The 60,948-nt window shown below is 49.3% G+C and overlaps 3 protein-coding genes across 4 annotated transcripts in view; 1 reads left to right on the forward strand and 2 right to left on the reverse strand.

Moving 5' to 3' along the window:
* Positions 1-10,463, reverse strand: part of prph2a (peripherin 2a (retinal degeneration, slow)) — a 12,568-nt gene extending 2,105 nt beyond the window's left edge. Inside the window, exons 1-2 of the mRNA XM_072456562.1 lie at positions 9,616-10,463; positions 3,524-3,770 (exon numbers count right to left, since the gene is read on the reverse strand). Coding sequence (XP_072312663.1) covers positions 3,524-3,770; positions 9,616-10,196 — 828 coding nt within the window. The 5' untranslated portion in view covers positions 10,197-10,463. The remainder of the gene's footprint in view (positions 1-3,523; positions 3,771-9,615) is intronic.
* Positions 10,464-12,429: 1,966 nt separating this feature from the next.
* On the reverse strand, positions 12,430-13,874 carry tbcc (tubulin folding cofactor C). Its single transcript, XM_072456115.1, has one exon. It carries the CDS (start codon positions 13,852-13,854, stop codon positions 12,841-12,843), a length of 1,014 nt encoding a protein of 337 aa, XP_072312216.1. The 5' UTR covers positions 13,855-13,874; the 3' UTR covers positions 12,430-12,840.
* A 19,857-nt stretch (positions 13,875-33,731) lies between these two features.
* Positions 33,732-56,489, forward strand: bicral (BICRA like chromatin remodeling complex associated protein). Of its 2 annotated transcripts, none has more exons than XM_072456607.1 (12): positions 33,732-33,858; positions 36,960-37,005; positions 39,035-39,083; positions 39,179-39,244; positions 48,970-49,995; positions 50,095-50,134; positions 50,207-50,247; positions 50,407-50,447; positions 50,544-50,689; positions 51,017-51,117; positions 51,188-51,290; positions 54,994-56,489. In XM_072456607.1, the coding sequence occupies exons 1-12, from the start codon at positions 33,816-33,818 to the stop codon at positions 55,347-55,349; spliced, it is 2,058 nt and encodes a 685-aa protein (XP_072312708.1). In that variant the 5' UTR covers positions 33,732-33,815; the 3' UTR covers positions 55,350-56,489. The 2 variants fall into 2 exon arrangements, with proteins under 2 accessions (XP_072312708.1, XP_072312709.1); XM_072456608.1 differs by having other exon boundaries at positions 33,733-33,858; positions 51,017-51,111; positions 54,994-56,484.
* Positions 56,490-60,948: the final 4,459 nt, after the last annotated feature.

Genomic DNA, 60,948 nt, shown 5'->3' on the forward strand with positions numbered 1-60,948 from the left:
AGAAGAAGAGCTGGAGGACGAGAGGAAGAGAGCGGGTAAGAAGAAGAGCTGAAGGACGAGAGGAAGAGAGCGAGTGAGAAGAAGAGCTGAAGGACGAGAGGAAGAGAGCGGGTGAGAAGAAGAGCTGAAGGACGAGAGGAAGAGAGCGAGTGAGAAGAAGAGCTGGAGGACGAGAGGAAGAGAACGGGTGAGAAGAAGAGCTGGAGGACGAGAGGAAGAGAGCGGGTGAGAAGAAGAGCTGAAGGACGAGAGGAAGAGAGCGAGTGAGAAGAAGAGCTTTGGGCCTTAGGCGGGGCACACTCTGGACAGGGGTTGGCTCGTTCCAGGGGAAACACTTTTTTTTGTTTACAATCGTTCCGTTCTAAAACTGCTTCTGTAAAAAACATTCAAATTCCAAATAAAGTCCAATATCATCAATGAACAGGAAGCTGAAGCCCACAAATAAGGTCCAGTCAAGTCCAATAAGGTTGAACTATGTCAACAGCCGCTCAGCCCAAAGCTTTCCAACATCTCGATACCAAAATGCCGTATTTTAATTAAAAAACCGTGAGGACAAATGAGGTGAAGACACACGACAGAGAATAAACATAGCTCCTGTTGCCGAGGCGAGAGGATTAACCCGAGGACGAGGTGGAACGAGGAAGAGGCCGGAGCTTAAGAGGATCGCCGTGTCGGAAAGTGTCCCGGGTCGAGCGGGACGAGGCTTTAAGAGGCAGAGACTTTACACGGAAAAGTGACGGAGCGACGACCCAAGAGCGAGGGCCCGGGAGCGAGGGTCCGGGAGCGAGGGTCCGGGAGCGAGGGTCCGGGAGCGAGGGTCCGGGAGCGAGGGTCCAGGAGCGAGGGCCCAGGAGCGAGGGTCCGGGGACGAGGGTCCAGGAGCGAGGGCCCAGGAGCGAGGGTCCGGGAGCGAGGGCCCAGGAGCGAGGGTCCGGGAGCGAGGGCCCAGGAGCGAGGGTCCAGGAGCGAGGGTCCAGGAGCGAGGGCCCGGGAGCGAGGGTCCGGGAGCGAGGGTCCAGGAGCGAGGGTCCGGGAGCGAGGGTCCGGGAGCGAGGGTCCAGGAGCGAGGGTCCAGGAGCGAGGGCCCAGGAGCGAGGGTCCGGGGACGAGGGTCCAGGAGCGAGGGCCCAGGAGCGAGGGTCCGGGGACGAGGGTCCGGGAGCGAGGGCCCGGGAGCGAGGGTCCGGGAGCGAGGGCCCAGGAGCGAGGGTCCGGGAGCGAGGGCCCAGGAGCGAGGGTCCGGGAGCGAGGGCCCAGGAGCGAGGGTCCGGGAGCGAGGGCCCGGGAGCGAGGGTCCGGGAGCGAGGGCCCAGGAGCGAGGGTCCGGGGACGAGGGTCCGGGAGCGAGGGTCCGGGAGCGAGGGTCCGGGAGCGAGGGCCCAGGAGCGAGGGTCCGGGGACGAGGGTCCGGGAGCGAGGGTCCAGGAGCGAGGGTCCAGGAGCGAGGGTCCGGGAGCGAGGGTCCGGGGACGAGGGTCCGGGAGCGAGGGTCCGGGAGCGAGGGTCCGGGAGCGAGGGTCCGGGAGCGAGGGTCCGGGGACGAGGGTCCGGGAGCGAGGGCCCGGGAGCGAGGGTCCGGGAGCGAGGGTCCGGGGACGAGGGTCCGGGAGCGAGGGTCCGGGAGCGAGGGTCCGGGAGCGAGGGTCCGGGAGCGAGGGTCCGGGGACGAGGGTCCAGGAGCGAGGGCCCAGGAGCGAGGGTCCGGGGACGAGGGTCCGGGAGCGAGGGCCCAGGAGCGAGGGTCCGGGAGCGAGGGCCCGGGAGCGAGGGTCCGGGAGCGAGGGCCCGGGAGCGAGGGTCCGGGAGCGAGGGCCCAGGAGCGAGGGTCCGGGAACGAGGGCCCGGGAGCGAGGGTCCGGGAGCGAGGGCCCGGGAGCGAGGGTCCGGGAGCGAGGGCCCAGGAGCGAGGGTCCGGGGACGAGGGTCCAGGAGCGAGGGCCCAGGAGCGAGGGTCCGGGGACGAGGGTCCGGGAGCGAGGGCCCGAGAGCGAGGGCCCAGGAGCGAGGGTCCGGGAGCGAGGGCCCGGGAGCGAGGGCCCAGGAGCGAGGGTCCGGGAGCGAGGGCCCGGGAGCGAGGGTCCGGGAGCGAGGGCCCGGGAGCGAGGGTCCGGGAGCGAGGGCCCAGGAGCGAGGGTCCGGGGACGAGGGTCCGGGAGCGAGGGTCCGGGAGCGAGGGTCCGGGAGCGAGGGTCCGGGAGCGAGGGTCCGGGAGCGAGGGCCCAGGAGCGAGGGTCCGGGGACGAGGGTCCGGGAGCGAGGGTCCAGGAGCGAGGGTCCAGGAGCGAGGGTCCGGGAGCGAGGGTCCGGGGACGAGGGTCCGGGAGCGAGGGTCCGGGAGCGAGGGTCCGGGAGCGAGGGTCCGGGAGCGAGGGTCCGGGGACGAGGGTCCGGGAGCGAGGGCCCGGGAGCGAGGGTCCGGGAGCGAGGGTCCGGGGACGAGGGTCCGGGAGCGAGGGTCCGGGAGCGAGGGTCCGGGAGCGAGGGTCCGGGAGCGAGGGTCCGGGGACGAGGGTCCAGGAGCGAGGGCCCAGGAGCGAGGGTCCGGGGACGAGGGTCCGGGAGCGAGGGCCCAGGAGCGAGGGTCCGGGAGCGAGGGCCCGGGAGCGAGGGTCCGGGAGCGAGGGCCCGGGAGCGAGGGTCCGGGAGCGAGGGCCCAGGAGCGAGGGTCCGGGAACGAGGGCCCGGGAGCGAGGGTCCGGGAGCGAGGGCCCGGGAGCGAGGGTCCGGGAGCGAGGGCCCAGGAGCGAGGGTCCGGGGACGAGGGTCCAGGAGCGAGGGCCCAGGAGCGAGGGTCCGGGGACGAGGGTCCGGGAGCGAGGGCCCGAGAGCGAGGGCCCAGGAGCGAGGGTCCGGGAGCGAGGGCCCGGGAGCGAGGGCCCAGGAGCGAGGGTCCGGGAGCGAGGGCCCGGGAGCGAGGGTCCGGGAGCGAGGGCCCGGGAGCGAGGGCCCGGGAGCGAGGGTCCGGGAGCGAGGGCCCAGGAGCGAGGGTCCGGGAACGAGGGCCCGGGAGCGAGGGCCCGGGAGCGAGGGTCCGGGAGCGAGGGCCCGGGAGCGAGGGTCCGGGAGCGAGGGCCCGGGAGAGAGGGCCCAGCCACACGTCGAGAAGCTTCGGAACAGAGGCTCAAACAAACACACAATAAGACCATAAAACACCTTTATTTAGTCCAACGATGGTTTAAACTGTCTCTGTGTCGCACACTGATGACATCACAGAGGGACTCAGCTCATTAAGACTGTAATGACTGAACTAAACAGCAGAACCTTGAGATGGACTTTAAACCCTTTGACCCTTTATGGAGCTCTTCTACCTCCAACATGGCGACGAGGATGAGGAGCCCCAAAGGTGTTCAGGAGGCCCCAGAGGAGGACCTTCAGATGAACTGTAGGGTTAGGGGGTTAGGGTTTAGGGGGTTAGGGTTTAGGGGGTTAGGGTTTAGGGGGTTAGGGTTTAGGGGGTTAGGGTTTTGGGGGGTTAGGGTTTAGGGGGTTAGGGTTTAGGGGGTTAGGGGTTGAGCTCTTCTACCTCCAACATGGCGACGAGGATGACGAGCGCCCCGATGGTGTTCATGAGGCCCCCGTAGTAGGACAGCAGGGCCTCGGAGCAGCCGCGCCTCCACACGTTCAGCTCCTCCGTGTAGTGGTCATAACTGTAGTGCGCCGTGTTGTTGGTCATCTGCAGCTGGATGCACGGGCGCGGCGAGGACGGGTTGCAGCAGCTGAACGGGACGGCGTCCATCAGGTACTGGCCGTCCACGTTACTGCCCACGCGGCTGCAAGACACAGACACGGCGCGGGTTTAGGGGCGGGTCTAGAAACGTGACGTCACTTCCTGTCACGGGATCTGTGTGTTCATGCGTCAGGTCAAAGGTCACTCGACTTGCCCTTTAAAGTGCAGCTTCATAACCGTTTAATCTGTTTGAGTGAAATAATGATCTTTTTGGCTTCGTTACGCACCTCTGTTTGATATAAGTATAAAGTACACCAAGTACACCAAGTACACCAAGTACACCAAGTACACCAAGTACACCAAGTACACATGAAATACAAAGAGAAACGGTGAAAGAAAAACACAGGAAAAATCCCCAAATTGCTGCGCACTGACAAAATACTGAGTCTAAAGCCTCGTACAGACGCCGCGGCCTCATCGCGCCCGACGCAGAATTTGAGCGCGTGTACATTTGAAAGGTTTACGCACCGGACGCGCGCTCTCGACGCCCCGGACACTGTACACAGGCGCGCGTACGCCGCGCTCCAGCTCTCTGCGCACATGCGCAGTAGAGGTGTTGTCGTGGCCTTTCATTGTGTAAAATTGCAGATATGGAGAGTGTTGTTTTGGTGTTTTTGGTTTGTTTGTGTCTCTGTTCCACCGTGAACACATGGTACAGCTCCTTTCTCCCACACGGCACAATCAGTCGTTCGTCTGCCATTGTTGACGAAGAAGGACAAAGTGGCTCTTCTTGGGGAATTCCACGGGGAATACCGGAAATACGTACGTACGTCACTGGAGCGTCAGCTCTGATTGGCTGCTGCGGCGGGTGCTACGCTTCTGCTGCAGAGACCTCAACATATCTGAACACGTCGCTTAAGCCGCTTTGGCCGCCTCAGTCGCCTCCTACGCGCTCAAAGCGTCGAGAGAGTAAGAAAACGCAGCAATCGCGCCGCAAAAACGAAGAAATCGCGCCGCGGATAACGCACTACGCGCTGGACACACGTTTACCATAGACTTTGAATGTAAACTGGAGGCTTCGGCCGACGAGGTGTGGACAGGGCTTAACACCGAGCAAACACTGAACAAACACTGAGCTAACATTGAGCTAACATTGAGCTAACACTGAGCTAACATTGAGCTAACACTGAACTAACACTGAGCTAACATTGAGCTAACATTGAGCTAACATTGAGCAAACACTGAACAAACACTGAACTAACACTGAGCTAACATTGAGCTAACATTGAGCTAACATTGAGCTAACATTGAGCAAACACTGAACAAACACTGAACTAACACTGAGCTAACATTGAGCTAACATTGAGCTAACATTGAGCAAACACTGAACTAACACTGAGCTAACATTGAGCTAACACTGAGCTAACATTGAGCTAACACTGAGCTAACATTGAGCTAACATTGAGCAAACACTGAACAAACACTGAACTAACACTGAGCTAACATTGAGCTAACATTGAGCTAACATTGAGCAAACACTGAACTAACACTGAGCTAACATTGAGCTAACACTGAGCTAACATTGAGCTAACATTGAGCTAACATTGAGCTAACACTGAGCAAACACTGAACAAACACTGAACTAACACTGAGCTAACATTGAGCTAACATTGAGCTAACATTGAGCTAACATTGAGCAAACACTGAACAAACACTGAACTAACACTGAGCTAACATTGAGCTAACATTGAGCAAACACTGAACTAACATTGAGCTAACACTGAGCTAACACTGAGCTAACACTGAGCTAACATTGAGCTAACATTGAGCTAACACTGAGCTAACATTGAGCTAACACTGAGCTAACATTGAGCTAACACTGAGCTAACACTGAGCTAACACTGAGCTAACATTGAGCTAACATTGAGCTAACATTGAGCTAACACTGAGCTAACACTGAGCTAACATTGAGCTAACACTGAGCTAACATTGAGCTAACACTGAGCTAACATTGAGCTAACATTGAGCTAACACTGAGCTAACACTGAGCTAACATTGAGCTAACACTGAGCTAACATTGAGCTAACATTGAGCTAACATTGAGCTAACACTGAGCTAACATTGAGCTAACACTGAGCTAACATTGAGCTAACATTGAGCTAACACTGAGCTAACACTGAACTAACACTGAGCTAACATTGAGCTAACATTGAGCTAACATTGAGCTAACATTGAGCAAACACTGAACAAACACTGAACAAACACTGAGCTAACATTGAGCTAACATTGAGCTAACATTGAGCTAACATTGAGCTAACATTGAGCAAACACTGAACAAACACTGAACTAACACTGAGCTAACATTGAGCTAACATTGAGCTAACATTGAGCTAACATTGAGCAAACACTGAACAAACACTGAACTAACACTGAGCTAACATTGAGCTAACATTGAGCTAACATTGAGCTAACACTGAGCTAACATTGAGCTAACACTGAGCTAACATTGAGCTAACACTGAGCTAACATTGAGCTAACACTGAGCTAACATTGAGCTAACACTGAGCTAACATTGAGCTAACATTGAGCTAACACTGAGCTAACATTGAGCTAACACTGAGCTAACATTGAGCTAACACACACTGAGCTAACATTGAGCTAACACTGAGCTAACATTGAGCTAACACTGAGCTAACATTGAGCTAACACTGAGCTAACACTGAGCTAACACTGAGCTAACATTGAGCTAACATTGAGCTAACATTGAGCAAACATTGAGCTAACACTGAGCTAACATTGAGCTAACACTGAGCTAACATTGAGCTAACACTGAGCTAACATTGAGCTAACATTGAGCTAACACGGGCCGTTCCTTGTCATTTGAATCATTATTTTTGAGGTCGATTTAGTTGAGTGCAGTTTCAGAAAGACTCTTCCTGTTTTTATCTGTGTCTGGACTTTTGCCAGTTCTTCATCGAGCTAATCCATCGAGCTAATCCACGGATAAACCTGAGTCCTGGACGCGCTCTCCGAACAGAACTACCATCGAGCTAACATCGAGCTAACATCGAGCTAACCCAGTCAGAACTACAAACATGGAGTGTACGGGACGCTCCACAGTGGCGGCTCCGCTTCAGCTTTTCCATGACCTCATGACCGGGTTTATCTGGGTCTAAAAGCGGAAGTCCCTCCCTCGGATCAGGACCCGGGATAATCCTGGGACCAGGACATTACCCAGAATCCACTCAATTTTATTTGGAATTCACAGACACCGTGACTCTTTGAATCAAAATGTGTTTAACTTTTGATGGTCCTGAAGATGAGTCTCACCAAATTTCAGGTTAATATGTCTAACGCCCTGAGGGGGAGGAGTTTGTGAAAGTCTAAAGTGTAAACATGTTCTGGCGATTTCCCCATTGGAATAACATGGGAGGTTTCGGTCATCGCTACGGCAAGAGAGTCAATGACTTTTTTGATGGGGCCAAAATTGAGTTTTGTGTCAAATTTCATATAATTTCGCAAAACTAAACATTTAACCTCCATATAAAATCTGTAGGGGGCGCTGTGGCGCCAAATTCATTTATTTCACTTCAAGTAGGTTTAGGGCAAAGAGTTTAACAACTGATTCTAATTTGACGCAATTCGGACTTTATCTGCGCAAACGGCAGAAATGTTAAATTTGGGAGATTTATGAAATTCTTGCTACAGTTTGAGGCTTCGCCCAAACCCACAGAAACTGTGACAGGGTCAAAGTCATTTGAATAACTTTTGATGTCCCACTCCTCAGCACCATTTTCACCAAGTCATGCTTAGCCATTTTTGAAGCAATATGGCCGACATTTGGTTGGGCGGACGGCGTTGCCGTAATAATATTTTTTACTTCTCTTGTCACCATCTACCTCTGCGCCAAATTTCATGATTCTACGATCAGATTTTTTTTGGGTCATTTCCCATCTCTCAATGCATTTCTGGTACATTTGGGGGCGCTGACGAGCACATTTTTTAATTATAGAAAAAGGAAATAGCCAGAATGTAGAGGCACGATTTTTAGAGGTGTGAACATTTTTGTGACTTTTCATCAATGTCACTGGGTGAAAAATAGGGGGCGTGTCCCGAGAAGAAGAAGAAGAAGAAGAAGAAGAAGAAGAAGAAGAAGAAGAAGAGTGAGCTACTGTGAGCTCACTCACACTGTGAGTGAGCTACTTAGCGCAAATGAGCGCTTTATATTGGGATGACGACCACAAAGCGGTCGTCATCCCAATTTAAAGTGCTCGTTTAGTGCGCACTTTTGCACGGGCTTCGCCCGTTTACAACGGTAAAATTCCATTTTCCTACAACTAATTAGTCTGCACGGGGCGTGCATGAGTGAAGGAGTGCGTTAGTGAGTGTTTAGAAGTGGGCGAGCGCTTCGCGCTCGATTACGTGCGCACTTTCGCAGCCGTGCTTCGCACGGCCTTACGAGATTAATAGGCCTCTCGCCAGCTTGTGGCGCTCGGGCCTAATAACATAAAAAACATAAATAACATAAATAACATGCACTTTTGGCACTTCTTGTTTATTTGAGACGCTCTGGAAAAGCCACTTAAACCGGTGTCACTCCAGTGTTGTGAGGATTAGCATTAGCATTAGCCAATCCTGCCGTGAACTAGTTTACTTATGTAACACGGCAGAAAAGTCTCGAAGTCCGTTTATAGAGCAACACCAAAGAAGGTCTAAACGAGGCCTACAGCGGTGACGGAAGAGCCTCCATGACCTTTGGACTGAACTTTGATGTACTTTCTTCTTGTCTCCAGCTCTGACGAAGCTCAAGATCATTCAAAATGTGTTCCAATCTTCCAACGTTCTCCATCGTGTTTCGAAACTAGTTTTAGTGTCGATTTGGGTTCTGCTTTTCGTCACGTTAAACTCTAAAGTTGGATTAAAACCTGAACGTAAAACACGACTCGAGACGCAGGAGAACCTCGACTCTCCAGAAGGTCTAAACCACGACTCGAGACGCAGGAGAACCTCGACTCTCCAGAAGGTCTAAACCACGACTCGAGACGCAGGAGAACCTCGACTCTCCAGAAGGTCTAAACCACGACTCGAGACGCAGGAGAACCTCGACTCTCCAGAAGGTCTAAACCACGACTCGAGACGCAGGAGAACCTCGACTCTCCAGAAGGTCTAAACCACGACTCGAGACGCAGGAGAACCTCGACTCTCCAGAAGGTCTAAACCAGGAACTGCAGGAGAAAAAGGGCAACGCTATGAATTCATCCATACAATTTAGAACCAAAACTGGTCTGAAAGCCTGAATGAACAGGAAAACCTTCGGCGCGACCGCCCACGACTTATCGTCCTCGCGGCTTCAATATCCACGTGTGAACGACGTAAACGGGGAGGAACTTTATATAAATCCTGGATGTTTTAATGCGGGAGTCACTGTGTGTTCTTAGACTTTCCAGAAGGATTATTCCTGGACGCCGCTTATGCCGATCATCAGCTTTACCCCTTAAACCTGACACACTTTAACTTATTGACACAACTTGACCCCGTTTCCAACACTTAAACAAGAATAAGTGTCGCTTTATTACAATCCATAGTTTAAGGCGCTGTTTTCGCATACGTATAACCAAACTACGCTCTGGCTTCAAGACGAGAGCTCTGCCGTCCTCACAACGTCCACAAAATGCAACTTTTTCACTTTTTGTGAGGCATTTCCGAGGTCTAAACGTACTGAGGCGTTTCCCTAACCCTAACCTTACAGCGCCTTAAACCACCAAACCAAACTCAACCATTTCCCTTGGGTCGGGTCGATACGCGACGATAACAAGTGATGAGGCAAAGAACACGATAGACACAACACCAATCGCAATTTTCACCCTTGAAACTAAAAGGGAACAACGGAGTTAGCGTCACAAAGATGGAAACCGTTTCCTCGCGGTGGCGCTCCGGTGGATACTCACTCTTTCACTTCCTTGGCGCTGAAGTCCAAGTACCGGTTGCTGACCCACTGTATCTCAAACCAGTCCCGGAAGCTCTTCCCGCCGCAGCATCTGAACTCCATCTGCATGAGGTCGAGGGTCCGCTTCATGTAGCATCGCCCGGGCGTGTCGGTGTCCTTGTAGAAGCGCATGCCGTTCCGCAGCCCCTCCGCCAGCGTGAACTGCAGCGGGATGCGCATGACGAAGCACAGCAGCGCCGTGGCGAGCAGCAGCGCGTTGAAGGCCATGCACGCCACAAGGAATGTGCTCAGCATCGGCTTCCACTTGACGAACTTGGTCGGGTCGAGCGAGTCGTAGCAGATCTTGCCGCCGAGGGCGTTGATGCTGCAGATGACCAGCCCCAAGAGGATGAGCAGGTTGGGCAGGAAGTGGCTCTCGTTGTTGTCCATGAGCTCGGAGCGCTTTCGCAGCTCGATCTTAAAGAACAGCCCCAGGCTAAAGACGAGGATTCCCGCCATCACAGCGAACCAGTACATGAACCAGACGGTCTGCGCCAGCTTCACGCGCTTCTTCAGGTCGAACTTCACCGCCATCAGCGCCATTTTTGAACGTTGTGAAGGGTCCTTTATTCTCAAGTCAAAATAAATGTGTCGCGTGAAAGAATTGGAGCTTCGTGACGACCTCGATTGTGACAAACCACGTCAAATCTCCCGCCAAAATAAGCTAACAGCGCTCGTAATCCATCGCACGCGGAACCATTATCGTAAATCGTCTTCCATTTTGTGAATAAGTCTTATTTTTTTATGGCCGTTGGAGCCGGTGTTGGTGCGTCCCGAGCGCAGGAGGATTGCACAGGATTCCAATGATTAGAGGAGAAGTCAGACTACGTCATGCTAAGCTCCGGTAAGTGGCTGTAGCCAATTACCTTCAATCCCCTTGACACAGCATGAGCGGGGCTAAGCCTCTTCGCTCGCCGCGCCATTGGTCGCTTTGGGCTCACGTGGGTCGAGGGAGAGCGGCGAAGGGCGTGAGGAGATAACGGAGGGAAAGCGAAGGGTTCTTATAAAGCGACAGCGGGTTCAGAGTTCAGGGATGTACAAGTGAGTTAGCGTCGGGTTAGCCTCTGTTAGCAGGACCTCAGCAGCACATTCAGGGAGCAATCACAGGTCGCACGCAACCTGCAACCTGCAACCCGCAACCCGCAACCCGCAACCCGTAACAAGCAACAAGCAACAAGCAACAAGCAACAAGTAACCCGCAGTTCAGGCCTGATCCTTTGTTTTTTGTACTTCTAAAGTCACTTCATTCGCCGTCTTCTCCAGGACCAGGATCTGAATCTGAACTAGAACTGAAACTAACACTTATTTTGGCTCCGACACTGTGAGCGCTGCGCCGGCTCCTCTTGTGTTAGGGACCGTCTCTAAAGTATGTTTTTTTAAAGGGAGTGTCATGAGGCTATTTGACCGCGCCGCGGCTCTGCAGCCACGGCCTTTTTTAACAGAAAAATATTCTTCAAAAATCTACAAAGGGTTAAAAAAACGTAACCCAAAAGGAAGATAGCACCTAGGATTAGCTACTAGGATTCATGCTCAATGTTGTTGTTTAGTATAAATATGTTCTATATCTTTTAAGATAACACATTTTTAAACAGACACTTGTGCAATCGTACTTTAGAGACGGTCCCTAACTTCAGCGCCCCAAACCGTGCAAGAGAACCATCGGACTCGTGGGGTGTAACCTGATTTATCAATCAATAAATCATGCGATTATTCTTCCAATTATCATGACCAGGGGTCAGAGGTCAGATCACCAGGGGTCAGAGGTCTGCTCCACTCATTCATCTAAATGAGGATCTCCTGTTGGTTAGGTTACTATGGTAACACAATAAGCTATGCAGCCAATTGCATTTAGCGCCGCCTGCTGGTGTGAGCGTGAACAGATCATAAGACCATAAAGGGGATTAACTCTATAATCTTCACATGAACCTGTTACATAACATCCTCATGAGCCTCAGAGTTTATACATGACTCTACATAAAAGATGTGTCATTACCATGACGACAGCTGCAGGAGCCGCCCCCCGTGCAGGAGCCCGCCCACCCGTGCAGGAGCCACCCCCCGTGCAGGAGCCGCCCCCCCCGTGCAGGAGCCGCCCCCCGTGCAGGAGCCGCCCCCCGTGCAGGAGCCGCCCCGCCGTGCAGGAGCCCACCCTCCCGTGCAGGAGCCGCCCCCCGTGCAGGAGCCGCCCCCCCCGTGCAGGAGCCGCCCCCCGTGCAGGAGCCGCCCCCCCCGTGCAGGAGCCGCCCCCCGTGCAGGAGCCGCCCCGCCGTGCAGGAGCCGCCCCCCGTGCAGGAGCCGCCCCCCCGTGCAGGAGCCGCACCCCGTGCAGGAGCCGCCCCCCGTGCAGGAGCCGCCCCCCGTGCAGGAGCCCGCCCACCCGTGCAGGAGCCGCCCCCCGTGCAGGAGCCGCCCCCCCGCGCAGGAGCCGCCCCCCGCGCAGGAGCCGCCCCCCCGTGCAGGAGCCCACCCTCCCGTGCAGGAGCCGCCCCCCGTGCAGGAGCCGCCCCCCGTGCAGGAGCCGCCCCCCGTGCAGGAGCCCACCCTCCCGTGCAGGAGCCGCCCCCCGTGCAGGAGCCCACCCTCCCGTGCAGGAGCCGCCCCCCGTGCAGGAGCCCGCCCCCCCCGTGCAGGTCACACCCCTCAGAGGTCACGACCCCCACGTTTCCTTCTACTTTAAAAAGGTTAAAATGTATAATTATGTCATAACACAAGAAGTGGAAGAGTTTATTTAATAATGTAATTCACCAGATGAAATATTTGTGAATTTAAGTAGAAGTATGACATCATAACATCCTAATAACTTGAAGACAAAAGAGAGAGTTACAATATGAAGTTAATATTTATTATTGACATTTACATTCTGATGACGTCACATTTGACATGACTGCAGGCCACGCCTCCTTTAAGTTATGTTAAAGTATAATCTTTGCATCATAATTAAGGCAGAGCTTTCGTTTTAGAGCTAATGATGATTTAGGACATTATTTCTGTTGGATATTGAGACTATTTAAATAAAATTTATCCAAATCGACAATAAGAAAAATGTCACATTTAAGTTTCTCTGAAATATAAACATGTTAAAGAATAAAAGAGTTTCTTTAAATATTCCAGAAGCTTCAGTCACATGATGACGTAAGTGGCTCTCGTCACGTGTCAGTGACGCTCATGTTTTTGTAATATTATTATTCTAAGTGTCCCACGTGGTCCTTCGCTCCTCCTCCGGAATCACGCTCCAGTTCGGAGAGGGCGTGTCCGCCGCCAGCCAATTAAAATCATCCACAGCGCTCCAGTTGTTCCGGGTCTGATCCAGTCCGGACGCGGCGTAGTCCCGCTCCAGGCCCGGGTACGACCAGGTGAACGGGGCGAACCCCACGCGCGCGCAGTCCTCCACGATGGCCTTGCACGTGACGTGCAGGTACACGCACGTGTCCGTGGTGTTGTGCGTGCGCAGCTGCTGACACGCGAGCGCCAGCGTGCTGTCCGTGACGCGGTCCACGAACACGGAGCTGCGCACGGGGCCGCAGCGCACGTCACAGCCGCGCAGGTCCTTCAGGTGCAGCGTGCTGGGCGCGCCGAGCAGCGTCACGCGGCAGTTCCGCAGGTGCGTCACGAGCACGTCGCGTCGCTCGATCTCCTCCGCGGTTTTCGTGATGTTTACGTCGCTCAGATGAGAAAACTCGCATTGTTCCGCCTCTGTGGTCACGTGTTGTAACCCGCCCGTCGCGTCCGCACTCGGAGGCGGCGCGGGCGTTTTCCCCGTCGCTTTCTTGCGCGCGCGGAACGCAAACTTCTTCGCGGGCAGCGCCTCTTCTCTCGCGGCGTTGAGCGCGGCGTGGAGCGTCTGCAGCGCGGCTTGGGCGCGGCTCAGCTCGTACTGCGTCAGGAACATCACGCTGTCGCTCACGAACTTCTGCAGCGCCGCGAGTTCCGCCGTGGCGCGCTCCAGCGCGTCCGCGGCCTCGGCTCTGCTCGCCCCGGGGCCCGCGCGCAGCAGCAGCGCCTCCACGGCCGCACGCTCCCGGTTGAACTCTGACTCAAAGTACTCCGCGCTCTCCTCCGCGGGTTTGAGGCTGTCGTTGGCCTCCTTCCGCCGCTCCGCGTCCTCCAGCCGCGTCTGGTGCCGCTTCTTCAGCCGCTCCAGGACGGACGAGGCGTTGTTTTCCGCGCTGGAGCCGCTTCCGAGCTTCTCCACGGCCGCCATGTTGTTTATGACCGGAAGTGACGCGAGGACCGCATATGCGTCTTCTTCTTCGGTGTTTTATCGCGGTTTGTATCCGAGTGTTACATCACTGCCCCCTACTGGTGCTGTACGTGTAACTTTAGACTTTTGAATTCTTCCTCTTCACTTTTCTTTGCTGTTTTTTACTCTTTAATTGCCTTTGGTTTGTTTAATCAGCAGCTTCAGAGACGTTTCACACTTATAACAAACACTGCCCTGAACATGTGCAGTACTGATGTAACCATGTGCAATACCTGTAAATAAGTGTTCTATTTTGTTTTTTTATAATTTAATAGTATTACCTAGTCTTGTGCTAGTTATTGCTACTTTATTTTATTTTATTTTAATTAGGCCCGAGCGCCACAAGCTGGCGAGAGGCCTATTAATCTCGTAAGGCCGTGCCCACTTCCAAACACTCATTAACGCACTCCTTCACTCATGCACGCCACGTGCAGACTAATTAGTTGTAGGAAAATGGAACATTGCCATTGTAAACGGGCGAAGCCCGTGCAAAAGTGCACTCTAAACGAGCACTTTACATTTAGAGTTCCCCATATAAAGCACTCATTTGCGCCAAGTGTCTCACCAACACGTTCCCATCTCTTGCATGTTCCGTTCATATAAACATGTGATGCAAAAATGTAACATTATTACTGTTTAGAGGGCCAAAAACACAAAGTGGGCGGAGCCCACTCAAAATTAAGGAAAGTACCCGTCAGTGACCAGGGACCCACACGTATAGTTTATGATATTTGAAAAATGGGAAACATTGTTTTCGCATCGGAATATTCTTCTTCTTCTTCTTCAAATGCACTGAGAGATAGGAAATGACCCAAAAAAAATCTGATCGTAGAATCATGAAATTTGGCGCAGAGGTAGATGGTGACAAGAGAAGTAAAAAATATTATTACGGCAACGCCGTCCGCCCAACCAAATGTCGGCCATATTGGTTCAAAAATGGCTAAGCATGACTCGGGAGTTTTTCCAAATGTCATACTTTTACTCTAAAAAGCTGAAATTGTGTGAAAATGCTACTGAGGAGTGGGACATCAAAAGTTATTCAAATGACTTTGACCCTGTCACAGTTTCTGTGGGTTTGGGCGAAGCCTCAAACTGTAGCTAGAATTTCAGAAATCTCCCAAATTTAACATTTCTGCCGTTTCAGTTGTTTCATCTGGACTCAGTTTGAAAAAGTAGACGTTTCGCCCATTGGGAGGAGCCTTCCTGAAGTAGAAAGAGTTGTTTGTTTCAACAGAAACTCCCCCTTGTATCTACCGAGCCTATTCAGAATCTTAATGGGCTATTACAGTGACCCAGATGACCTCATGGTTTCATATGATGTGGTGTCCCTGTTCACCTGCATCTGACCTCTGATGCAGTAGCAGCGGTGAGGATCAGACTGCAGGAAGACACCACCTACAGGAATGGACCAAACTGACACCTGAACACATATGTAAACTGTTGGACATCTGTCTGAACACCACTTACTTTCAATTCCGGGGACAATTTTACAGACAGATTCATGGCTGTGCCATGGGCTCGCCCGTCTCTCCCATAGTGGCCAACCTGTACATGGAGCACTTTGAGAAGAAGGCACTGGCCTCATTCTCAGGCATAGCCCCAAAACTGTGGCTCCGCTATGTCGATGATACTTTTGTAACAATCAAGAAACAAGAGCTGGAAACCTTCTCTGATCACATCAATGCTGTGGACCCACATATCAGGTTTACAAGAGAAGACGCTAAGGAGAATCGCTTGGCCTTTCTTGATTGTTCCACGATCAGAGGAGAGGACGGGAAACTCCAAATAGAAGTATATAGGAAACCTACACACACGGACCAGTATCTGCTCTTTGGTTCCAACCACCCACTACAGCACAAGCTGGGTGTGATCAGAACCTTACAACACAGAGCTCAAGGTGTGCCCACCAGCTCAGAGGGCAAGAAGAAAGAGGAAAAACATGTCCGAAATGCCCTCTCAGCCTGTGGTTACCCCGCTTGGGCTCTCAACAGAGTGAAGAGAACCAAGAAGCAGGACAAAAGGGAAACTGAACAGAGAAGGAAGGGTGTTTCTATCCCTTATGTGTCTGGCCTGTCGGAAAAACTGCAGAGAATTTTTAGACAACACGAAGTCCCTGTTTATTTTAAACCAGGAAACACTTTAAGACAAAAACTGGTTCATCCTAAGGACAAGTTGCCGACTCAAAAACAGAGCAATGTAGTTTATTCGAACCAATGCAGTGAAGAAAGCTGTAAAGAACGTTACATAGGTGAGACGAAACAGCCTCTACACAAGAGGCTTTATCAGCACAGAAGAAATACTAGTTCAGGACCTCAGAGCGCCGTGCATCTCCATCTTGAAGCCTCTAATCACTCGTTTGAAGACGGTGAGGTGAAGGTTTGAAGCAGGAGAAAAGATGGTTTGAAAGAGGAGTCAAGGAAGCTATTTTTGTTAAAAAAGAAAGACCTTTAAACAGAAATGGAGGGCTTATGTTTAATCTTCCTGTTATTTATAATGGGTTACTGAACCCCTGGAAAGGTAGAGGACCAGGGAATTCAAATGCTAATCAGGTCCTCAGGGTGGTTGAGCCAGGGTCTCACTAAGACAAAGAGGATTCTAATAGCCCATTAAGATTCTGAATAGGCTCGGTAGATACAAGGGGGAGTTTCTGTTGAAACAAACAACTCTTTCTACTTCAGGAGGCTCCTCCCAATGGGCGGGTCTTACCACAGAACAGTATTAATATCGGAGTTCTCGACCTAAATTCTGTTATTGACAATGACTCTTGGATGAGAGTCGAAACGTCTATTTTTTCAAACTGAGTCCAGATGACTACAACTGAAGCTTTTTCTACTATGGAACACGCCTGGACGAATGAGGGATTACACCGACAGATTTCTGCCGTTTGCGCAGATAAAGTCCGAATTGCGTCAAATTAGAATCAGTTGTTAAACTCTTTGCCCTAAACCTACTTGAAGTGAAATAAATTAATTTGGCGCCACAGCGCCCCCTACAGATTTTATATGGAGGTTAAATGTTTAGTTTTGCGAAATTATATGAAATTTGACACAAAACTCAATTTTGGCCCCATCAAAAAAGTCAATGAGAACCATGTCACAATTGTTACGGCGTTGCCGTAGCGATGACCAAAACCTCCCACGTTATTCCAATGGGGAAATCGCCAGAACATGTTTTCACTTTATACTTTCACAAACTCCTCCCCCTCAGGGCGTTTGTCCTATTAACCTGAAATTTGGTGAGACTCATCTTCAGGACCATCAAAAGTTAAACACATTTTTATTCAAAGAGTCACGGTGTCTGTGCGGCAGAGCCGCACATTTTGCCAAGAATTCAAAATAAAATTGCTTTTTGATGTAAAACAAAGGGGAGAAGATGTGACAGCGTCACAGATTCAGCAGTAGATGTAATAAAAGGACAATTGGGGCGCGTTAGCCACGCCCCCTCCTCTTGCGGCGTGGCGAGGGCCGATCATTGCCGCTTGCGGCTATATTTTTATTCTATTATCATTATTTTATTATTATTATCTGATTGTTATCTTTAATTTTTTATTTTATTTTATTCCCCCCCTCCATTCCCTATTAAGAGAGGAGTTTTGTTAATAAGAGTTTTTCTTCTATTAAGAGTGTTTTTGAAACTTCCTATAATCTGTCCTTTCCTCCAGTTTCTACTGCAACAACCACATTTCCCCTTGTGTGGATATTAAAGGATTAACTTATCTTATCTTATATTGAAATACTGATGTTGTGATTGTTAATCAGTTAATTAATAATAATAATAATCCAGGCTCATAAATCAAAGTTATATTATTTACAAATACAAATACATCTGTAACAGCCGTAAACAAGAATGTTATTTTCATTTTAAAAGTTTTTTTCTATTTAGGGTTTTTAAACATTTTTTATAAGTTATCTGTTATTTATTATTTACTTCTGTGCCTCCTTTGTGTTACAACACTGGAATGTCCCCATTGTGTGGACAAATAAAGGCTTCTCTTCTCTTAATGATCTTAAATAATGGGCCTGTGATGAGGTGATATTTCAGGGTGTCGGGTCAGGACAGCGATGACCTGTCGGCACGGCGACGGGTCAGGAGTGTTATTGACCCTCACGTTGGTCGTTGATGGAACGCTCAGACTTCATGCTGGTGCAGTTTTCACGCTCGAGTGTCGCGTCGTCTGAGTCTTCCATCGACACGGATCAGGCGGAAGATGTGGAGCGCCTGCCACTCACGGGTGGGCGTGGCCCTGATGGAGCGCCTGCCACTCACGGATGGGCGTGGCCCTGATGGAGCGCCTGCCACTCACGGATGGGCGTGGCCCTGATGGAGCGCCTGCCACTCACGGGTGGGCGTGGCCCTGATGGAGCGCCTGCCACTCACGGGTGGGCGTGGCCCTGATGGAGCGCCTGCCACTCACGGGTGGGCGTGGCCCTGATGGAGCGCCTGCCACTCACGGGTGGGCGTGGCCCTGATGGAGCGCCTGCCACTCACAGGTGGGCGTGGCTCTTTTCTCACCTTCTCAGAAGGTGAGATGATTCTAATAAACACATAGATGACACTTGTGATGCCTCTAGTTTCATCTTTATACGTGTCTCATGCTTCATCATCTTTGAGTTTACACTTCATCCTCTTCACTTCTGTTCGTCACGAGGCTGTGACGCTTTAGCTAATTAACTCTTATTGTGATTCAAAAATAAATCATACTAAATTAGGTTTTTGAAACAATTTTTGATTCTCTCTTTATAAATATTATCTTTTGTGGATCATAATCACACTTATGTCAGTCTATTTGACAAAGTTAATTATCAATATAGTCCAATACATTTAATCATCTATTTCATGACAAATGGGACTGTAGTTAGCCATTAGCTGTAGTTAGCCATTAGCTGTAGTTAGCCATTAGCTGTAGTTAGCCATTAGCTGTAGTTAGCCATTAGCCATTAGCTGTAGTTAGCCATTAGCTGTAGTTAGCCATTAGCCGTTAGCTGTAGTTAGCCATTAGCTGTAGTTAGCCATTAGCTGTAGTTAGCCATTAGCTGTAGTTAGCCATTAGCCATTAGCTGTAGTTAGCCATTAGCTGTAGTTAGCCATTAGCTGTAGTTAGCCATTAGCCATTAGCTGTAGTTAGCCATTAGCTGTAGTTAGCCATTAGCTTCCCCCTGCTAACAGCAATAACAACATAGCCTCTAAACCAGCTCAAGTCTGTTTCAATAAAGTTACATCATAAAACATGATTCAATAGTTTCAATCTACTTTAACCTCTTTATGAATATGAAACGTCTGTTTAACTGGAGCATTTTACTGTGATTTACAGTGAAACTGAATCAATCCAAAAACACATCATAAAAAAACATTTAAATCTGTAAAATCAATGATTTGACTGAACTCAGAACATCTTCAGTGTTTCACCAGGTCATGTGACACTTCCATCAGTCTTCTTTGTGTCATGTGAGACGTCCTCCTGCTCCTCCTTGACCTCCTGTCCTCTCCCTATGCCACGCCCTTTGTCCTCTCCCTCTGCCACGCCCTCTGCCTCTCCCTCTGCCACGCCCTCTGCCTCTCCCTATGCCACGCCCTTTGTCCTCTCCCTCTGCCACGCCCTCTGCCACGCCCTCTGCCACGCCCTCTGCCTCTCCCTCTGCCACGCCCTCTGTCTCTCCCTTGCCACGCCCTCTGCCTCTCCCTCTGCCACGCCCTCTGCCACGCCCTCTGTCTCTCCCTTGCCACGCCCTCTGCCTCTCCCTCTGCCACGCCCTCTGCCTCTCCCTCTGCCACGCCCTCTGCCTCTCCCTCTGCCACGCCCTCTGCCTCTCCCTATGCCACGCCCTTTGTCCTCTCCCTCTGCCACGCCCTCTGCCACGCCCTCTGCCACGCCCTCTGCCTCTCCCTCTGCCACGCCCTCTGCCTCTCCCTCTGCCACGCCCTCTGCCACGCCCTCTGTCTCTCCCTTGCCACGCCCTCTGCCTCTCCCTCTGCCACGCCCTCTGCCTCTCCCTCTGCCACGCCCTCTGCCTCTCCCTATGCCACGCCCTTTGTCCTCTCCCTCTGCCACGCCCTCTGCCACGCCCTCTGCCACGCCCTCTGCCTCTCCCTCTGCCACGCCCTCTGTCTCTCCCTTTCCACGCCCTCTGCCTCTCCCTCTGCCACGCCCTCTGCCACGCCCTCTGTCTCTCCCTTGCCACGCCCTCTGCCTCTCCCTCTGCCACGCCCTCTGCCTCTCCCTCTGCCACGCCCTCTGCCTCTCCCTCTGCCACGCCCTCTGCCTCTCCCTCTGCCACGCCCTGTGGTGGCAAAAATGCTGAATCACACGGTCCCTGGAAATTGGAATTGCCGGTCGAGGGATCCTGCCGACAACGCCAAATTGTGGTGGCAAAAATCTCTTGTTAAGACAAAGAAGCAAGTTGTCTGGTTTCAAAAGTAAACTGTTTAATCTTGTGGCTGAATCAGAAAGAAACTCGTGTGGACTCATTCTCATAGAAGGCCGAGTCCACGCGTCTGTCTCTTGCCTGCTCCCCAAACTGTCTGTCTCCCAAATCCCCCCGTCCAACCTCTGTCCCCTGCCTTAAATCACCGATGGTCACATGACCACACACACACAGAAGTTCCCGGTCACTGGTCTCTCAGGTACAAAGGAACCGAGGAGCAAATGGGACATCAAAGACACAGTGGTTTCAGGAAGGAGACAGTACAGAACATTTGCATTAATTCAATTCACATGTCTTGCCTCGTGTGAAACAGAACGTGGGACGTCCTAGTCACTCCAGGAGGTCCAGACATGGACATGTCCAGACCAAAAGGGGTTGTCAGGCTGTTAGAACTAAATCTGATTTAGAAATAGGATTGAAAGTTAAAAAGTAAAGGGCCAGATTATATTTTTTCCACAACAGACCTCTGTCCACGCCCTCTGCCACGCCCTCTGTCCACGCCCTCTGCCACGCCCTCTCTGACCATGATGGCTCGTCAGCTTCTCTCTAGAAACAGCTCAGACGAAAAAAACACAAAAATCACCCTCATGTCATTAACCACAAGCTTTAGGACAAATACAACTTTTGTAGATTTAGACTTTCTAATTTATTATTTCAAAATTATGACGTATTTGTTATTTATTAGAATTTAGTTTATTTTTTTTGTTTAATGCAAAGCAATAACATGACTAATGGTTTCAAAATATATTCAATACTTCCCGTTGTGGCTGTTCCCAGGGTCAGAGCCAGGAGCCTGTAGAGGTCAAGGGTCAGAGCCAGGAGCCTGTAGAGGTCAAGGGTCAGAGCCAGGAGCCTGTAGAGGTCAAAGGTCAGAGCCAGGAGCCTGTAGAGGTCAAAGGTCGGAGCCAGGAGCCTGTAGAGGTCAAAGGTCAGAGCCAGGAGCCTGTAGAGGTCAAAGGTCAGAGCCAGGAGCCTGTAGAGGTCAAATGTCAGAGCCAGGAGCCTGTAGAGGTCAAGGGTCAGAGCCAGGAGCCTGTAGAGGTCAAAGGTCAGAGCCAGGAGCCTGTAGAGGTCAAAGGTCGGAGCCAGGAGCCTGTAGAGGTCAAGGGTCAGAGCCAGGAGCCTGTAGAGGTCAAAGGTCAGAGCCAGGAGCCTGTAGAGGTCAAAGGTCAGAGCCAGGAGCCTGTAGAGGTCAAAGGTCAGAGCCAGGAGCCTGTAGAGGTCAAGGGTCAGAGCCAGGAGCCTGTAGAGGTCAAAGGTCAGAGCCAGGAGCCTGTAGAGGTCAAAGGTCAGAGCCAGGAGCCTGTAGAGGTCAAGGGTCAGAGCCAGGAGCCTGTAGAGGTCAAAGGTCAGAGCCAGGAGCCTGTACAGGTCAAATGTCAGAGCCAGGAGCCTGTAGAGGTCAAAGGTCAGAGCCAGGAGCCTGTAGAGGTCAAAGGTCAGAGCCATGAGCCTGTAGAGGTCAAAGGTCAGAGTCAGGAGCCTGTAGAGGTCAAATGTCAGAGCCAGGAGCCTGTAGAGGTCAAAGGTCAGAGACAGGAGCCTGTAGAGGTCAAAGGTCAGAACCTGGAGCCTGTAGAGGTCAAATGTCAGAGCCAGGAGCCTGTAGAGGTCAAAGGTCAGAGCCAGGAGCCTGTGGAGGTCAAAGGTCAGAGCCATGTTGTTTGTCCATGTTACCTCCCCCTTTGTCCATGTTACCGCCCCCTTTGTCCATGTTACCTCCCCTTTGTCCATGTTACCTCCCCCTTTGTCAATGTTACCTCCCCTTTGTCCATGTTACCTCCCCCTTTGTCCATGTTACCGCCCCCTTTGTCCATGTTACCTCCCCCTTGTCCATGTTACCTCCCCCTTTGTCCATGTTACCGCCCCCTTTGTCCATGTTACCTCCCCTTTGTCCATGTTACCTCCCCTTTGTCCATGTTACCGCCCCCTTTGTCCATGTTACCTCCCCTTTGTCCATGTCACCTCCCCCTTTGTCCATGTTACCTCCCCTTTGTCCATGTTACCGCCCCTTTGTCCATGTTACCTCCCCCTTTGTCCATGTTACCTCCCCTTTGTCCATGTTACCTCCCCCTTTGTCCATGTTACCGCCCCTTTGTCCATGTTACCTCCCCTTTGTCCATGTTACCTCCCCTTTGTCCATGTCACCTCCCCTTTGTCCATGTTACCTCCCCTTTGTCCATGTCACCTCCCCTTTGTCCATGTTACCTCCCCTTTGTCCATGTTACCTCCCCCTTGTCCATGTTACCTCCCCCCTTTGTCCATGTTACCTCCCCTTTGTCCATGTTACCTCCCCCTTTGTCCATGTTACCTCCCCCTTGTCCATGTTACCTCCCCCTTTGTCCATGTTACCTCCCCCTTTGTCCATGTTACCTCCCCTTTGTCCATGTTACCTCCCCTTTGTCCATGTCACCTCCCCTTTGTCCATGTTACCTCCCCTTTGTCCATGTTACCTCCCCTTTGTCCATGTTACCTCCCCTTTGTCCATGTCACCTCCCCCTTTGTCCATGTTACCTCCCCTTTGTCCATGTTACCCCCCTTTGTCCATGTTACCGCCCCTTTGTCCATGTTACCTCCCCCTTTGTCCATGTTACCTCCCCTTTGTCCATGTTACCTCCCCTTTGTCCATGTTACCTCCCCTTTGTCCATGTTACCTCCCCTTTGTCCATGTTACCTCCCCTTTGTCCATGTTACCTCCCCCTTTGTCCATGTTACCTCCCCTTTGTCCATGTTACCTCCCCCTTTGTCCATGTTACCTCCCCTTTGTCCATGTTACCGCCCCTTTGTCCATGTTACCTCCCCTTTGTCCATGTCACCTCCCCTTTGTCCATGTTACCTCCCCTTTGTCCATGTTACCGCCCCTTTGTCCATGTTACCTCCCCCTTTGTCCATGTTACCTCCCCCTTGTCCATGTTACCTCCCCCTTGTCCATGTTACCTCCCCTTTGTCCATGTTACCTCCCCTTTGTCCATGTTACCTCCCCCTTTGTCCATTTTACCTCCCTTTGTCCATGTTACCTCCCCTTTGTCCATGTCACCTCCCCCTTTGTCCATGTTACCTCCCCTTTGTCCATGTTACCTCCCCTTTGTCCATGTTACCTCCCCTTTGCCCATGTTACCGCCCCTTTGTCCATGTTACCTCCCCCTTGTCCATGTTACCTCCCCCTTTGTCCATGTTACCTCCCCCTTTGTCCATGTTACCTCCCCTTTGTCCATGTTACCTCCCCTTTGTCCATGTTACCTCCCCTTTGTCCATGTCACCTCCCCTTTGTCCATGTTACCTCCCCTTTGTCCATGTTACCTCCCCCTTGTCCATGTTACCTCCCCCTTTGTCCATGTTACCTCCCCCTTTGTCCATGTTACCTCCCCTTTGTCCATGTTACCTCCCCTTTGTCCATGTCACCTCCCCTTTGTCCATGTTACCTCCCCTTTGTCCATGTCACCTCCCCTTTGTCCATGTTACCTCCCCTTTGTCCATGTTACCTCCCCTTTGTCCATGTTACCTCCCCTTTGTCCATGTCACCTCCCCCTTTGTCCATGTTACCTCCCCTTTGTCCATGTTACCCCCCCTTTGTCCATGTTACCGCCCCTTTGTCCATGTTACCTCCCCCTTTGTCCATGTTACCTCCCCTTTGTCCATCTTACCTCCCCCTTGTCCATGTTACCTCCCCTTTGTCCATGTTACCTCCCCTTTGTCCATGTTACCTCCCCTTTGTCCATGTTACCTCCCCTTTGTCCATGTTACCTCCCCCTTTGTCCATGTTACCTCCCCTTTGTCCATGTTACCTCCCCCTTTGTCCATGTTACCTCCCCCTTTGTCCATGTTACCTCCCCTTTGTCCATGTTACCGCCCCTTTGTCCATGTCACCTCCCCTTTGTCCATGTTACCTCCCCTTTGTCCATGTTACCTCCCCTTTGTCCATGTTACCTCCCCCTTTGTCCATGTTACCTCCCCCTTTGTCCATGTTACCTCCCCCTTGTCCATGTTACCTCCCCTTTGTCCATGTTACCTCCCCTTTGTCCATGTTACCTCCCCCTTTGTCCATTTTACCTCCCTTTGTCCATGTTACCTCCCCTTTGTCCAAGTCACCTCCCCCTTTGTCCATGTTACCTCCCCTTTGTCCATGTTACCTCCCCTTTGTCCATGTTACCTCCCCTTTGCCCATGTTACCGCCCCTTTGTCCATGTTACCTCCCCCTTGTCCATGTTACCTCCCCCTTTGTCCATGTTACCTCCCCCTTTGTCCATGTTACCTCCCCTTTGTCCATGTCACCTCCCCCTTTGTCCATGTTACCTCCCCTTTGTCCATGTTACCTCCCCTTTGTCCAAGTCACCTCCCCCTTTGTCCATGTTACCTCCCCTTTGTCCATGTCACCTCCCCTTTGTCCATGTTACCTCCCCTTTGTCCATGTCACCTCCCCCTTTGTCCATGTTACCTCCCCTTTGTCCATGTTACCCCCCCTTTGTCCATGTTACCGCCCCTTTGTCCATGTTACCTCCCCCTTTGTCCATGTTACCTCCCCTTTGTCCATCTTACCTCCCCCTTGTCCATGTTACCTCCCCTTTGTCCATGTTACCTCCCCTTTGTCCATGTTACCTCCCCTTTGTCCATGTTACCTCCCCTTTGTCCATGTTACCTCCCCCTTTGTCCATGTTACCTCCCCTTTGTCCATGTTACCTCCCCCTTTGTCCATGTTACCTCCCCTTTGTCCATGTTACCGCCCCTTTGTCCATGTTACCTCCCCTTTGTCCATGTCACCTCCCCTTTGTCCATGTTACCTCCCCTTTGTCCATGTTACCGCCCCTTTGTCCATGTTACCTCCCCCTTTGTCCATGTTACCTCCCCCTTGTCCATGTTACCTCCCCCTTGTCCATGTTACCTCCCCTTTGTCCATGTTACCTCCCCTTTGTCCATGTTACCTCCCCCTTTGTCCATTTTACCTCCCTTTGTCCATGTTACCTCCCCTTTGTCCATGTCACCTCCCCCTTTGTCCATGTTACCTCCCCTTTGTCCATGTTACCTCCCCTTTGTCCATGTTACCTCCCCTTTGCCCATGTTACCGCCCCTTTGTCCATGTTACCTCCCCCTTTGTCCATGTTACCTCCCCTTTGTCCATCTTACCTCCCCCTTGTCCATGTTACCTCCCCTTTGTCCATGTTACCTCCCCTTTGTCCATTTTACCTCCCCTTTGTCCATGTTACCTCCCCTTTGTCCATGTTACCTCCCCCTTGTCCATGTTACCTCCCCCTTGTCCATGTTACCTCCCCTTTGTCCATGTTACCTCCCCTTTGTCCATGTTACCTCCCCCTTTGTCCATTTTACCTCCCTTTGTCCATGTTACCTCCCCTTTGTCCATGTCACCTCCCCCTTTGTCCATGTTACCTCCCCTTTGTCCATGTTACCTCCCCTTTGTCCATGTTACCTCCCCTTTGCCCATGTTACCGCCCCTTTGTCCATGTTACCTCCCCCTTTGTCCATGTTACCTCCCCTTTGTCCATCTTACCTCCCCCTTGTCCATGTTACCTCCCCTTTGTCCATGTTACCTCCCCTTTGTCCATTTTACCTCCCTTTGTCCATGTTACCTCCCCTTTGTCCATCTTACCTCCCCCTTTGTCCATGTCACCTCCCCCTTTGTCCATGTTACCTCCCCTTTGTCCATGTCACCTCCCCTTTGTCCATGTTACCTCCCCTTTGTCCATGTTACCTCCCCTTTGTCCATGTTACCTCCCCCTTTGTCCATTTTACCTCCCTTTGTCCATGTTACCTCCCCTTTGTCCATGTCACCTCCCCCTTTGTCCATGTTACCTCCCCTTTGTCCATGTTACCTCCCCTTTGTCCATGTTACCTCCCCTTTGCCCATGTTACCGCCCCTTTGTCCATGTTACCTCCCCTTTGTCCATTTTACCTCCCTTTGTCCATGTTACCTCCCCTTTGTCCATCTTACCTCCCCCTTTGTCCATGTCACCTCCCCCTTTGTCCATGTTACCTCCCCTTTGTCCATGTCACCTCCCCCTTTGTCCATGTTACCTCCCCTTTGTCCATGTCACCTCCCCCTTTGTCCATGTTACCTCCCCCTTTGTCCATTTTACCTCCCTTTGTCCATGTCACCTCCCCCTTTGTCCATGTTACCTCCCCTTTGTCCATGTTACCGCCCCTTTGTCCATGTTACCGCCCCTTTGTCCATGTCACCTCCCCCTTGTCTTCATCTGCTTCACATCCAGGCTCTGCCCCGAGTGGAGGGTCAGTCTGAAGCCTCAGTGGACAGTCTCTGCTCAATGTCCTCTCACTGCACTTCAGCAGTGGTCTCAGATGTTGATCTTCTCCCATGACCACGCCCAGCCCCTCCCATGACCACGCCCAGCAGGAGCCCCTCCCATGACCACGCCCAGCAGGAGCCCCTCCCATGACCACGCCCAGCAGGAGCCCCGCCCATGACCACGCCCAGCAGGAGCCCCTCCCCTCCACAGTTGGACACATGTCAATATTCACACATGAAAACTCCATTGTTTGAATCACATGGTCTCGTGGTCTGAGTCTCTTCCGTCTTCTTTGGTCCAGATCGATTGTGGGACAATGTCCTCTTTTCCTTCTTCGTCCTGCTTATGCAGCTTATGCAGCGTGTGTCCAGCAGATACAAGCCTGTGTCCAGGATGTGTCCAGGGTGTGTCCAGGGTGTTGGTGGAGGGTGCGGGCAGTGGTCAGGGTGTGGTCGGTCTTCTCCAGTGTCCAGTCCACAGGAGGAGCAGTGACCCTCTCTGGTGCAGGGGCCCTGGAGCCTGGCGCGCTGCAGTGGGATCTCAGAGTGAGTGTGAGATGCTGAGATGTCCAGTCTTTGTTTCTATTTATTCAAATTAAAGCTTTTGTTGGTTTGTTTGATGAATTCGGTCTGTTTCAGGTCTCTCTCATTTGCATTTGAAGAAAATCTATTATTCTTAAAGACACACTATGCAGTTTGTTGAGGCAACAAAAAATGTAATGAAAAAAACAAATAATAATAATAGTCATCATTTAATTGAATTTAAAATTAAAATCTGGTGGCAGCCCTTAAACTCAAGAACTTATTTAATAATTCTTTCTAAACACTTTTCCCCAGATTCTAAGCATCACTGGCGTCTCGGACATCTGAACATCACACGCTTCTGTTTTTCATCTCTGCTAAATGTCCTGATCCAGAGTCTGGAGCACATTTATCACTAACTCATATTCTCATAATCACATGTATCACAGGAAAACAACACTGCTGAGGGCCACTGGGTGACCTCTGACCTCTGAGGACTCTCAAGAGGTCGGCTGCAGGTGAAGGGTCAGGTGCAGGGTCAGGGTCAGGTGAAGGGTCAGGTGCAGGGTCAGGGAGAAGGTCATGGTTCAGGTCCGATGAATGTAAAGCAGCATTTAAGACTATTTTGGGTTCATTCTTTTACTGACATTTTAAATACAATCACAAAGTCTAATCTAGTTCCACACGTTCCTCACGTTCCTCGCGTTCCACACGTTCCTCACGTTCCTCACGTTCCACACGTTCCTCACGTTCCTCACGTTCCACACGTTCCTCACGTTCCACACGTTCCTCACGTTTCTCACGTTCTCACATTTCTCACGTTCTCACGTTCCACACGTTCCACAAGTTCCTCACGTACACGTTCCACACGTTCCACGCGTTCCTCGCGTTCCACGCGTTCCACGCGTTTCACGTACACGTTTCACACGTTCCACAAGTTCCTCACGTACACGTTCCACACGTTCCTCACGTTCCACGCGTTCCACACGTTCCACGCGTTCCTCGCGTTCCTCGCGTTCCACGCGTTCCACGCGTTTCACGTACACGTTTCACACGTTCCACAAGTTCCTCACGTACACGTTTCACATGTTCCACAAGTTCCTCACGTACACGTTCCACACGTTCCTCACGTTCCACGCGTTCCACACGTTCCACGCGTTCCTCGCGTTCCTCGCGTTCCACGCGTTCCTCGCGTTCCTCGCGTTCCACGCGTTCCACGCGTTTCACGTACACGTTTCACACGTACACGTTTCACACGTTCCTCATGTTCCTCACGTTCTCACGTTCCACACGTTCCTCACGTTCCACACGTTCCTCACGTTCCACACGTTCCTCACGTTCCACACGTCCCTCACGTTCCTAACGTACACGTTCCACACGTTCCTCACGTTCCTCACGTTCCAAACGTTCCACACGTTCCTCACGTTCCACACGTTCCTCACGTTCCAAACGTTCCACACGTTCCTCACGTTCCACACGTTCCTCACGTACACGTTCCACACGTCCCTCACGTTCCACACGTTCCTAACGTACACGTTCCATACGTTCCACACGTTCCTCACGTTCCTCACGTTCCACACGTACACGTTCCACACGTTCCTCACGTTCCACACGTACACGTTTCACACGTTCCTCACGTTCTCACATTCCACACGTTCCTCACGTTCTCACGTTCCACACGGTCCTCACGTTCCAAACGTTCCACACGTTCCTCACGTTCCACACGTTCCTCACGTTCTCACATTCCACACGTTCCTCACGTTCTCACGTTCCACACGGTCCTCACGTTCCAAACGTTCCACACGTTCCTCACGTTCCTCACGTTCCTCACGTTTCTCACGTACCACACGTTCTACACGATTCTCACGTTCCTCACGTTCCTCACGTTCCTCACGTTCCACACGTTCCACACGTTTCACACGTTTCACACGTTTCACACGTTTCACACGTTTCACACGTTTCACACGTTCCACACGTTCCTCACGTTTCTCACGTTCCACACGTTCCTAACGTACACGTTCCATACGTTCCACACGTTCCTCACGTTCCACACGTTCCACACGTTCCTCACGTTCCTCACGTTCCTCACGTTCCACACGTTCCTCACGTTTCTCACGTACCACACGTTCTACACGATTCTCACGTTCCTCACGTTCCTCACGTTCCACACGTTTCTCACGTTCCTCACGTTCCACACGTTCCACAAGTTCATCACGTACACGTTCCAAACGTTCCTCACATTCCACACGTTCCTCACGTTACTCACGTTCCACACATACACGTTCCACACGTTCCGCACGTTCCGCACGTTCCTCACGTTCCGCACGTTCCTCACGTAACTCACGTTCCTCACATACACGTTCCTCACGTTCCGCACGTTCCTCACGTTCCACACGTTCCTCACGTTCCACACGTTCCACACGTTCCTCACGTTCCACACGTTCCTCACGTTCCACACGTTCCTCACGTTCCACACGTTCCTCACGTTTCTCACGTTCCACACGTTCCTCATGTTCCACACGTCCCTCACGTTCCACACGTTCCTCACGTTACTCACGTTCCTCACATACACGTTCCTAACGTACACGTTCCATACGTTCCAAACGTTCCTCACGTTCCACACGTTCCTCACGTTACTCACATTCCTCACATACACGTTCCACACATACACGTTCCACACATACACGTTCCACACATTCCGCACGTTCCGCACGTTCCTCACGTTCCGCACGTTCCGCACGTTCCTCACGTAACTCACGTTCCTCACATACACGTTCCTCACGTTCCGCACGTTCCTCACGTTCCTCACGTTCCACACGTTCCTCACGTTCCTCACGTTCCTCACGTTCCACACGTTCATCACGTACACGTTCCAAACGTTCCTCACGTTCCACACGTTCCTCACGTTACTCACGTTCCACACATACACGTTCCACACGTTCCGCACGTTCCGCACGTTCCTCACGTTCCGCACGTTCCTCACGTAACTCACGTTCCTCACATACACGTTCCTCACGTTCCGCACGTTCCTCACGTTCCACACGTTCCTCACGTTCCACACGTTCCACACGTTCCTCACGTTCCACACGTTCCTCACGTTCCACACGTTCCTCACGTTTCTCACGTTCCACACGTTCCTCATGTTCCACACGTCCCTCACGTTCCACACGTTCCTCACGTTACTCACGTTCCTCACATACACGTTCCTAACGTACACGTTCCATACGTTCCAAACGTTCCTCACGTTCCACACGTTCCTCACGTTACTCACATTCCTCACATACACGTTCCACACATACACGTTCCACACATACACGTTCCACACATTCCGCACGTTCCGCACGTTCCTCACGTTCCGCACGTTCCGCACGTTCCTCACGTAACTCACGTTCCTCACATACACGTTCCTCACGTTCCGCACGTTCCTCACGTTCCACACGTTCCTCACGTTCCTCACGTTCCTCACGTTCCTCACGTTCCACACGTTCCACACGTTCCTCACGTTCCACACGTTCCTCATGTTCCACACGTTCCACACGTTCCTCATGTTCAACATGTTCCTATATTTGCCGTTTTGTCTTCTGTAAACATCATAATGAAATAAAGATAAAAGACATTGTGCTTTTACACTCCAGATGAATCATGTTTTAATATAAGAGCGATGGTTCCACAGGGCGATGGTTCCACGGGGCGATGGTTCCACAGGGCAATGGTTCCACGGGGCGATGGTTCCACAGGGCAATGGTTCCACAGGGCAATGGTTCCACGGGGCGATGGTTCCACAGGGCAATGGTTCCACAGGGCGATGGTTCTAAAGGGCGATGGTTCCACGGGGCGAAGGTTCCACGGGGCGATGGTTCCACAGGGCAATGGTTCCACGGGGCGATGGTTCCACAGGGCGATGGTTCCACAGGGCAATGGTTCCACGGGGCGATGGTTCCACAGGGCAATGGTTCCACAGGGCGATGGTTCTAAAGGGCGATGGTTCCACGGGGCGAAGGTTCCACGGGGCGATGGTTCCACAGGGCAATGGTTCCACGGGGCGATGGTTCCACAGGGCAATGGTTCCACGGGGCGATGGTTCCACGGGGGGATGGTTCCACGGGGCGATGGTTCCACGGGGGGATGGTTCCACGGGGCGATGGTTCCACAGGGCGATGGTTCCACAGGGCGATGGTTCCACAGGGCGATGGTTCCACAGGGCAATGGTTCCACGGGGCGATGGTTCCACAGGGCAATGGTTCCACGGGGCGATGGTTCCACAGGGCGATGGTTCCACAGGGCGATGGTTCCACAGGGCGATGGTTCCACAGGGCGATGGTTCCACAGGGCGATGGTTCCACAGGGCGATGGTTCCACAGGGCAATGGTTCCACGGGGCGATGGTTCCACAGGGCGATGGTTCCACGGGGCGATGGTTCCACAGGGCGATGGTTCCACAGGGCGATGGTTCTAAAGGGCGATGGTTCCACGGGGCGAAGGTTCCACGGGGCGATGGTTCCACAGGGCAATGGTTCCACGGGGCGATGGTTCCACAGGGCGATGGTTCCACAGGGCAATGGTTCCACGGGGCGATGGTTCCACAGGGCAATGGTTCTAAAGGGCGATGGTTCCACAGGGCGATGGTTCCACAGGGCGATGGTTCCACAGGGCGATGGTTCTAAAGGGCGATGGTTCCACAGGGCAATGGTTCCACAGGGCGATGGTTCCACGGGGCGATGGTTCCACAGGGCAATGGTTCTAAAGGGCGATGGTTCCACAGGGCGATGGTTCCACAGGGCGATGGTTCCACAGGGCAATGGTTCTAAAGGGCGATGGTTCCACAGGGCGATGGTTCCACAGGGCGATGGTTCCACAGGGCGATGGTTCTAAAGGGCGATGGTTCCACAGGGCAATGGTTCCACAGGGCGATGGTTCCACGGGGCGATGGTTCCACAGGGCAATGGTTCCACGGGGCGATGGTTCCACAGGGCAATGGTTCCACGGGGCGATGGTTCCACAGGGCGATGGTTCCACAGGGCGATGGTTCCACAGGGCGATGGTTCCACAGGGCAATGGTTCCACGGGGCGATGGTTCCACGGGGCGATGGTTCCACGGGGGGATGGTTCCACGGGGCGATGGTTCCACAGGGCGATGGTTCCACAGGGCGATGGTTCCACAGGGCGATGGTTCCACAGGGCAATGGTTCCACGGGGCGATGGTTCCACAGGGCAATGGTTCCACGGGGCGATGGTTCCACAGGGCGATGGTTCCACAGGGCGATGGTTCCACAGGGCGATGGTTCCACAGGGCGATGGTTCCACGGGGCGATGGTTCCACGGGGCGATGGTTCCACGGGGGGATGGTTCCACGGGGCGATGGTTCCACAGGGCGATGGTTCCACAGGGCGATGGTTCTAAAGGGCGATGGTTCCACAGGGCAATGGTTCCACAGGGCGATGGTTCCACGGGGCGATGGTTCCACAGGGCAATGGTTCCACGGGGCGATGGTTCCACAGGGCAATGGTTCCACGGGGCGATGGTTCCACAGGGCGATGGTTCCACAGGGCGATGGTTCCACAGGGCGATGGTTCCACAGGGCAATGGTTCCACGGGGCGATGGTTCCACGGGGCGATGGTTCCACGGGGGGATGGTTCCACGGGGCGATGGTTCCACAGGGCGATGGTTCCACAGGGCGATGGTTCCACAGGGCGATGGTTCCACAGGGCAATGGTTCCACGGGGCGATGGTTCCACAGGGCAATGGTTCCACGGGGCGATGGTTCCACAGGGCGATGGTTCCACAGGGCGATGGTTCCACAGGGCGATGGTTCCACAGGGCAATGGTTCCACGGGGCGATGGTTCCACGGGGCGATGGTTCCACGGGGGGATGGTTCCACGGGGCGATGGTTCCACAGGGCGATGGTTCCACAGGGCGATGGTTCCACAGGGCGATGGTTCCACAGGGCGATGGTTCTAAAGGGCGATGGTTCTAAAGGGCGATGGTTCTAAAGGGCGATGGTTCCACAGGGCGATGGTTGCGCAGGGCGATGGTTCCACAGGGCGATGGTTCCACAGGGCGATGGTTCTAAAGGGCGATGGTTCCACAGGGCGATGGTTCTAAAGGGCGATGGTTCCACAGGGCGATGGTTCATTTTAATACTACTTTTATATAACCTAAATCATTCACATTTGCATGTTTAGGTTTAAAGGGGAAAGGTGTGTGAACAGTGTGTTATGAACATCACAGTCAGTGGGAGGGCATAAGGGGTAGGTGTAAACGGGACTTTTCCGGGATTGCTAAAGCTCGTGAACGTAGAGTTTTGCATAAGTGACACATTTGTGATTTTTTTCAATGTTTCAAAATTTAAAACATAAAACAACAAACAAGGCAAAAAATGAAGCAGGGGCGTAAGATAAATAAATAATAATAAAGACAAAGTCAAATTTGTCCATTTTCAAACGTAGTTCTAAAGTTTCATACCTGAACTTTTAAGGTGTGGCCTAAACTGAAGCCCCGCCCTCTGCTGCTGGCGGTGGAATAACACCACATAAGCGTAACCCCTCCCACAAACAAACAAACAAACAACAACAACATGCCCCCGGAAACAAACACGAATATAAAATCGTGATAAACCGCGTGTAAAGGCGCGTTATGGCCGTGTTTTGGCGGTTTTTGACGGTGAACTTTGTGCGCGTCCGCGGAGCGTTTGCGCCGCGCTCCCCCGGCAGCCCGTGCGCTCATGGCTGGGAAACCCCGTGGACGCGGCGGCGCTTTTTCAGACGGTGAGTCGCCTTCGACTGAATTCTAATTTAGTGATAAAAATTTCACGGAAAAAGCCCGCGCCGCTCCTGCCTCCTCCCGCGTGCCTCCGCGTCCCGTGCTTCAGGGCGGGAAGCAGAGCAAAATGTGCCCGGGACGGCGCGGGAGCGGCGAGAAAAGCCCCGCGTGCGGGAGAGGGAGCGGGAAGGAGGAGTGCGCGCGGGAGGAGGGGGAAGAACGGAATTAAAAGTTGCCAAATGCAGCAGATATTGGGTTTCAAGCGCAGTGAGACGCGACCGTGCGCCGCGCCGCGCTCGCCCCGTGGCCCCGGCGGCCCCGTGGCCCCGCGGCGAGACCGGGAGGAATATTTATGGCCGTCGCTCGTTTTTCCGCCGCGATCCACCGTCGGAATCCACGTCCGACATGGCGGCGGCGGCGGCGGCGGCGGGAGAGCCCGGGCCGCGGCGGGACCCGAACGAGACCGAACCTGACGTTTTACGAGCCGTTCTCGCGGCGGAGCACCGGGGCTCGCGGCGCAGGGCGCAACAAACTCTACGTTCTGACCGTTTTTGTCGGAGTAAAACGGCGCAAACCGGGCGTTTCCCGTGTTTTAACCGAGCACCGAGTTAAAACATGACAGATTAAAGCCTTTTACGGGGATTAGCGTGTCGTTTTTTCGACGTGCTTATGCTAGGTCGGCTCGAAAACGTTAAAAAAAAGCACTTAAATCAAGGACGGTTTGATTTAACACGACTTTACCTTTGTTTGAACTGTTTTCCACTAAGTACATCGACAATGTTTGCGAAAACCGCGGTTATTTGACTATAATCCGCCTTTTAACCAGTTTCAACTCTTTATTTTCCCCCCAAATCGACGCAACACAATAACGGCCACCAACGGTTTCGTGTGAAATGTCTGAATCCAACTGAAGCACGTTATTGCTTCACGTTCAACACCAAATACTGCAGCAAAACGACCCGAAAACCTCTAAATCCTCCAACACCCAGATTAAGGCTCTGAACGCGTTAAATCCACACTAACTGCAGAAGCGCCCGAGCGGCTGCCGTCCCTGTCCTCCTTTGTCCTCCTTTGTCCTCCTGTGTCCTCTGAGGCAAACATGGAGGACGTGGCCGAGCTCTAAAGACGGCCTCCACCTCCATTTTGGAGCAACGCAGTCGTAAAACAAGCGGCGCCGTCAGACGATCGTGGAGCTAATTCCACGTCTTCTCCCGCTCACGACTCAACACATCGCTCTGCAGCGTGCTGCACCGCGCCCAGACTGAGGCCTACACGCCACCTCCTACACGCCACCAGCCCTACACGCCACCAGCCCCTACACGCCACCTCCTACACGCCACCAGTCCTACACGCCACCTCCTACACGCCACTACACGCCACCAGTCCTACACGCCACCTCCTACACGCCACTACACGCCACCAGCCCTACACGCCACCTCCTACACGCCACCAGCCCTACACGCCACCTCCTACACGCCACCAGTCCTACACGCCACCTCCTACACGCCACTACACGCCACCAGCCCTACACGCCACCTCCTACACGCCACTACACGCCACCAGCCCTACACGCCACCAGCCCTACACGCCACCAGCCCTACACGCCACCAGTCCTACACGCCACCTCCTACACGCCACTACACGCCACCAGTCCTACACGCCACCTCCTACACGCCACTACACGCCACCAGCCCTACACGCCACCTCCTACACGCCACCAGCCCTACACACCACCAGCCCTACACGCCACCAGCCCTACACGCCACCAGTCCTACACGCCACCTCCTACACGCCACTACACGCCACCAGTCCTACACGCCACCAGTCCTACACGCCACCAGCCCTACACGCCCCCAGCCCTACACGCCACCAGTCCTACACGCCACCAGCCCTACACGCCACCAGTCCTACACGCCACCAGCCCTACACGCCACCTCCTACACGCCCCCAGCCCTACACGCCACCAGTCCTACACGCCACCAGCCCTACACGCCACCAGTCCTACACGCCACCAGCCCTACACGCCCCCAGCCCTACACGCCACCAGCCCTACACGCCACCAGCCCTACACGCCACCAGTCCTACACGCCACCAGTCCTACACGCCACCAGCCCTACACGCCACCTCCTACACGCCACCAGCCCTACACGCCACCAGCCCTACACGCCACCACCAGCCCTACACGCCACCAGTCCTACACGCCACCAGTCCTACACGCCACCAGCCCTACACGCCACCAGCCCTACACGCCACCTCCTACACGCCACTACACGCCACCAGTCCTACACGCCACCACCCCCTACACGCCACCACCAGCCCTACACGCCACCACCAGCCCTACACGCCACCACCAGTCCTACACGCCACCAGCTCCTACACGCCACCAGCCCTACACGCCACCACCTCCTACACGCCACCAGTCCTACACGCCACCACCTCCTACACGCCACCAGCCCTACACGCCACCAGTCCTACACGCCACCAGTCCTACACGCCACCAGTCCTACACGCCACTACACGCCACCTGCACTACACGCCACCAGCCCTACACGCCACCACCAGCCCTACACGCCACCAGTCCTACACGCCACCAGTCCTACACGCCACCAGCCCTACACGCCACCAGCCCTACACGCCACCTCCTACACGCCACTACACGCCACCAGTCCTACACGCCACCACCCCCTACACGCCACCACCAGCCCTACACGCCACCACCAGCCCTACACGCCACCACCAGTCCTACACGCCACCAGCTCCTACACGCCACCAGCCCTACACGCCACCACCTCCTACACGCCACCAGTCCTACACGCCACCACCTCCTACACGCCACCAGCCCTACACGCCACCAGCCCTACACGCCACCAGCCCTACACGCCACCAGTCCTACACGCCACTACACGCCACCTGCACTACACGCCACCAGTCCTACAATAATAATAACCTCCGGAAACCTTCGACAAACGGCGTGATAACGTGAGGCGTTGGGTCCGTTGGGCGACTTGCTCCAGCTGGTTTCCGTGGTTACACGTAATAAACGGCATTATTTCCTGACCACGTGCTGTGTTTGTGTCTCATGAACGCTCTGCTCTTTGCGCCGCAGATGTCATGGACGATGAGGACGATCGCCAGCTGCTGGACATTCTGGGGTAACGCGGGTTTCACCCTGTTCAAAATGTTTGTTATAGAAGTATAAATAGAAGTATAAGTCGCTCTGGAGTATAAGTATAAGTATAAATATAAGTCGCTCTGGAGTACAAGTATAAAATAAGTATAAGTCGCTCTGGAGTATAAGTATAAATATAAGTCGCTCTGGAGTACAAGTATAAAATAAGTATAAGTCTCTCCGGAGTATAAGTATGTAAGTATAAATATAAGTATAAGTCGCTCTGGAGTATAAGTATAAATATAAGTATAAGTCGCACCTCGGCCAAAACTATGAAAAAAGGTGCGACTTATAGTCCGGAAAATACGGTAATCTTTTTTTTCCTGCCAGAACAAAACTTAAAGTACATAATATATCTCAATATACAGAGAATATACAGATTTAATCCCTCCCCTTTTGTCCTCTTCCAATTTAATCGATTCTGACTCTTCATAAGTCGAGATCACATTTTACAAACAAATAATTTAAAATAGAAACACTAGAAACGCCGCTTAAAATATAATCGCCTTTTTTACACTAAAGTAGAATATTTTAATTAAATTAACAAACAAACTAATATTAACATTAAAAATATGGAAATTGATAGAATGTGTCATAATTCACTTCATTTATTGTACAATAGCTTATTTTATTCTTGAGTTTGCCGCGTGGAAACAGGAAGGAATATGTTTTGTTTACGCTCAAAGAAGGTGGAGCTTGCACCAACAAATCCCATTTTTATGAATTCAAAATATGAAAAGTTAAGTTAGTTTGGCCTTAATAAACAAAAGGTTTGATAAGATCGTAAATAGTTTTGTGTTTTTATTACAAATTGTTTTTTTTTACATCGAAATTTTTTGACATCGAATTTGATTTATTTTGACTTTGTATTTTATTTTACATTGAATTTTAGAAAAAAGTAATCGTAAATATATACAATGAATATTTTTACTGGATTCGATGTCAATTTTTTAAATTTCAATATCAGAAAAAAATGTATGTAAAAAAAATCGTTATTATAGTTATTTTTTATTACTATATTTTTTTTTTACATCGAATTTAATTTATTTTGACTTTGTATTTTATTTTCCATCAAATAAAAAAAAAAGTAATGGTATTTATAAACAATGAATATTTTTGTCAAAAGAAATAATTTCCAATGTCCGAAAAAATTTGATGTAAAAAAAATAAATATATATATAAATAGTAATAAAAACACAAAATAATGTTCATGTGCGACGCCATCGAGCCCCGTGAACGGCGTCAGGGCGGTGCTCCTCGGTGTTTTTACAGTCCGGGCTCATTCGCTTTAAGGGTGTTATGACCCCGAAGAGAGGTTTAACATATTTAAACGGACACGGAAACAAGTTTAAACAAGTTTATTAGGTTTTCGCCAAATATAAATGCCAAATTTCGAACCCCCGTGCCATAAAAATCACCCCAAAGTTATAAAACGAAAGGTGGACCTGGTGGGCCAGCCAAACAGAAATAAAATAGGAGCGACACCGGGCCAGCCCCGTATAGGGCCGTCGAAGCCGGTGCCGACACCTCGACCTAAAGCACAAACATACGACACACCAAACCCCCAATCTAGCCCCAAACAAAAGCGAAAATGGGACGACCGGTCCCACCAGGCCAAACAAAACAGGCTAGTGCTACTGCTAGTGAGAGCCAGCTGGGAGCAGGCGAGCCGAGTGCGTCAGCGAAGCGGGACCGTAGCGGGATGGGCGGAGCCGAGCTGAGAGCGAGCCATGAGCCCATCCGGTCTCCATTTAAAGGCTCCAGGGCGCGGCCCGCGGCCGGGAGCCAATCTAATAACAAAACTAAACAGATCATTAGACAAAAACTGAACCGACAAAATATTATTATAACCAATAGGGAGGAAAAGTGCCCAAACCTAACAAAGGGCTTAATTCCCGTTCGTTTTATTTAAGCGGCAGAATGCAACAACGCGACGCCGCGGCGTACGAAAACTGGGCGGGGAATCCGTAAATATGCTCTTGTTCCTGAACGTTTTCCTTTTGCCCTGACAGGGACGTCGACGCGCTGAACGACTATCTCCACGGCAGCAACAGCAAATCCGTGAGTACACCGCTCGGCGCTCGTCCCACCGCGTTTGTCGCTGTCGTGTCTCTGACCTGTGTCCGATGTCCTTTCTCGACGGCGTCCCTTTTCAGATCGGCGAGGACGATGTGACCAACGCCGCGTACGGCTCCGACAGCTCCTTCTTCTCCGCGGACACGGTTCGTATTTGCAGTGAAATGTTTGAGTTCAAAATGGCCGGGGGTCAAAACGAGGCCCCCGTGCGCCGTCTCCCTCGAATTATGCAACGGGAAGCGCGCCGTTAGCGTGCTAGCTGTTGTTTGCGTTAGCCTCTGAAAGTCGCGACAAGCGCTTAAGCACACGTCAAGGATTATAATCGAGACGAATATGTGGAGAAAGTCGTATCAAACCGTTTAAAAAGAACACAGAGCACTATAATACACAGAGTACTATAATACACAGAGCACTATAATACACAGAGCACTATAATACACAGAGCACTATAATACACAGAGCACTATAATACACAGAGTACTATAATACACAGAGCACTATAATACACAGAGCACTATAATACACAGAGTACTATAATACACAGAGTACTATAATACACAGAGTACTATAATACACAGAGCACTATAATACACAGAGTACTATAATACACAGAGTACTATAATACACAGAGCACTATAATACACAGAGTACTATAATACACAGAGTACTATAATACACAGAGCACTATAATACACAGAGTACTATAATACACAGAGCACTATAATACACAGAGCACTATAATACACAGAGTACTATAATACACAGAGAACTATAATACACAGAGTACTATAATACACAGAGCACTATAATACACAGAGTACTATAATACACAGAGTACTATAATACACAGAGCACTATAATACACAGAGTACTATAATACACAGAGTACTATAATACACAGAGCACTATAATACACAGAGTACTATAATACACAGAGCACTATAATACACAGAGCACTATAATACACAGAGTACTATAATACACAGAGTACTATAATACACAGAGTACTATAATACACAGAGCACTATAATACACAGAGCACTATAATACACAGAGTACTATAATACACAGAGCACTATAATACACAGAGCACTATAATACACATAGCACTATAATACACAGAGCACTATAATACACAGAGTACTATAATACACAGAGCACTATAATACACAGAGTACTATAATACACAGAGCACTATAATACACAGAGTACTATAATACACAGAGTACTATAATACACAGAGCACTATAATACACAGAGCACTATAATACACAGAGCACTATAATACACAGAGTACTATAATACACAGAGCACTATAATACACAGAGCACTATAATACACATAGCACTATAATACACAGAGCACTATAATACACAGAGTACTATAATACACAGAGCACTATAATACACAGAGTACTATAATACACACAGTACTATAATACACAGAGCACTATAATACACACAGTACTATAATACACACAGTACTATAATACACACAGTACTATAATACACACAGTACTATAATACACACAGTACTATAATACACACAGTACTATAATACACAGAGTACTATAATACACACAGTACTATAATACACACAGTACTATAATACACACAGTACTATAATACACACAGTACTATAATACACAGTACTATAATACACACAGTACTATAATACACACTGTACTATAATACACACAGTACTATAATACACACAGTACTATAATACACAGAGTACTATAATACACACAGTACTATAATACACACAGTACTATAATACACACAGTACTATAATACACAGTACTATAATACACACAGTACTATAATACACACTGTACTATAATACACAGAGTACTATAATACACACAGTACTATAATACACACAGTACTATAATACACAGTACTATAATACACACACAGTACTATAATACACACTGTACTATAATACACAGAGTACTATAATACACAGAGTACTATAATACACAGAGTACTATAATACACAGAGTACTATAATACACAGAGCACTATAATACACAGAGCACTATAATACACAGAGTACTATAATACACAGAGCACTATAATACACAGAGCACTATAATACACAGAGCACTATAATACACAGAGTACTATAATACACAGAGCACTATAATACACAGAGCACTATAATACACAGAGTACTATAATACACAGAGCACTATAAAACACAGAGCACTATAATACACAGAGCACTATAATACACACAGTACTATAATACACACAGTACTATAATACACACAGTACTATAATACACAGAGTACTATAATACACACAGTACTATAATACACACAGTACTATAATACACACAGTACTATAATACACAGAGTACTATAATACACAGAGCACTATAATACACAGAGTACTATAATACACAGAGCACTATAATACACAGAGTACTATAATACACAGAGCACTATAATACACAGAGTACTATAATACACAGAGTACTATAATACACAGAGCACTATAATACACAGAGCACTATAATACACAGAGCACTATAATACACAGAGTACTATAATACACAGAGCACTATAATACACAGAGCACTATAATACACATAGCACTATAATACACAGAGCACTATAATACACAGAGTACTATAATACACAGAGCACTATAATACACAGAGTACTATAATACACACAGTACTATAATACACAGAGCACTATAATACACACAGTACTATAATACACACAGTACTATAATACACACAGTACTATAATACACACAGTACTATAATACACACAGTACTATAATACACACAGTACTATAATACACAGAGTACTATAATACACACAGTACTATAATACACACAGTACTATAATACACACAGTACTATAATACACACAGTACTATAATACACAGTACTATAATACACACAGTACTATAATACACACTGTACTATAATACACACAGTACTATAATACACACAGTACTATAATACACAGAGTACTATAATACACACAGTACTATAATACACACAGTACTATAATACACACAGTACTATAATACACAGTACTATAATACACACAGTACTATAATACACACTGTACTATAATACACAGAGTACTATAATACACACAGTACTATAATACACACAGTACTATAATACACAGTACTATAATACACACACAGTACTATAATACACACTGTACTATAATACACAGAGTACTATAATACACAGAGTACTATAATACACAGAGTACTATAATACACAGAGTACTATAATACACAGAGCACTATAATACACAGAGCACTATAATACACAGAGTACTATAATACACAGAGCACTATAATACACAGAGCACTATAATACACAGAGCACTATAATACACAGAGTACTATAATACACAGAGCACTATAATACACAGAGCACTATAATACACAGAGTACTATAATACACAGAGCACTATAAAACACAGAGCACTATAATACACAGAGCACTATAATACACACAGTACTATAATACACACAGTACTATAATACACACAGTACTATAATACACAGAGTACTATAATACACACAGTACTATAATACACACAGTACTATAATACACACAGTACTATAATACACAGAGTACTATAATACACAGAGCACTATAATACACAGAGTACTATAATACACAGAGCACTATAATACACAGAGTACTATAATACACACAGTACTATAATACACAGAGCACTATAATACACACAGTACTATAATACACACAGTACTATAATACACACAGTACTATAATACACACAGTACTATAATACACACAGTACTATAATACACAGAGTACTATAATACACACAGTACTATAATACACACAGTACTATAATACACACAGTACTATAATACACACAGTACTATAATACACAGTACTATAATACACACAGTACTATAATACACACTGTACTATAATACACACAGTACTATAATACACACAGTACTATAATACACAGAGTACTATAATACACACAGTACTATAATACACACAGTACTATAATACACACAGTACTATAATACACACAGTACTATAATACACACAGTACTATAATACACACTGTACTATAATACACAGAGTACTATAATACACACAGTACTATAATACACACAGTACTATAATACACAGTACTATAATACACACACAGTACTATAATACACACTGTACTATAATACACAGAGTACTATAATACACAGAGTACTATAATACACAGAGTACTATAATACACAGAGTACTATAATACACAGAGCACTATAATACACAGAGCACTATAATACACAGAGTACTATAATACACAGAGCACTATAATACACAGAGCACTATAATACACAGAGCACTATAATACACAGAGTACTATAATACACAGAGCACTATAATACACAGAGCACTATAATACACAGAGTACTATAATACACAGAGCACTATAAAACACAGAGCACTATAATACACAGAGCACTATAATACACACAGTACTATAATACACACAGTACTATAATACACACAGTACTATAATACACAGAGTACTATAATACACACAGTACTATAATACACACAGTACTATAATACACACAGTACTATAATACACAGAGTACTATAATACACAGAGTACTATAATACACAGTACTATAATACACACAGTACTATAATACACAGAGTACTATAATACACAGAGTACTATAATACACAGAGCACTATAATACACAGAGCACTATAATACACAGAGCACTATAATACACAGAGCACTATAATACACAGAGCACTATAATACACAGAGTACTATAATACACAGAGTACTATAATACACAGAGCACTATAATACACAGAGCACTATAATACACAGTACTATAATACACACAGTACTATAATACACACAGTACTATAATACACACAGTACTATAATACACAGAGTACTATAATACACACAGTACTATAATACACAGAGTACTATAATACACACAGTACTATAATACACAGAGTACTATAATACACACAGTACTATAATACACAGAGTACTATAATACACAGAGCACTATAATACACAGAGCACTATAATACACAGAGCACTATAATACACAGAGTACTATAATACACAGAGTACTATAATACACAGAGCACTATAATACACAGAGCACTATAATACACAGAGCACTATAATACACAGAGTACTATAATACACAGAGCACTATAATACACAGAGTACTATAATACACACAGTACTATAATACAGAGAGTACTATAATACACAGAGTACTATAATACACAGAGTACTATAATACACAGAGTACTATAATACACAGAGTACTATAATACACAGAGTACTATAATACACACAGTACTATAATACACAGTACTATAATACACACAGTACTATAATACACACAGTACTATAATACACACTGTACTATAATACACAGAGTACTATAATACACACAGTACTATAATACACACAGTACTATAATACACACAGTACTATAATACACAGTACTATAATACACACAGTACTATAATACACACTGTACTATAATACACAGAGTACTATAATACACACAGTACTATAATACACACAGTACTATTAATACACAGTACTATAATACACAGTACTATAATACACAGAGTACTATAATACACAGAGTACTATAATACACAGTACTATAATACACAGAGTACTATAATACACAGTACTATAATACACAGAGTACTATAATACACAGAGTACTATAATACACAGTACTATAATACACAGTACTATAATACACAGAGTACTATAATACACACAGTACTATAATACACACAGTACTATAATACACAGAGTACTATAATACACAGAGTACTATAATACACAGTACTATAATACACAGTACTATAATACACAGTACTATAATACACAGAGTACTATAATACACAGAGTACTATAATACACAGTACTATAATACACAGAGTACTATAATACACAGTACTATAATACACAGAGTACTATAATACACAGAGTACTATAATACACAGTACTATAATACACAGTACTATAATACACAGAGTACTATAATACACAGAGTACTATAATACACAGTATTATAATACACAGAGTACTATAATACACAGAGTACTATAATACACAGAGTACTATAATAAACAGAGTACTATAATACACAGAGTACTATAATACACACAGTACTATAATACACAGAGTACTATAATACACAGAGTACTATAATACACAGTACTATAATACACAGTACTATAATACACAGTACTATAATACACAGAGTACTATAATACACAGAGTACTATAATACACAGAGTACTATAATACACAGAGTACTATAATACACAGAGTACTATAATACACAGAGTACTATAATACACAGTACTATAATACACAGTACTATAATACACAGAGTACTATAATACACAGAGTACTATAATACACAGTACTATAATACACAGAGTACTATAATACACAGAGTACTATAATACACAGAGTACTATAATACACACGGTACTATTATACACAGAGTACTATAATACACAGAGTACTATAATACACAGAGTACTATAATACACAGAGTACTATAATACACAGTACTATAATACACAGTACTATAATACACAGTACTATAATACACAGTACTTTAATACACAGAGTACTATAATACACAGAGTACTATAATACACAGAGTACTATAATAAACAGAGTACTATAATACACAGAGTACTATAATACACACAGTACTATAATACACACAGTACTATAATACACACAGTACTATAATACACAGTACTATAATACACAGTACTATAATACACAGTACTATAATACACAGAGTACTATAATACACAGAGTACTATAATACACACAGTACTATAATACACAGAGTACTATAATACACAGAGTACTATAATACACAGAGTACTATAATACACACAGTACTATAATACACAGAGTACTATAATACACAGAGTACTATAATACACACAGTACTATAATACACAGAGTACTATAATACACACAGTACTATAATACACACAGTACTATAATACACAGAGTACTATAATACACAGAGTACTATAATACACAGTACTATAATACACACAGTACTATAATACACACAGTACTATAATACACAGTACTATAATACACAGTACTATAATACACAGAGTACTATAATACACAGAGTACTATAATACACAGTACTATAATACACAGAGTACTATAATACACAGTACTATAATACACAGAGTACTATAATACACAGAGTACTATAATACACAGTACTATAATACACAGTACTATAATACACAGTACTATAATACACAGAGTACTATAATACACAGAGTACTATAATACACAGAGTACTATAATACACAGAGTACTATAATACACAGTACTATAATACACAGTACTATAATACACAGTACTGTAATACACAGTACTATAATACACAGAGTGCTATAATACACAGAGTACTATAATACACAGATTACTATAATACACAGTACTATAATACACAGAGTACTATAATACACAGAGTACTATAATACACAGAGTACTATAATACACAGAGTACTATAATACACAGAGTACTATAATACACAGTACTATAATACACAGTACTATAATACACAGAGTACTATAATACACAGAGTACTATAATACACAGAGTACTATAATACACAGTACTATAATACACAGTACTATAATACACAGAGTACTATAATACACAGAGTACTATAATACACAGTATTATAATACACAGAGTACTATAATACACAGAGTACTATAATACACAGAGTACTATAATACACAGAGTACTATAATACACAGTACTATAATACACAGTACTATAATACACACAGTACTATAATACACACAGTACTATAATACACACAGTACTATAATACACAGAGTACTATAATACACAGAGTACTATAATACACAGAGTACTATAATACAGAGTACTACAATACACAGAGTACTACAATACACAGAGTACTACAATACACAGAGTACTATAATACACAGAGTACTATAATACACAGAGTACTATAATACACAGTATTATAATACACAGAGTACTATAATTCACAGATTACTATAATACACAGAGTACTATAATACACAGAGTACTATAATACACAGTACTATAATACACAGAGTACTATAATACACACAGTACTATAATACACACAGTACTATAATACACACAGTACTATAATACACAGATTGCTATAATACACAGAGTGCTATAATACACAGAGTACTATAATAAACAGAGTACTATAATAAACAGAGTACTATAATACACACAGTACTATAATACACACAGTACTATAATACACACAGTACTATAATACACAGAGTACTATAATACACAGAGTACTATAATACACAGAGTACTATAATACACAGAGTACTATAATACACAGAGTACTATAATACACAGTACTATAATACACAGTACTATAATACACAGAGTACTATAATACACAGAGTACTATAATACACAGAGTACTATAATACACAGAGTACTATAATACACAGTACTATAATACACAGAGTACTATAATACACAGTACTATAATACACAGAGTACTATAATACACAGAGTACTATAATACACAGTACTATAATACACAGTACTATAATACACAGAGTACTATAATACACAGAGTACTATAATACACAGAGTACTATAATACACAGAGTACTATAATACACTGTACTGTAATACACAGTACTGTAATACACAGTACTATAATACACAGTACTATAATACACAGTACTATAATACACAGAGTACTATAATACACAGTACTATAATACACAGTACTGTAATACACAGTACTATAATACACAGAGTACTATAATACACAGTACTATAATACACAGTACTGTAATACACAGTACTATAATACACAGAGTACTATAATACACAGTACTATAATACACAGAGTACTATAATACACAGAGTACTATAATACACAGTACTATAATACACAGTACTATAATACACAGAGTACTATAATACACAGTACTATAATACACAGTACTGTAATACACAGTACTATAATACACAGAGTACTATAATACACAGTACTATAATACACAGAGTACTATAATACACAGAGTACTATAATACACAGTACTATAATACACAGAGTACTATAATGCACAGAGTACTATAATACAGAGAGTACTATAATACACAGTACTATAATACAATACACAGTACTATAATACACAGAGTACTATAATACACAGAGTACTACAATACACAGAGTACTACAATACACAGAGTACTACAATACACAGAGTACTATAATACACAGTCCGTTCTGTGTCTCGGTGGCAGGTTGGTGAAGTAGATCTTTAAATCCGTTTGTTCCGTGAGAATTGTTCATAACCGCAGCTAGATCCGGCTGCAGTTCATCACTCTTCTGTATCACGACGCTGTGGACGTCACCATAGCAACGGGTAAACAAACGTACACGAACCGTTAGGAAGGACTAGCTTCGCCCGAGAGAACTGATCCCGGAACAGCAGACGGACACACACGGCGGAGGTTTCGTCAGCCGGCGGCTCTCGAGTTTGTGGCGCCGCCGTCGTGTACGTGGCGTAAAGGCCCCGGGGCCGCGCGGTTCGCAGTGGCGTCTTTTTCACCCTCACGGTTCTGCTTTAAAACGGCTCCTTCAGATGTAGAAGTGAAGCCGGGTCGACCTCATCGTGTTCGCGGCGATAAAATGTGTTGTAACTGGCTGCAGACAGCGCGCCGCGGTCCCATTTTGACACAACGCGCTAAGTTTACACAATGTGACTTTCACGATGTGATCCCATGTGTCTCCGCAGCCCGTCTCGAACCCCAGCGGTCTCAAAGATGTCCCGGACTTCGGCATGGACGCTTCGCTCCAGCCTCTGTCCGGCAGCCTGTCATTCATCGAGGACGAGCTAGGGTCGCCGCGGTCGCCCAACGACGATGGCGACGGCGGCGGCGGCGACGACCAGCCCTTCGACATCCTGCAGAAGTCTCTCCTGGAGGCCGACATCACGGAGCAAACTCTGGCCCAAGAAGCTCTGCTCGAGTCCCAACCGGCCCCCAGCTTAGTGCAGCCGCCCGTGTCCTTTCCCTCCATCGTCCCCGGGAACATGGGCGGGGCTGTGGGCGTGGTCACTCCCGCCGGGCAGTTCATCCAAGGAGTTTCGCAGTTGCAAAACGGCTCCGCTCCACACATCCAAGTCTTGGGGTCTTTCGGAGGGACCGGCGGAGTTATGACTCTTAGTAATCTTGAAAGGACTCCTCAGCTCGTGCTCAGACCTCCGTTAGCCGCCGCCGCCACCGCTCAAGCTCAAGTCGGAGGATTTAAGAATGTTCCGCTTCAGAACATCATCATCCAGAGAGGACCGGGCGGGGCTCTGGTGAGGCCCATCCAGCCCAAGCCTCTCCACACGGGGGCGCAGGCGGTCTACAGCGTGGGTCTACAGCAGGCTAACGCCGCCGCCGCTAACGGATCCATCGTAGTTCAGTCGAGTGTGGACCAAGCTAACGCCACGGCGCCCGGGCAGTTCATCCTCCCCGGGTCGTTAGCGTTGGCCCCGCCGGCGACGGCAATACAAAACGGACCCACGGACGCTAACACGCTAATAACGGCGCAGAATGCCGTGCAGATCGTGGGCGGTCAGAGCTTCACGGCGACGGCGGGAGGGCAGCTCGTTCTGAACCAGGCGCCCGTACAAGCCGCGTCCGCCCCGGGGCGGCTCACGCTGGTGGCGGGGCAGAACCAGGTGCCCGGGAGCCCGGTGCAGCGCCTCCTGGTGACGCAGACGGCCAACTGCGCCTCACTGTCGCCTTTGCCCCCGGCGGCGACGCAAGAGCAGGTGAGCCACGCCCCCTCACACCCCTGTTTAAAGAGTTCATTGCTATGGCAACGGTCCTAACGTCCTTGAGTTGTGTTGACGTTGCTCTTGTTCCTCCAGAGCTCCGCCTCCTCTGCCCTGAAGCTCACGCCCCTTCACGGTAACGTCATCATCATCATCGTTTATCGACTCGATATCGTTTCTATAACGATGTTGAAACTTGTGTTTTCAGCCTCACAAACCATCACTGTAGATGATACGCTAACCGCTCAGGTGAGGACCACACCCTTCCTCTGAGGGCCCCTCTGAGGGCCCCTGAACCACACCCTTCCTCTGAGGGCCCCTCTGAGGGCCCCTGAACCACACCCTTCCTCTGAGGGCCCCTGAACCACACCCTCAATAACAATAACCCTCTGTCTTCTCTGTGGTCAGGTTGGACTCCAGCGGCCGGTGCCTCTCACTCGAGGAGGAATGTACGTTTCCATATTGTCTTTTCCCTCGTCACATGTCCCCAAAGCCCCGCCCAGAGGCCCCGCCCAAACATCACCGCGTCCCTCTTGTTTCCTCAGGGTGCTTCAGCAGGTGAGGAAAGACCACCTGGGAGTCCTGGGTCCGGACAAGTCCCGCTTCTGTTCCTTCGAGGACGTCCTGAACCGACTGCTGCCATACAACGTGTTCCAGGGGGCCCCGCCCAGCACCCAAGAGTTCTTGCACGGTGCGGCTCTTTGAGAATCAACTGCTTTTTAAGTCATGTCAAATTTGGAGGTTCAGTTTGTGTTTCGAAACGCTAAAGGCTAAACTGACAACGCATGTGCCGCTAAAGGCTAAACTGTGAGCCGCTAAAGGCTAAACTGTGAGCCGCTAAAGGCTAAACTGACGACGCGTGAGCCGCTAAAGGCTAAACTGAAGGCTAAACTGACGGCGCGAGCCGCTAAAGGCTCGTCGAGGCTAACGGCCATGTTTGAAGTGCCCGATGGAGTGTCTTGCTGGAGGACACGGTGGCGATGAAGCTCGGCCTCATTCGAGCTGCTTTGTGTTTCAGTGGATGAAGAGTTTGAGCTGGTGGCGGCTCAGGTGGTGAACAGAACTGAGGCCATGGTGGACAAGTACAGGAAGCTGCTGATGGTGGAGGCCGAGGTGGAGGTTCAACTCTGGATCCTCGTCGTGATGTGGCCTTTCACAAACGTATTCATGATGTCACTTCCCGTTTCAGAGGTCGAGTCCGTCCTCCGAGATCGTGATGATCGACCGGACGTTTAACCAGGAGGAGCGCGGCGGCCTCACGCACGACAAGCGCACCCTGCTCCTGGACCCAGGTCAGGACGGCCACGCCTACGTCCCAACTCTGTCCCGACTCTGTCCCGACTCTGTCCCGACTCTGTCCCGACTCTGTCCCGGCTCTGTCCCGACTCTGTCCCGACTCTGTCCCGACTCACTTTTATTAGTTTTTATTAGTTTTTGTAACATGGAACACACACATAACAATAAAATTAATACAATTTATAAAATTTATAAAATTTATAAAATTTATAAAATTTATAAAATTTATAAAATTTATAAAATTTAAATAAATAGAACATAAATAAAATGAATTAGAATAAAATATAAAATGAATAAAATTAAAATACAAAAAAATTAATTCAATAAAAATGTCACTAAATTAAATAGAAAAAATATAATATATAAAAAAAAAACTTCCCAGACTCCTCGTCCTTTTTCCTGGGCCATTTTAACTCAGCCACAAACGACCAAAGACAGACCGTTTATTAAAGTCCCGACCAGAGAGCAGAACACACTGATCACTGCTACACAACAGCCACGCCTTCCACGCCCGTGGGCGGAGCCACGCTGGGCTGGTCAGACATGGTTCACCTGATCCTCACGTCCAGACAGAGGCTGAAGCTCTGTAAACCTGTAGTGAGGACTTCAGAGAGGCGGAGCAATGAGGCAGAGGAGGAGGAGCTACGTGTGTGTTTGGACATTACAGACTGGGAGGAGCTACGTGACCAACTACAAGCCCAGAGCCCCCCTTCTGCAGATGACAACCCCTCCCCCCTCGCCCCCCCTCTCACAGTTCAGGAACAGGAAGTAAACAGGAAGTAAACAGGAAGTAAACAGACTATTTTGGAAATCCAACCCTGGAAAAGCTGCTGGACCAGACGGTGTCTCTCCCTCCACCTTAAGACACTGTGCAGGCGAGCTGACTCTTGTCTTCACAGGCATTTTTAACACCTCCTGGAGTCATGCCATGTCCCAGCTTCAAGTCGTCCATCATTGTCCCTGTCCCCAAGAAGCCCCGGATCACTGGACTTAATGACCACAGACCTGTGGTGCTGACGTCTGTCATCAAGTCATTTGAGCGCCTGGTCCTCCCCCACCTCAAGTCCCTCATCTCCCCCCTGCTGAACCCCCTGATGGACCTCCTGCAGTTCTCCTCCTGACTCCACCTGCAGGGGGAGCACTGACTTCCTGATGGAGTCAGTGTGTGCGGCTGGGGAAGAATGTCTCAGACACTGGGACCATCAGCACAGGAACTCCACAGGGCTGTGTACTTTCCCCTCTTCTCTTCTCCCTGTGACAAACTGCTGCACCTCCAGCCACGACGACACCACCCTCATCACCATGACGACACCACCCTCATCGCCATGACGACACCACCCTCATCACCATGACGACACCACCCTCATCCCCATGACGACACCACCCTCATCACCATGACGACACCACCCTCATCACCATGACGACACCACCCTCATCCCCATGACGACACCACCCTCATCGCCATGACGACACCACCCTCATCGCCATGACGACACCACCCTCATCACCATGACGACACCACCCTCATCCCCATGACGACACCTCCCTCATCACCATGACGACACCACCCTCATCGCCATGACGACACCACCCTCATCGCCATGACGACACCACCCTCATCGCCATGACGACACCACCCTCATCCCCATGACGACACCACCCTCATCACCATGACGACACCACCCTCATCACCATGACGACACCACCCTCATCACCATGACGACACCACCCTCATCACCATGACGACACCACCCTCATCACCATGACGACACCACCCTCATCACCATGACGACACCACCCTCATCACCATGACGACACCATCCTCATCACCATGACGACACCACCCTCATCACCATGACGACACCATCCTCATCACCATGACGACACCACCCTCATCACCATGACGACACCACCCTCATGGAGCTCATCTGGGACGGGGATGAGTCTGTTCAACGCCCAGAAGACACTGGAGATGATCGTGGACTTCAGGAAAGTCACAGCCCCCCAGCGCCGCCCCCCTCACCATCACAGACTCCTCCTCTTCCTCTGCACCACCATCACCAGGACCTCAAGTGGGGGCCCACCATCACCTCCTCCATCACCTCCACCATCACCTCCTCCATCATCGTGTGGTACGTCGGAGCCACAGACAGGACAAACAGAGACTACAGCGCCCTCTGCTGAGAAGGTGATCGGCTGCAGACTTCATCTCTGCAGGAGGCCACTCCCCTCAGGACCAGAACCTCCCGTCACAGGAACAGTTTCTTTCCCTCATGAACACTTAAGCACCTGTCACTCACTGTCACTGTCACTCACTGTCACTTTTTATTGCACTATATATTTTATCATGTACATATAATGTCTATGTCTATTTTTTATATATCTGGAGCTGTCGGTGTAATCCCTCATTGTTCCATTGTAGAAAAAGCTTCAGTTGTTTCATCTGGACTCAGTCAGAAAAAATAGACGTTTCGACTTCACCCAAGAGTCATTGTCAATGAGAGAATTTAGGTCGAGAACTCCCATATTTATACTATTCTGTGGTAAGACCCGCCCATTGGGAGGAGCCTCCTGAAGAGGAACGAGTTGTTTGTTTCAACAGAAACTTACCCTCTTTGTATCTACTGAGCCTATTCAACCCTTTAATGGACTCTTAGTCTCCCCTTTGTCTTAGTGAGACCCTGGCTCACCCTGAGGACCTGAGGACATCTAAATGTCCTGGTCCTGGTCCTCTACCTTTCCAGGGGTTCAGTATACCATTATAGATACCAGGAAGATTAAACCTAAGCCCTCCATTTCTGTTTAAAGAAGGTCTTTCTTTTTTTTTAACAAAAATAGCTTCCTTGACTCCTCTTTCAAACCATCTTTTCTCCTGCTTAAAACCTTCACCTCACCGTCTTCAAACCAGTGATTAGAGGCTTCAAGATGGAGTTGCACGGCACTCTGAGGTCCTGAACTTGTATTTCTTCTGTGCTGATAAAGCCTCTTGTGTAGAAGCTGTTTTGTCTCACCTATGTAACGTTCTTTACAGCTTTCTTCACTGCATTGGATCGAATAAACTACATTGCTCTGTTTTTGAGTCGGCAACTTGTCCTTTGGGTGAACCAGTTTTTGTCTAAAAGTGTTTCCTGGTTTAAAATAAACAGGGACTTCGTGTTGTCTAAAAATTCTCTGCAGTTTTTCCGACAGGCCAGACACATAAGGGACAGAAACACTTCCTTCTCTGTTCACTTTCCCTTTTGTCCTGCTTCTTGGTTCTCTTCACTCTGTTGAGAGCCCAAGCGGGGTAACCACAGGCTGAGAGGGCATTACGGACATGTTTTTCCTCTTTCTTCTTGCCCTCTGAGCTGGTGGGCACACCTTGAGCTCTGTGTTGAAACAAACAACTCTTTCTACTTCAGGAGGCTCCTCCCAATGGGTGGGTCTTACCACAGAACAGTATTAATATCGGAGTTCTCGATCTAAATTCATTTATTGACAATGACTCTTGGATGAAGTCGAAACGTCTATTTTCTCAAACTGAGTCCAGATGAAACAACTGAAGCTTTTTCTAATATCTGGAGCTGTTTATTGTTTGTGTTGCTCCAGGACAAGTTCCTGTTTTATTGTGAAATTAAACTGGTTCTGAAGTTATTGTTTCATGGTTTCTTCTTCTTCTCCTTCATCAGTTGGATTCATCCCTTGTTCTTGTCTCCTCAGACGGTTTCCTGGAGGACTTCTGCTGCGGCGTCAGATCCAGCCTGTTCTCCGCCGGTCCCGCGCCCCCCGAGCCCCCCGCGCCCCGACACCAGCACTGTTTCCCGGACGCCCGCTCGCCGTCCTCGCCCTCGTCCTCGTCGTCTCTCAGGACAGATCCGCTGCAGCCTCCGTACTCTGACCCGGGCGGGGGCGGGGACGGGGACGGGGGCCAACACAAACGCCCCAAACACGAGCTCAAACTCAAATTTCAAGCGTCGTCCTTCGCCGCCGGACACTACGTGGCCACGAGCTTCGCGGCGCCAAACGAGACGGACTCGGCGCTGGAGGCGGCGGTCAACAGCATCCTCGAATGTTAACGAGAGACCACGCCCTTCTCTCTGAACGCCCGTCTCTCTGAACGCCCGTCTCTCTGAACGCCCGTCTCTCTGAACGCCCGTCTCTCTGAACGCCCTTCTCTCTGAACGCCCGTCTCTCTGAACGCCCGTCTCTCTGAACGCCCTTCTCTCTGAACGCCCTTCTCTCTGAACGCCCGTCTCTCTGAACGCCCGTCTCTCTGAACGCCCGTCTCTCTGAACGCCCGTCTCTCTGAACGCCCTTCTCTCTGAACGCCCTTCTCTCTGAACGCGCGCGGCCCAAAGAGATGCGACTATTACGCCCGAAATGTTCGGCAGTTTAAGGTCTAATTTGAGTCGTTTTTACTCGTTTCAAGAGATCTAGATTTTTAGACGTTTTTGTTTCTTTTTTTGGTTCAAATTCGGTACAAAATTGTCACTTTTCAGATTGAATCAAATGTTTTTGCGCTTAATTATTTCATGATTTGGCGTAAATGCATCGAAACTGTCGTTTGCTGTATTTATTTCCTCTTTTGGTCTAAATTCGGTACAAAAACACGTCAAAGTGAGAAAATAAGTCAGAAATAATCAAATTGAAACTTGTAAAATCAACTGAATTTAGATATTGGACTTTTTAAAGTGTTAAATGGAAACTTCAGGCTCAGAAATCTTTGAAAACAAAAGGCAAACGAACTCCAATAATTAGCTTCATTCTTTATAGTTTTGACTCTCATCGTGACTTTAACACTAAAGCCGGTTTATTCCCTTTTCCAAACGCACAATATCATAAACAAGCTGCAAAGTGAACGTGTCAAACACTAAAATGGCCAAAGATCGTTCTTAATTCTGCTCAGAAGCCTTAATTATTCATCAATCTACGGCTCAAACCTGCAATTAAATGTTGATCACTCCTGACGACGCCAAAGCCTGAACGAGCCTTAACGTGATAACGTGTCTTCAGCCGTTCTGAGTCTGACATCCTGTCGCCTCAGATCCAGTCGCCGAGCGAGTAACCGCCCGAGTCGCCGAGCATGCAGCACAAAGAGATGCGCCTGCTATGCCTGAAATGTTCCATAGTCTAAAGGCGGTCTAAGGCGGTCTAAGGCGATCTAAGGCGGTCTAAGGCGATCTGAGGCGGTCTGAGGCGGTCTGAGGCGGTCTAAGGCGGTCTAAGGCAATCTAAAGGCGGTCTAAGGCGATCTAAGGCGGTCTAAGGCGATCTAAGGCGGTCTAAGGCGATCTAAGGCGGTCTGAGGCGGTCTAAGGCGGTCTAAGGCAATCTAAAGGCGGTCTAAGGCGGTCTAAGGCGATCTAAGGCGGTCTAAGGCGATCTAAGGCGGTCTGAGGCGGTCTGAGGCGGTCTAAGGCGGTCTAAGGCAATCTAAAGGCGGTCTAAGGCGGTCTAAGGCGATCTAAGGCGGTCTAAGGCGATCTAAGGCGGTCTGAGGCGGTCTGAGGCTGTCTAAGGCGGTCTAAGGCAATCTAAAGGCGGTCTAAGGCGATCTAAGGCGGTCTAAGGCGATCTAAGGCGATCTAAGGCGGTCTAAGGCGATCTAAGGCGGTCTAAGGCGATCTAAGGCGGTCTGAGGCGGTCTGAGGCGATCTAAGGCGGTCTGAGGCGGTCTAAGGCGGTCTAAGGCAATCTAAAGGCGGTCTAAGGCGGTCTAAGGCGGTCTAAGGCAATCTAAAGGCGGTCTAAGGCGGTCTAAGGCGATCTAAGGCGATCTAAGGCGGTCTAAGGCGGTCTAAGGCGATCTAAGGCGGTCTAAGGCGATCTGAGGCGGTCTGAGGCGGTCTGAGGCGGTCTAAGGCGATCTAAGGCGGTCTAAGGCAATCTAAAGGCGGTCTAAGGCGGTCTAAGGCGATCTAAGGCGGTCTAAGGCGATCTAAGGCGGTCTAAGGCGATCTAAAGGCGGTCTAAGGCGATCTAAGGCGGTCTAAGGCGGTCTAAGGCGATCTAAGGCGGTCTGAGGCGGTCTGAGGCGGTCTAAGGCAATCTAAAGGCGGTCTAAGGCGATCTAAGGCGGTCTAAGGCGGTCTAAGGCGGTCTAAGGCGATCTAAGGCGGTCTAAGGCAATCTAAAGGCGGTCTAAGGCGGTCTAAGGCGATCTAAGGCGATCTAAGGCGGTCTAAGGCGGTCTAAGGCGGTCTAAGGCGATCTGAGGCGGTCTGAGGCGGTCTGAGGCGGTCTAAGGCGGTCTAAGGCGGTCTAAGGCGGTCTAAGGCAATCTAAAGGCGGTCTAAGGCGATCTAAGGCGGTCTAAGGCAATCTAAAGGCGGTCTAAGGCGGTCTAAGGCGATCTAAGGCGATCTAAGGCGGTCTAAGGCGATCTAAGGCGGTCTAAGGCGATCTAAGGCGGTCTAAGGCGATCTAAGGCGGTCTAAGGCGGTCTAAGGCGATCTAAGGCGGTCTAAGGCGATCTAAAGGCGGTCTAAGGCGGTCTAAGGCGATCTAAGGCGGTCTAAGGCGGTCTAAGGCGATCTAAGGCGGTCTAAGGCGATCTAAGGCGGTCTAAGGCGATCTAAGGCGGTCTGAGGCGGTCTGAGGCGGTCTAAGGCGGTCTAAGGCGGTCTAAGGCGGTCTAAGGCGGTCTGAGGCGGTCTAAGGCGATCAAAGCGGTCTAAAGGCGGTCTAAGGCGATCTAAGGCGGTCTAAGGCGGTCTGAGGCGGTCTAAGGCGATCTAAGGCGATCAAAGCGGTCTAAAGGCGGTCTAAGGCGGTCTAAGGCGGTCTAAGGCGATCTAAGGCGGTCTAAGGCGGTCTAAGGCGGTCTGAGGCGGTCTAAGGCGATCTAAGGCGATCAAAGCGGTCTAAAGGCGGTCTAAGGCGGTCTAAGGCGATCTAAGGCGGTCTAAGGCGGTCTGAGGCGGTCTAAGGCGATCTAAGGCGATCAAAGCGGTCTAAAGGCGGTCTAAGGCGGTCTAAGGCGATCTAAGGCGGTCTAAGGCGGTCTAAGGCGATCAAAGCGGTCTAAAGGCGGTCTAAGGCGGTCTAAGGCGATCTAAGGCGGTCTAAGGCGGTCTAAGGCGATCAAAGCGGTCTAAAGGCGGTCTGAGGTGTTAGACCTTTTTTATCTCGTTTATTCCATTCCAGCTGTTTTTAAATCAGCTCCGGACGCGGCCTGGACGGTGTAATTCCCTCTGCAGACAGCAGGTGGAAACGGCAGAGACCCAAATGTAATTGAGCTCGTTTTAACCGCACTTCTTTAGCTCTAAAACACGGGAAGTTACACTAAAGGTACTAAAGGTCCTAAAGGTACTAAAGCAGCTTTAAAGGTCCAGAACCACACATGAGTTTTAAAGTTCGTAGGATCTTGATCTTGTGTAAAAGTCGCATCACAAAGAAAACATGAAAAAAGAGGTGTTTGGTTCGAGTCCCAGAACGAGTCATTGAAGCGGCTCGTTTCTGTCGCCGTGACGACGACACCGTGTTCTTCACAAACCTCACAAACTCCTCGTCTTTTCGCCGGGCTCATTTTCACGTTTGCTTGTGTTTATTTTCCACATCGATCGCCAAATAAAGTCAGGAAAAAACGCCGCCACGAGCGACAGAGCGTTTGATGCTGCGGAACCTTCCGGAGGACGTCACCTCGATGTCAACACCATCTCCACGTTTCCTTCGCTTCACCTGGACTTTCAGCGCTTCTTCCACTTGTTTGTTTGTTTGTTTGTTTGTTTGTTTGTTTGTTTGTTTGGGGTTTCACTTTGCCAAAAGTGCCGTGTCGACTCCGGCACTTCAACCCCAGGAAACGTCGGGACCGAGTGCAATGAAGAAGACGTTTGTGCCACCGCCGCCTCGTTCGGGGCCCTCATTCGGGGCCCTCGTTCGGGGCCCTCATTCGGGGCCCTCGTTCGGGGCCCTCGTTCGGGGCCCTCATTCGGGGCCCTCGTTCGGGGCCCTCGTTCGGGGCCCTCGTTCGGGGGCCTCGTTCGGGGCCCTCGTTCGGGGCCCTCGTTCGGGGCCCTCGTTCGGGGGCCTCGTTCGGGGCCCTCGTTCGGGGCCCTCGTTCGGGGCCCTCGTTCGGGGCCCTCGTTCGGGGCCCTCGTTCGGGGGCCTCGTTCGGGGCCCTCGTTCGGGGGCCTCGTTCGGGGCCCTCATTCGGGGCCCTCGTTCGGGGCCCTCGTTCGGGGGCCTCGTTCGGGGCCCTCATTCGGGGCCCTCGTTCGGGGCCCTCGTTCGGGGCCCTCGTTCGGGGCCCTCGTTCGGGGGCCTCGTTCGGGGCCCTCGTTCGGGGCCCCGCTCTGCCAAAAGAAATAATAAAAAACGCACTTGTTTAAGAAAGAAAAGGATAAAAAGAAAAAGGCAAGTTTGAGTCGTCCAGTATTTTGTTTGTTTGAATGTTTTTTTATGTTTTGTCTTCATTTTGTGCCAGTTTATCTCTTTGTTGGAGGGAACGGTGCCTGAGGTTAAGTCTCATTTTTGGAGTTAAATCTTTCATAAATTCGGCTCAAATTCAGATTCAAACACATTTTTCAGTCAAAATCACGTTTTCACAGAAAATGAAACAAATGTTCTCACGACATCTTTATCCTGCACCTCCTCCTGAGCTTTGCTCCCTGACGCCACTGAACCTCCTCCACCTCCACCTCCTCCACCACCTCCTCCACCACCTCCTCCACCTCCTCCTCATTGTTTACATGACAAAAATATGATTTCAATCTGTTTTTTTAAGTTCGTTTTCCACATTTTCTACAAAAACCCGAGGAAAACTTGCACTAAAATGTGACGCTGCCTTTGGAACGTGAGCCGCTCCTCTCTCCGCCTCCTGCTGCTCCTGAGCAGCTCCTCCTGCTCATGAGCAGCTCCTCCTGCTCATGAGCAGCTCCTCCTGCTCATGAGCAGCTCCTCCTGCTCGTGAGCGGCTCCTCCTGCTCATGAGCGGCTCCTCCTGCTGCTCATGAGCGGCTGCTCCTGCTCGTGAGCGGCTCCTCCTGCTGCTCCTGAGCAGCTGCTCCTGCTCGTGAGCGGCTCCTCCTGCTGCTCCTGAGCAGCTGCTCCTGCTCGTGAGCGGCTCCTCCTGCTGCTCCTGAGCAGCTGCTCCTGCTCATGAGCGGCTCCTCCTGCTGCTCATGAGCGGCTCCCCCTGCTCATGAGCAGCTCCTCCTGCTGCTCGTGAGCGGCTCCTCCTGCTGCTCCTGAGCAGCTCCTCCTGCTCATGAGCAGCTCCTCCTGCTCATGAGCGGCTCCTCCTGCTGCTCGTGAGCGGCTCCTCCTGCTCGTGAGCAGCTCCTCCTGCTGCTCATGAGCGGCTCCTCCTGCTGCTCATGAGCGGTTCCTCCTGCTGCTCGTGAGCGGCTCCTCCTGCTGCTCATGAGCGGTTCCTCCTGCTGCTCGTGAGCGGCTCCTCCTGCTCATGAGCGGCTCCTCCTGCTGCTCGTGAGCGGCTCCTCCTGCTCATGAGCAGCTCCTCCTCCTGCTCATGAGCAGCTCCTCCTGCTGCTCATGAGCAGCTCCTCCTGCTGCTCGTGAGCGGCTCCTCCTGCTCGTGAGCAGCTCCTCCTGCTGCTCATGAGCAGCTCCTCCTGCTGCTCGTGAGCGGCTCCTCCTGCTCATGAGCGGCTCCTCCTGCTCATGAGCAGCTCCTCCTCCTGCTCATGAGCGGCTCCTCCTGCTGCTCGTGAG

This window comes from Eucyclogobius newberryi, unplaced genomic scaffold (genome assembly GCF_026437365.1).
Source record: "Eucyclogobius newberryi isolate DKJ021-1_F unplaced genomic scaffold, fEucNew1.0.hap1 SCAF_20, whole genome shotgun sequence".
Lineage (NCBI taxonomy): Eukaryota > Metazoa > Chordata > Actinopteri > Gobiiformes > Gobiidae > Eucyclogobius > Eucyclogobius newberryi.

Excerpts from the sequence above, each read along its gene's own strand:
- bicral (XM_072456607.1), top strand. The coding sequence starts at position 33,816 with ATGGCTGGGAAACCCCGTGGACGCGGCGGCGCTTTTTCAGACG. Across the intron at positions 39,245-48,969 it reads CCTTCTTCTCCGCGGACACG|CCCGTCTCGAACCCCAGCGG; the intron begins GTTCGTATTTGC and ends GTGTCTCCGCAG. Across the intron at positions 50,448-50,543 it reads CCTCTCACTCGAGGAGGAAT|GGTGCTTCAGCAGGTGAGGA; the intron begins GTACGTTTCCAT and ends TTGTTTCCTCAG.
- tbcc (XM_072456115.1), bottom strand. The coding sequence starts at position 13,854 with ATGGCGGCCGTGGAGAAGCTCGGAAGCGGCTCCAGCGCGGAAAACAAC.